At 36.9% G+C, this 72,089-nt stretch overlaps 1 pseudogene; it reads left to right on the top strand.

Moving 5' to 3' along the window:
- The first annotated feature begins 45,915 nt into the window (after window positions 1–45,915).
- LOC107779310 (uncharacterized) lies at window positions 45,916–48,298 on the top strand (annotated as a pseudogene).
- The last annotated feature ends 23,791 nt before the right edge of the window (window positions 48,299–72,089 follow it).

The raw sequence follows: 72,089 nt of genomic DNA, 5'->3' as shown, positions 1-72,089 counted from the left end.
TCAACAGGTCGCATCTCCAAATCTCCACCACAAAGTTTGTCTCAACGTGCGTAGCACACCGATCAAATTTCTCAGACAAAAATTACGATTATCGTCAAATATGTTGCGACTAGAACTGAACCCGCCAAGATGAACCTGTCTTGAACCTCGCTCTGATACCACTTGTTAGGACCGTAAAAATCAAGTGTCATACGAAAGCTAGCAAAGCAAACCTTGAGCGACGATAAATCATACAACAAAGGAGAAATATACCAAAAGAGACACAAACATTTAACGTGGTTCGGTCAACTGACCTACTTCCACCGTGGAGATGAGCAATCCACTATATAAAAAGAGAGTACAAAATATCGAGAGAACAACCTCACGAAAAGGCAAACACAAGTGACACACTAACACTTGTCCTGTATAGTTCTCCCCCTAAATACTACTCTCAAGCCCTTATGGCTACATTGTGGATGCTACTGAATGAGAATGACGAATCTTCAATTTATAGAACTCCAAACCGTTTCCTACAAGAAAAAGGACTAGCCAAGTATAGGAGAATTATAATTTCCTTCTACAAAAAGGAAAATCCAATTAAGGTAATTATATTGCACTTTCTTTCAACAAATAGGAAAACCAAATATGGTAAGAAAATTATGGCAAACACCTAACAAAACAGGCTAGAAATCTCACAAATAGGGTCCCATTTAAATAATAGATTCTTTTTGAAAAAAAGAAAGCACAATTACAAATTGATCCTAAAAAAGGTTTAGATGTTGTAACTATCCATTTGCGATACGCCTTTTATACTAATTTTTTTTTTTAATATTTAGAATTTTAAAGTCAACTAAACTTCTTATTAGTAAATTTCCTTATGGGAACTATATAAACATACTTATATAAAAGTACTAAAGCAAAATAAGTGAAATTTCATGAATAGAGCATCACGTGCAAGATCCAAAGGGAAGCAAACTGTAATATCGTTCTTCTAGGTGCTGACGAGTTAAAAAAAGTGATGTTATTGCGAATATTATTAACGCCTTTAATTTGCTCATGTGAAGCATATTCTAAGGCTGGAATTAATATTGATTTTTTAATTGAAGTCCTTACACTCTTTTATCTTTATTAAAGATTCTAAGGTGAGTTCAACTATTTCATTAATTCCTATTGTAGTCATTAAATTCTTTTATTTTCTATATATTTTGCATATGAATGGGAACACAAGAGTTTTGTTTAGTTGGGGAACATGTGTATAATTTGTAGTTTGTTATCTAATTCAGTTGATTTAATTCAATATTTGAGACCATACTACTTGATACTGATCCAAAGTTCGAATCTTAGTAAAAACTTTAAAGTTGTACGAATTAACTATGCTACCAACAGAATATTGGGTTTGCCAAATTGTATTTTGTAAATTTGATTTTAGAACATTCGAGCTGCAGAATACAAGTCATCCAAAAAAGTTTTTCCTTGAGATTTGAAACTTGTCGACAGAGCCTGTCCCTAAGAGAAATATTTATTCACCCAAGTACAATCGAACATACTATAAAATTTGAAAAACGACAAATAAACTAAATTTCATAACTAGGTTTCCCCAATCAGGCAAAGAAAGTAAGAGGATACAAGTTTAGCCATAATTAGCATCCTTTTCTCTAACAAACGCAAATTAGATACAAATAATTTCACCATTTCCATGAAGCGTTTTCTCATTGCCAATGGCTTAGTGGCATCCATTTCTCTAATCTTCTTCACTGCTCGTTTCTCCCACAACTATGCTTATATCGCTGTCGTCGCAAACAGAGGAAATCTCAGCGAGGAAGAAGAAGAAACAAACATATCCCACATTCTGTTTGGCATCGCAGGGTCCGCTAACACTTGGAAGAATCGCTCGCGTTATTCTGGTCTCTGGTGGAGACCAAATGTAACGCAAGGATTCGTGTGGCTCGATAAGATGCCCCCGGGAAACGAGTCCTGGCCGGACACTTTCCCGCCCTATAGGATCTCCCAAGACACTTCCGCATTCAAGTTTACCTGCTCGTTTGGTTATAGGCCAGCCGTGAAAATTATATATGTACTAAATGTTGAATCCTCTTAGCTTCTTCATTTACTTACTTCTTTATATATTGTGACACTTCTTAGTGAAATTTCTAATTCCGCCACTGCATGTCAGCTATGAGAATTGCGAGGATTGTAAAGGAGAGTTTTGAACTGGGCTTCACGAATGTGAGGTGGTTTGTAATGGGAGATGATGACACAGTTTTTTTTTACTGAAAATTTATTGACTATTTTGGCTAAATATGATCACAACAAAATGTATTATATTGGTGGGAGTTCCTACAAAGTTTTACTTTACGTAACCATTAGCGCAAGAAAATTATATATCTATGTGTCTCATCTTATTATAGATTTATGTCACATCTTATATTGATGCTAGTATTTGGAGAGTTAAAAATGGTTTTATTGATTATTATTCTATCAATTTTTAAGTATTTCAATTCTAAAGTAATTTAATTTGTAGTAGTAGTTTAATATATAGTAGTTCTATGTAGTTGTCATATATATAAATTTTGGTGTTAATTAAAAAGTTAGTACTGAGGACCACCCTCCTTTTTTTGTTTTTTCATCATGGAAGACAATGAAATTAAAAGACCAACATATTTGTATCTACCTATATTATTTTGTTACTATTATAAAAGCACGGAGCCTCTGCGTACGAAGTGTGATAGATTTTTTTAACCCTTTAAAGTAAATTTTACATATACATACAATAGAAACTGAAAATTTTACTTAACGTGTTTGTTTAAGATGGATATAGAAGGAAGCCCACGAGGGTTTTTCGCAGTACATCCTATTGCTCCATTTGTATCACTACACCATTTGGGCCTAGTAGATCCTCTCATTCCATTGATGCGCCGAATTGACTCAGTGAAGAAGGTGATTGAGGCTTATAAAAAGGACCCAAGTCGGACGATGCAACAGAGTTTGTGCTATGACTTGGCTCTGATACCAATTGTTGCGAAAGCCAAATGTATAGAGTGTGAATAAGTCACAACTACTATACCAAAAATTATGACAGCCACCAAATAATAAATAAGACAATAAAGCAATAATAAAGGGAACACCAGAATTTACGAGGTTCGGCTAATTTTGCCTACTCCTCGGACACAACCAATATTTTATTCCACTCCAAAAATACAAGTGAAATAATACTAAAGAGAGAAGATACAAATGCCTTAAACAGATGAGAAGGCAAATGAGAGGTGTGTTTCAATCCTAAACATTAGGCCTTCTTTTATAGGGGAAAAATCCCCCCAAACTTAACTCCCAACCAATGTGGGACTTTGGCATTTTGCCAAACTTCAACAAATCTCCACCTTGGCAAAATTCCACATTTTCAATTCTCTCTCAATAACAAATTTTGGTTGTGTCTTCATCTTCAATCTTCAGTGTTCAACAATGTTGATCAAATCCAAACAATGTTGAAACTTGACCGCAGTCACCACCTTTGTCAGCATATCAGCAGGATTCTCTGTAGTATGAATTTTCTTCACCGTGACTCCACCTTCTTCTATGATTTCTCGTACGAAATGATACCGAACATCAATGTGCTTCGTCCTTGCATGATAAACTTGGTTCTTCGCTAATTGAATAGCACTTTGACTATCACAAAAAATTGTGATACTTTTTTGTTCAATACCAAGCTCCTTTAGCAATCCTTGAAGCCAAATTGCCTCTTTCACAGCATCTGTAATAGCCATGTACTCTGCCTCTGTTGTAGACAAAGCAATTGTTGACTGCAAAGTAGACTTCCAACTAACTGGTGCCTTTGCAAAAGTAAACACATAACCAGTAGTTAATCTTCGTTTGTCCATATCACCCGCAAAATCTGAGTCACAATATCCAACTACAAACTGATTGTCTTCCTGCTCAAAAACTAACCCGACATCTACAGTATTATGAATATACCATAGAATCCACTTCACAGCTTGCCAATGCTCCTTCCCTGGATTGTGCATATATCTGCTAATAACTCCAACAGCTTGTGAAATGTCAGGCCTTGTGCAAACCATTGCATACATCAAGCTACCAACAGCATTTGTGTATGGTACCTTTGACATATACTCTCGTTCAGCTTCATCCATTGGCGACATAGTAGTACTTAGCTTAAAATGGGAAGCAAGTGGAGTACTAACTGGCTTAGTCTTGTCATCTATGCCAAAACGTTGAAGTACTCTCTTCAAATATTCCTTTTGAGATAAACAGAGTTTCTTTGAACGTCTATCTCTAATTATCTCCATGCCAAGAATTTTCTTTGCCTCACCCAAATCCTTCATCTCGAACTCCTTCTTCAGTTGAATCTTCAACTTATCAATTTCTTCCGAATTCTTGGAAGCTATCAACATATCATCAACATATAGGAGAAGATATACAAAGGAACCATCTTTAAGCTTGTGCAAATACACACAATGATCGTATTTGCTTCTCTTGTACCCTTGCCGCAACATAAACTCGTCAAATCGCTTGTACCATTGTCTAGAAGATTGTTTCAATCCGTACAACGATTTTTCAAGTTTGCACACCATATTTTCTTTTCCAGCAACTTTGAATCCTTCTGGCTGAGTCATGTAGATTTCCTCCTCCAAGTTTCCATGTAAAAACGCAGTTTTTACATCCATCTGAACTAGTTCCGAATCCAATTGTGCTACCAAAGCCAACATAATTCTAATGGAGGAATGTTTTACAACTGGAGAAAACACTTCATTGTAATCAATTCCCTCCTTTTGAGCATATCCTTTGGCCACCAATCTTGCTTTGTAGAGAACATCTACTTGGTTAGGAAATCCTTCCTTCTTTGCAAATACCCATTTGCACCCAATTGCTTTCTTTCCCTTCGGGAGATTGGCCAATCTCCATGTATGATTCTGATGAAGGGACTGTATCTCATCATTCATGGCAATCCTCCACTTATCTTCTTCTGAACTTTGAACAGCGTCTTTATAAGTAGTAGGAACATCATCAGCTACAATTGAGGTTGCACAAGCAACCGTCTCTATGAGACGAACAGGTTTCGTTATTGTTCTTTTTGGCCTGCTGGTTGCTATTGATTCAAGTTGTTGTTGAGATTCCTGAGTTGGAATCTCCTCTACTGGCTCTCCTTCCAGAGGGTAATCTTCATTTGTTTCCTCCTCTGCTTCTTGTGTAGGAAAAATAAATTTTCCCTCAAACTCCACCTGCTTAGAAGCACCTTCATTTTGTTTGGTATCTTCTGTTACCTTATTTACCATAGCAAATTCATCAAAGGTAATAGCTCTACTGAATATTACTTTCTTTGTCATAGGACACCATAAGCGATATCCTTTGACTCCAGAAGTAATTCCCATAAAAATAGCCTTCTTTGCCCTTGGATCCAATTTTGACTCCGTCACATGATAATATGCAGTTGAGCCAAACACGTGCAAAGAGTTATAATCTACAGCAGGTTTTCCGTACCATTTTTCAAATGGTGTTTTGCCATCAATAGCAGCAGATGGTAGACGATTAATGAGGTGGCATGCATATGTAATTGCCTCAGCCCAAAATTCTTTGCCCAAGCCAGCATTGGACAACATACACCGTACCTTCTCCAGCAAGGTCCGGTTCATATGTTCTGCCACTCCATTCTGTTGTGGTGTATGTCTAACAGTGAAGTGTCGGACGATGCCATCATTTTCACAGACCTTATTGAAATGATCATTTTTGTATTCACCTCCATTGTCTGTGCGAATACACTTGATTCTCCTGCCTGTCTGATTCTCCACCATCGTCTTCCATTTGAGAAAAATTCCCAACACTTCATCTTTGCTCTTCATTGTACACACCCATACTCTTCGGGAAAAATCATCAACAAAGGTTACAAAATAGTGCTTCCTACCCAATGAAGGTGTTTTGGAAGGACCCCAAACATCAGAGTGTACATAATCCAAAATGCCTTTAGTATTATGGATCGCTGTACCAAATTTAACCCTTGTCTGTTTCCCTTTAACACAATGCTCACAAAACTCCAAGTTGCAAGCCTTTACTCCTTTTAACAATCCTTGATCTGATAGAGTTTTCAAGGATTTTCCTCCAGCATGTCCCAAGCGCATGTGCCATAGTTTGGTTGCTTCTGCCTCTTTGTCGTCACTGGATGTTACTGTCGCTGTCCCAATAACTGTACTGCCACGATAGCGGTACATATTATTATTCTTCCGATTAGCCTTCATTACCACTAGTGCACCGGAGCATACTCTCATCACTCCATTTTCTGCAATGATTTTGAACCCTTTTGATTCTAGGGCTCCCACAGAGATGAGATTCTTCTTCAAATCCGGTACATATCGAACATCTATCAATGTTCTGATCATTCCATCATGGTTCCTTAATCGTATTGAACCAATGCCATATGAGATAAGAGGGCTGTTATCCGCTGTGTGGATGACTCCATATTCTCCTTCTTGAAATTCCACGAACCAGTCCCTGTTGGGACACATATGATAGCTACAAGCCGAGTCCATCAACCATATGTCTGATGATGTTGATGACTCTGTTGTAACTAATGAGAAGTCTGAATCATCACAATCAGCTACATTTGAATCCATAATAGCCTTTCCATTGTTATGTTTGGCCTTATTCTTCAACTTCGGACAGTCTTTCTTCCAGTGCCCTTTTTCTCGACAAAAGGCACATTCATCTTTGCTGGGTCTGGATCTTGACTTGGATCTTCCCTTCTTTATCCTCGTTTGATTTTGAGGACGACCCCTCACAAATAGTGCTTCTCCTTCTCCGCCCTTCTGTTTTTCTCGCTTTCTTTGTTCATAGCTGTACAAAGCCGAACAAACTTCTCTGAGAGAAACTTCGTCATTTCCATGGAGTAGAGTAGTTTCAAGGTGCTCGTACTCATCAGGAAGTGACGCCAACAACATCAAGGCCAAGTCACCATCATCATAAGTTGTATCCATATTTTGCAAATCTGTAACCAACTTATTGAAACTGGTGATATGTTCATTCATCGTGGTACCAGGAACATAGGGGAAGTGAAACAGTCTCTTCTTCATGTACAATTTATTTTGACTGTTTTTCTTCAAAAATTTATCCTCCAGTGCTTTCCATAATTTACTTGCAGAAGTTTCCTTTGTGTATGGATATTTCTGCTCTCTAGCAAGGTAGGATCGAATGGTACCGCAAGCAACACGGTTGATAATTCTCCAATCTTCTTCTCCAATAACATCTGGTTTCTTTTCTTCAATGGCCAGATCTAGCCCTTGTTGAAAAAGGACATCTAGAACCTCGCCTTGCCACATCCCAAAATGTCCGGACCCGTCAAAAATTTCTACCGCAAATTTCGCATTTGACACAATTCTTGTCATAAGCGAAGATGCCAATGATGACGTATTGTTGACACTTGATGTAGATTCTTCTTGTTTATTGTCCCCCATATTTGACACAAATATTATTTAATAGCTGACGACACAAATCAAGATTATTTCCTTTCTGATGTAGAAGATCAGACTAAGCTGCAACTACAGAGCATACTCAGACAGAACCTTGACTCAGTTACCAAGATAAATCTTTTCTGATGTGGAAGATCAGACTATGCTGCAACCACAGAGCATACTTAGACAGTACCTTGGCTCTGATACCAATTGTTGCGGAAGCCAAATGTATAGAGTGTGAATAAGTCACAACTACTATACCAAAAATTATGACAGCCACCAAATAATAAATAAGACAATAAAGCAATAATAAAGGGAACACCAGAATTTACGAGGTTCGGCTAATTTTGCCTACTCCTCGGACACAACCAATATTTTATTCCACTCCAAAAATACAAGTGAAATAATACTAAAGAGAGAAGATACAAATGCCTTAAACAGATGAGAAGGCAAATGAGAGGTGTGTTTCAATCCTAAACATTAGGCCTTCTTTTATAGGGGAAAAATCCCCCCCAAACTTAACTCCCAACCAATGTGGGACTTTGGCATTTTGCCAAACTTCAACAATTATCAGTGTCCTGGGGATACTCAGTACAATTATATCCATGGCTGATGAATGCAAGGGAATTGGGGATGCCGGTACGAACATTCAAAACAATTAGACGAATGGAAGGACCGTTCACATTTAGTACTCGACCAGACTATGTAGAACCGTGTAAGAGGCCTATAGAGTACTACTTGGATCAAGTTACTGACATTCGTAATGGTGAAACATTGACCATTTATAATAGGATTGGTGATATTGACAAGCAATGCGAGAACGAACATTGCGGACCAGCATTAGTAATTCCTACAATTAATGTCAAGGCGCCTATTCTATCTCCCCAAGTATGGAGACAGGTAAATTTCTAGAATTATTTTTGTGAAATCTTTCTTACTCCTTTTTTTCATTTTAATTATGTGATGGGGACCGAAGCACGATGGTCAAATTTTTTAATTTTCACAATAAAACAGGCACCACGTCGGCGATGTTGCGAGGTTATTGGCGACGAAGATGGAATGGGGAGCGTCTTGCATATCAGAATTAGAGGTTGCAATCAGTGGGAATCAGTGACGCCGCCCTTCCACGACAAGTACGGAGAATTTGCCTACTTTCAACGACGTATCCTTCAACCATTGAATTGGACAAGAAGTTTAGAGTCTATGACAAGTGAATTGATGGGAAAGGAAAAAATTCCTACGAGTAAGAAGTAGATTTTATTGTAACGTTTGATCATGCTTCTAGTAAACTAAAAGTATATGCATTTTTATTTTGAAGACTCAGGTGTTTGGTGAAGTTTCAAAGGATAAAATAAGTGTTATGTATAGCAGTAGAAGCTAGTTTTAGCTCTTTTAGGACAAAGGTATCGTTAACAAAGATTTATATTTAACAAACATACACAGTACGTACAAAATCTAACGTAATGCAACATGTAAAACACATCTATGCCCAAAGTCTTATAAATATTCCCCCCTCTATTTAGCGATTTTATTTTTTATGTTTTAATTAAATGAAATTGAAAACATAATTAAAGTCTCTCATAAAAAATAAATCATATAATTATCTATTTATTCAAATACTACTATACCACTTGTAAAGTTAATAATCTTTATAATTTGACTATATTGAACAGAATATTTTTTGGTCGAAATGATAAATTTATTAATAGTTAATATGCATCGTAACAAAGTACAGGGCCACGTAAGACAAATTGTTCGAATGAATAATTCAAACTATAGATTATAATTACATGTCTAAATATTTTAGTTAATTTAGTTCCTAATTTGGTTGCCATAAGTGTATCTGTGACAAATAAAGAGAAGAGGAAGTTACATGATATACCCATTTGTAAAATTCACTTTCATGATATACCTAAGTTTTGAAATTACGTAAAATATCCCAAAAATATTACACGCTATATCTCCATATATTCTAAAATATATCATAATATTCTACTTTAAAATACAATCAAAACCTACTTACCACAATATTCTAATTTGGCATACAATATTTTAACTAAGCAGATCATAATATTTTAATTTAGAATACAATATTCAAAATAAAGTTGGAACATAATATTCTAACTTGTAATACGAATACAATATTCTACAAAACACATTGCAATATTATAAGTTGGAATATAATATTCAAACCTAATATACTATAATATTCTAGTTTGGAATACAGTATCCATACCAATCATATGATAATTTTTTAATTTGGAATGTAATTCAAACTAAATATACTACGATATTCTAATTTGAAATATAATATCCAAATCCAATATATCATGAATATACTAATTTGGAATACACTTGTTAGAATATATCAGGTATACATGATAAAATAAATTTATAAAACAAATATACAGAGTAAAAAAATATTTTAATTATGTATAATGTAAACTGATGTTTTTAATGGGCATACCTAGTAGATTATCCACTGTTGGGTAAACCACATCACCGAAAAGTTTTTTCTTCGGTTGGCTCCTTCCTTCACTAGTGGATCTGCTATTTTGTTCTACTCCCTAAAGCTATACCTAAGCACAAGGCTCCCTCACAATTACCTGTATTCATTTAAAATAAAATGTTAAATTAAATTTCCTTGATCTAATAAGTAATGTGAATCTATGCAATAAATTACATGATTTCAGAATGGTACATCAATAATGCGCACACAAATTTTATGGGCTCGCGCTTGAGATCTTCAAGTTAACTAATGTAACTAATAATTACTCCTAAGATTCTTTTTTATTCATCGATAGTAGAATAAGTACGTACTTAACTTATCTTTGTAAATACACATCCATTTTTTTAATCATAGCCAAATCTTTGGAACTTGCGTTCTACTTGATTTTCCCCCAAAAATCACTCCTCAGTCCATTTTAATTAATTTTTTTTGGTTATTTTCACACATATTAAGAAATTCATCTTTAAATTTGACATTAATTAACAAAAAAGTTAACCATATTAACCTATACTATCTCTTTAATTTGTTCATTGAAGATATAATAGATACTCCGAGTCTCTTTACTTCAAGGGCAACTTTGAAAAAAGAAGTTAATTCTTTCTTGATATCTGAAAAACTAAATATTGCGGACCACAAAAATAAAAGACCAAAAAATCAATTAAAGTGAACCGGAGGGAGTACATCAATGAAGGATTTGGCGCAAGTAAAGTTTGATTTGAAGATTGACAAAGGAACTCAAGCATGAACCAGGTCTATCCACAGTATACACAGGCACGGGCAGATTCAAGCACAAGGGATACACGTGAGGATATAAGCTTAAATAGTTATATCTTATATCTCCTGATGGAAAAGATTGCATAACTGATAAGGATAAGGACTCCTTACTCAAAGAGAACACTATCCAAGATAAGGGAGGAGTTAGAAGTTGAGAACAACCGGAACTTTTCCACCAAGGAGGAGTAGCATTAAAACTCAAGTTATTTCTTAATCTACTAACTCTATATATTGCAGGATGTTCTCATTTATAGGCGCTCACAAACGCTGAAGTTAAACGTGAGTTGAGAGCAAAATAGCAAGGCATTTTGCAAGCAATTCTTATGTGATTCAAGTGTGCGAACCTGAAACTACATGAACCAGATAGAAGAACAAGTTCCAAGTGTCTGTCTTTTATTCTAGTTCAATTGTAGTAGGTGTTTTCATATTGTACATTTCAGCTTTATCTAGAAGCAATTATAATAGGTACTTTGAGTATTCAAGTTAGAGGTAACTTGAAGTTGTCACAATAGTTAGAGGTTGGGGTCCACAACGGGATTAGAGTTAATCCTTGGGTTTATAAAGTATTTTGTAAATGTTGTTTTGGCTTAGTGATTTAGTGAAGTGTTGAGCAAAATCCTACTGAGTAGTAGGTCATGGTTTTTTCACCTTTTGAGCCAGGTATTTTTCACGTAAAAATACTTGTGTTCTTTACTTTCCGCATTTACTATTTCAGCAATAGTAGGTTAAGGAACACTTAGAAGAATCAGGTTCTTCTATAATCAGTACAAGCAAAAAATTGGACACCACACAAATAACCTCCCCCCCCTCTCGTGTGGTATTGAAGTTAAAACATCAATTGACATCAGAGCGGGTTATCCTTGAAGAGGCTAACACCTTAGGAGAAGATTAAGATGAGCACACCACTTTGAAAATTGGGAAGGGCAATCCACTGCTAGGCAACCACTCTTCAACGGCTAGTACTACTCCTGGTGGAAAAATAGGATGAGAGATCACATCATAGGAGAGGACTATGAGCTATGAGACATTATCACTGATGGTCCTCTGTCTACCTTGAAGAAAAAATGCTGAACGAGTAGAGGTGCCAAAGACAAGAGCTGACTGCAATGCTGAGGATTTGAGAAAATGTGAGAAGAATGTCAAAGCCAAAAAATGGCTTGTTTGTGGACTTGGTCCAGATGAGTACAATAGAATCCAAAGTTATACTACTGCTAAGGAAATTTGGGACACTCCGCAAGTGGCCCATGAAAGGAACACCTCAAGTGAAGAGGTCCAAAGGAACTCTACTGTATTTTCAATATGAGAACTTTACCATGAAGGAAGGAGAACCATTCAAGAGATGCACACAAGCTTCACTACATTGATAAATAAACTAAAGTCTCTTGGAAGGATTATTCCTAAAGAATACGGAGTTGAAAAGATTTTGACAAGGGTTCTGCCTGTTACTTGGGAGAGAAAAATCACTTCCATTTAGGAATCAAAGAACATTGCCACCCTCCCATTGGATGCGTTAAATGGAAATCTTACTTCTTATAAACTAAGGAAGCAAACCATGAAGATGGATGTACCTAAGAAGGAAAGGAGCCTGGCACTCAAAATCGCTGAAGGTTCTGATCTAGAAAATGATAAAATGGCTATGATCACAAAGGACTTCAAGAAGTACCTAAGGAAAGGAAAGGGTCCTTCAAGAAGTTTAAGCTACTGTAAGCCAAAGGTACTTTAAAAGCAAACCAATGAAGGATGTTACAAGTGTGGGAAGACTGATCATCACATCAAGAACTACCCTCAATGGGAAATTGAATGGAAGAAGGAAAGAGCTGAACGAAGGATAGGATGAAGGAACATGTTCAACCCAAGAAAAACAAAGGATCAACCAAAGCTATGGTCACTGCTTGGGGAGAAAGTTAGATGAAAGCTCAGATGATGAAGATGGGGATGAACAAGCACTTATGGCCATTGGAGAATCTGATAAGGAAACTGAGGTAAGTGTATTTCATATCAAAGACAAGATTAAATTCTTATATAAAGAAAGGCTATCTGAGTTACTTCTAGATCTAATTGATGAACCTGAGGATGTAAACAATGAAAAGGAACAATTGTCTAAAGAATGTGTGATCTTGAAAGCAAAATGCAAAAACTTGGAACTTAGGGTTAGTGAAACTATAAGTGAAAATACTATCTTGAAGAACCGGGTTCACGCACTCGACTCAAATGTCCTAGAACTTAGATCGGAAAATCAAAAACTGAAATTAAGAACAGGTAAGAAGACAGTTGATTGCACACAACTCACTCTAGAAAAAAATGTAGGTAAATTGAAAGATGAGTTGTATAAGAGGGATGAGCAGGTAAGAATTCTAAAGGAGGATCTAAGAAAGGTCAAGCATGAGCTAGACATAATTTGCAAATAGAATAGGTCCTCCGATGCACTTTCATGGCTACAGGAATATCATAGTAGCAACATAAGAGGACTTGATTTTAGGAATCTGCAACCAAAATGGGATCCCAAAAGCAAGTATCTCACACTTCTTGAGATATTTGCACACACTGTGGTAAAACAGGCCACTCTAAAAGTGAATACACTACAAAAGAAAAGGCTAGTCAAAAGAACAAAGAATTTGTTCAAGGGAAGAATAGGCTACCAAGTTGGGCTAAAAAGACTTTGATTCATCCCTTTTCCTATAGAAAGGGACCCAAACTAGTTGGGTTCCTAAGACTAACCCTTTGATTTCCTTTTGCAAGTCCAAGTGAAGGGGAGCAACCAGATATGGTACATGGATAGTGACTGCTCAAAGAATATGACATGTAACAAGAACCAGTTCCTTTCATTTGAGGACCTCAAATGAGGTAATATCTCCTTTGGAAATGGGAAGAAAGGTGAGACCATTGGAGTTGGAAAGGTAGGTAAAATTGATTCCGACTCTATTGAGAATGTCTACTTGATAGATGGAATGAAGTACAATCTGATAAGTGTATCACAATTGTATGATAGAGGTAACATGGTAACATTCACCTCTACCAAATGTTTTGTGATTAATCTTACCACTGACAAGATTGTTTTACAGGAAAAAAGTGTAAACAACATATATGTTGTAGAATTGTCCACACTTTCAGAAAATAAAATCATTTGCTTAAGTGTGTTGGTATATGATCCCCTCCTTTGGCACAAGAGACTTAGACATGCCAGTCTGAGTCAACTCAACAAATTAGTCTCCAAGGACCTGGTGATAAGGCTACCTAACATCAAGTTCAAGGAAGATAAAGTTTGTGAGGCTTGTGCAAGGGGGAAGAAGGTAAGATCCTCTTTTAAATGCAAGAAAATGGTAATCACCACTAGGACGATGGATCTGGTCCATATGGACTCTTTATGGTCCAAAGAGAACACTAAGCAGAGGTGATAAGAGATATGTGATGGTGCTTGTTGATGATTATTCTAGGTTTACCTGGACACTGTTTTTAACATCTAAAGATGACGCATTTGACATGTTTACTTCTTTTGTTAGAAAAACTCAAAAACAACTAGGTCATCAATTAGGTCTAATCATGACACTGAGTGCTAAATTTGTTGAATTTTGTGATGAGCATGGCATAGATCATAATTTCTCTACTCCTAGGACTCCACAAAAAAATAGAGTAGTTGAAAGAAAGAATAGGACACTTGAAGATATGGCTAGGACTATGTTTCTTTCTAGTAAACTACCCCATAACTTCTTAGCAGAAGCTATGAACACTGCATGCTACATCATAAATAGGTACATCACTAAACCTCTTGTAGAGAAGACTCCCTATGAGTTAATTAAAGGGAGAAAACCAAACATATCCCATCTTAAGGCATATGGGTGCAAGTACTTTGTGCATAATAATGGTAAAGACTCCTAGGTAAATTTGATCCCAGAAGTGATGAGTGAGTATTCTTGGAATATTCTTCACATAGAAAAGCTTATAAGGTCTATAACAAAAGAACTATGTGTGTAGAAGAAAGTGTTCATGTGGTTTTTGATGAAACTAACATTCTTTCTGAGAGACAGTAACATGATGATGAAGGAATTGGGCTGGTAAGAGACCCATATGAAACCACAGCCTAGACTGAAGCTGAACTAGAGGAAGGAACAAGTAATGGAACAGGTTCTTCTACCCAGGGCAACCTGACAGGGGATTGAACAAAGAGGAACTGATCCTCAAACCTCGAGGGAACCTGTCCATGAACTTGTTCCTCAACAACAAAACATTGTAGGAATATCTAGGAGAAACCAGCTGGTTGTGAAACCTTACAGATACCAAAATCCCATTAAGAATATAATTACTGATCCAACCTCTGGAATCAAAACCAGATGTTCTTTGAAGAATCTTTGTGCTTTTGATCCTTTTCTATCTCTTATTGAACCTAAAAATGTTGCTGAGGCTTTGCAGGACGCAGACTGGGTGAATGCAATGCAAGATGAACTCAACTAATTTGACAGATATCATCTAGTTCCAAGACCCAAGGACAGATCTATAATAGGAACAAAATAGGTCTTCAGAAACAAACTTGATGAATATGAAATAGTTAAAAGGAACAAGGCAAGATTGGTGGTTCAAGGATATAGTCAAGAAGAGGGCATAGACTATGATGACACATTTGATCCTGTTGCAAGACTGGAAGCAATTATACTCCTCATAGCCTTTGTTGCTTACATGGAATTCACTCTCCATCAGATGGATGTCAAGAGTGTCTTCCTCAATAGCTATCTAAAGGAAGAAGTATTTGTTAAGCAACCTCAGGGCTTTGAAATCAAGGAATGTCTTGATCATGTGTACAAGCTTGACAAGGCACTTTATGGGATCAAGTAGGCTCCAAGAGCATGGTATGAAAGATTGTCAAAGTTCCTGCTTGAGCATGGCTACAAGAGAGGTAAAATTGACAACACTTTATTCTTGAAGAAAAAGGTAAAGATCTTTTGGTAGTTCAGATATATGTTGATGATATAATCTTTTGGAGAAACTACTGATATACTAAGTAAAGAATTTGCTAAACTAATGGGGAATGAATTTGAAATGAGTATGATGGGTGAGCTTATTTTCTCTTTAGGCTTACAAATTAAATAAAATTCAAATGGAACTATGATCCATTAGCAGAAGTATGTAAAAGAGTTTCTTAAAAGGTATAAAATGGAAGATTACAAAGAAACTGACACTCCTATTGCAACAGCCACAAAATAGGATATAGATAAACCTAGTTCATCTGTTGATCAGAAGTTGTATAGGGGAATGATTGGCTCTTTGTTATATCTCATTTCTAGTATTCTAGTAGACCTGACATTGTCTTCAGTGTAGGCCTTTGTGCTAGATTTCATGCAAATCCAAAGGAGTCTTACTTGACTGTTGTCAAGAGGATCTTGAGATACCTAAAAGGCACCACTGACCTTTGTCTATGGTATCCAAAAGGTAGTAATTTTAACCTAGTAGGATATGTTGATGTTGATTATGCAGGTTTTGTTGTGGATAGAAAGAGCACCTCAGGTATGGCACACTTTCTTGGCTCGTGTCTTGGGCTACCAAAAAGTAAAATTTTGTGGCCTTACCTACTGCTGGAGTTGAGTATGTTGTTGCTGCCTCATGTTGTGCTCAATTGTTGTGGATCAAACATCAATTAATAGATTTTGGAATTGATGTAGGTTTTATCCTCATATTTTGTAATAACACTAGTGCAATTAGTATGACCAAGAACCCGGTTCATCATAAGATAATTAAGCACATAGATGTTAGCCATCACTTTTTGAGGGATAAATATGAGAAATGGTTGATCATTATGGAATTTTGTGCTACTGACAAGCAAATAGCTGACATCTTCACAAAAGCTCTAAGTAGAGATCACTTCGAAAGGAACATGTTAGAATTAGGGATGATTAAGATCATCTACAAGAACTTGTTCTATCTCAAAAAAATTGGTCAGAAAAATTGTGAATTTTTTGTACATAATTAGGTTAGATTTTGCTCAGTATCATACTTTCATTAGTATACTCATGTATCATGTGTTGAAATGACTCATTAATATCTAATGATATTATCTCTATGTTCTTGGAAAATTCAGACTTACACGACAGATTTTTCAGTGAAGAACCTAGTTCATCGAGATTATTTGGTACGTATTCTCTATTTTGCGTAATGTGAAATAATTATATCTAGATCATGATTAAGAGAAGCGTCCCATCTAATCCTAAATCCGTTACAAAAATGGACCAATTTCGTTCAAAAGAGGAGTTCAAACCGCATTAAGCGCCTAGATTCTAGGGCCTCTCCAACGTCTTTTCAAAATAGAGATTCAGTTTGATTAGACTTCTACAAGACTGTCGTTACTTAGTTAAACATTCCTCTTTAAATTGATTAGGCTTTACTTGTTTCTTCACTTCTAAATCTTCAAGCTACCAAAATTTTCTCCAACTTCTCTCATCTTCCTAACACACTAAAACTCTTTTTCTTACACTCAAGCATAGAAATGGCCAAAACTTTTGAGAATCCCTCATCACCACCCAAGGAAACCACTTCCACACCTTCTATCGCCCCTTCAGCCACTCCAACCTCTAAGAAAAGTAGGGTAAAAAAGATGTCTCGCAAGGTTGTTGGCTCCGATCACAGATCAAGAAAATAAACGAACAATTGAAAGCGGGTAGGGAAGAAGAACCCCATAAAATCTGATGAATCTTTCAAATCATCTACTTAGGGGGAAGAAACTGTTTCTTCTAAGACTAAACATGTAACATCTAGCCCTAAAGTTACCCCTGAAACTATCTCTGAGGTTGCTACAAATTTGGAGAATAGGTTTGTGCTGGTAGGATCTATAGCATGTCTTAAAACTACCAAGTCTGGAAGAGTTGGTGGTAAAAAAGAAAAAGGAAAAGAAAAGGAGAGGGGTAACTTCTGAACCAGCCCCTCAGCAGCTTCTCCCGACCCACTTCCCCCTGTTTTTCTCACACTCTCCTCCACTCCAGCAAATTCTTCACCCCAAACTACCATTGCTCTTGATTCTTTAGTTAGACCAACATGAGTGGGTGAAGAATCAACCACTCATTTTCCTGTACCCCTCTCAGCTGCTGAGGGGCTGGTTCAACTAGGGAAAAATGTTGATGAACATGTTCCATCTGAGTAGGAAACCCTTGCAGATCTACTAAAAAGGGTGACTGAAAGTTACAATCCAAAGAAGAAAGGAAGTTCAGGAGTTAAAACCCCTAGCACTGCTAGAGCAAACAAGAAAAGGAAGGTTGCCTCTTCTATCACTCTAGAAATTCCTCCTACAAGAGGAAGAGCTACAAGGAGTCAGAAGATGCAGAGTGTGGCAGAGCTGGAGAAAGCCTTAGAAAAAAGTAAAAGAAAAGCTACTGTTAAGGGAAAGAAGAAGGTGGTTGAGCCTGTTGAGGCTGTTGAAATTGATGAGATGGGCCTGGTCTTTCGAGATGAAGATGAGACAGAAGAAATAAAGGTTCTGACTCCTAAAGCTAAGAAAGCCAAGACTCTCACAAAGAAGTCTATTTCAAAGTCAAAGTCCGTTGAACCATCGACTTTAGCTAAAAGAACCAGGTCTGCTGTGAAATAAAGAAAAGTAAAAATTATGGAGGAAGAAGAATGGAGTGGAGAGGAAGAAAAGATAATTTTGATGCTGAGAAAGACAATATGGTCAAATTTGGAAAGATGACTATCTTGAAAGGCAGACTCCTCAGGGACTTGGAGGAGGAAGGAATGGTGATACTTTTGGAGAAGTTACAGTTGCAAGGCTAAAAGGACATGGTCCTTCAGATGGATGGCAGGTTGGCCAGAACTGAAATTGTTGAGTTTATAGTTGTCACGACCCCAAATACCCCGTTTGTGATGGTGCCTATCACAGTACTAGGCAAGCCAACCCAACAAATAACTACAGTAAATTCTTTTTATAAACCATTTTTCTATATCGAATAAGTCTCAAAATCGTCATATGAAATAGATAATTAACACAGAATATGCGGAAATCGGTACCAAATATACCAACACAGCCCAACAATCCGGTGTCACTAGTAATGAGCCTCTAAATACAACCAAGACATTGTCTGAATAATACAAAATAAGTCTGAAACAACAAAATACTAAAATAGGAAGGAGGAAAGCAGGGCTGCGAACGCCGTGCAACTACCTTGCAGTCTCCGGTAAGGCTCTGAGAGTGCTGGAAGCTCTCACTCTGATGCTCGGGCACTTGGATCGGCACCAATGTGCAGGGAGTAACGTGAGTACGCCAACTCAATAAGTAACTAAAGTAAATAAGGTCTGAGTGCAGTGACGAGCAGTTAAAATCATATAATAAGTCTCAATAAAAATATCAAGTCAAATTTTGCAATTTAAAAGCCAGTCACTTCGTAAAACTTCAGTTTCGATTAAAAATCCTTTAAAAACATCTATCCAACATTTTTCAACAGAGGCTCAGTATAAAAGAAGAGTGAAAACAAAAAAAGTCATAAACAAGCCCCTCGGGCAAGGTATCACTCATAAATATAGCCTCTCAGTCACTCATGACTCAGCTCTCGTCAAATAGTACTCACACTCAGCACTCCATCTCAATAATATCTTATAACAGTAATAATCATAATAATCGCTACGGTGTGCAGCCCGATACATATTTTATAGTCGACTACGCTCACTAGGGGTGTACACTCCGGAGGGGCTCCTACAGCCCAAGTGTCATATTGCTGCGGTGCGCAGCCCGATCCAATATATATCGTTGTGGCGTGCATCCCTATCCATATGCATATCGCTGCGGCGTGCAGCCTGATCCGTATATATAATATTGATGCGGCGTGCAACCCGATCCATAATTGATGTTCTAAACGTCAATACCACACAAGAGAGGGGTGATTTGTTTGGTACCCAATTTTTCGATCTAGAAGAACCTGGTTCTTCTAGGTGTTCTAACTACTACTGTTGCGGAATTAAAAGTACAAAAAATAAAGAACACAGAGATTTTTACGTGGAAAACACCTAGCTCAAAAGGTGAAAAAATCATGACATATTACTCAGTAGGATTTTCCCAAACATCCACTAAAATCACTGAGCCAAAACAGCATTTACAAAAACTCTTTGTAAACCTAAGGATTAACTCTAATCCCTGTGTAGCACACAACCTCAATTGTTGCGACACCTTCAAGTTAGGCTATAACTTGAACACTCAAAGTACCTATTACAAATGCTTCTATGAAAGTTGAAAAGGTACAACTTTAAACCACCTACTACAATTGAACTAGAATGAGAATAAACACAACGGAACTGGTTCTTCTATCTCGTTCAAGTAGCTTCAGGTGTGCAGATTTAAATATCACATAAATTGCTTGCAAAATTGCCTTGCTCGTTTGCTCTCAATTTAGTTTAACTTCTGTGTATGTGCCACCTTGTAAAAGAGAACAATCACTGTTATTTAATGAGTTAGTAATCAGAGTTTGATTGAGACTCAATTGCTGATCTTCCATCGAAGTTGAGTCCTTGTACAATACAAACTCCAACCCTATCCTTTATCCGGATTATGACCTCTTCCCATAAGGAGACCTTCTCTCCTCATTCAATATGCAACCTTTTCGATCAGTTCAGGAGATATTGCTGCTTGATCACTGAGACTTATCTCCTTCACGTGTATCTCACATGTCTAGGTTGATAAATATTGTGCCTCACATGATGGACCTGGTCCGTGACTGAGTTAATTTGTCATTCTTCAAAACTTCACCTGAACTTGGGCCAACAAATTCCCCCTTTTTGATGATGACAAACTCTGTGCTTTTACTAATCAAAGAACCTGTAGGAACTCATCTTGACCATCAACACATTAACTTAGAATTTTAACTTATCATCAAGGACCAGGTTTAATTAGGTTATAAATATCACATTATTCAGAATAAAGAGTAAATCACAATATCTCTTCCCCCTTTTGGCATTATCGAAAAGTTGCATACATTGTGAATCCTAGATTTAGTAATTACTCATGGCCACTTGGGCAACTGCAAGTGAAAACATGGATGAAATCATCAATAATCAACAAACATATTCAAACTATTAAGATCAGAATCTTCATAGAACAAGAGAAACAACAGTCGTCATTGATCAAATATGTTTCCACCAACAAACCACAAAAAGAAAGAAAAACTTCCAAAACATGAGCAAAAAAACAGAAAAAGTCCCTAATCTAGGTCATTGGGGGTAATAGACTGGTTCAGAAGACAACAAATGGACATCCTAAGGCTTGGAGGGACTAGAGGGCTTGGTTTGGAGAAGGTTGAGCATATTCTGAAGCATCCCATCACTCTTCTCCTTTTCTTTTGCTAGCTCAGTTCTAAGGCCATCTCTTTCAGTTTCCAGTTCAGCTACACGAGCCTGGAGCCTAGCAATTTTAGCATCTTTAGATCCACACTCTTTAACCAAAGCGCTAACCTTGCTATTCACAGGTATCTTCAGAGATGAACCAGGTTCAACTGGGGTGGCATTGACTGGATAATCACAAGCTAGAAGAGTCTTGATGCTAAAGTGTTCCTTGCTTGATGCCATCTCCCATTTCTTCAAAGGCACATTCAGCCTGTCCAGAACAGTAGTCAATATGAACCCATATGGGGTGACGTGAGCCTTGGAGCCATTTATGACCATGTCCAGTAATTTGACAATAAAGGCAGGCCAATTGATTTGCATTCCTCTCACCAGGCACTCCATAAGAACCAGGTCCATGTAGTTGGCAGTGTGCCTCCTCTCCTGTCTGGGCAGCAGGCACTTGTTAACAAATTCAAATAAGACCTTATGCTCAGGCCTCATCTCACTTTTCTGCACAAACCTGGCTTCAAGAACATCTTCAGCAGTTGCAGCATCACAAAAATTCCTAGTGATTTGAAGAGCAGTAGGGAGAGAATCTAGACATGGCCACATTTGCCTTGTATAATCATCATACCCCTCACCAGGTATGCTAGAATCTTACCCAATTTGAGTGCATCAAACTGCACCCTTACTCCTTTCTCCAGACTGGTGACTACCCCATTCTTCACTGTGGCATTGGCCATAAACTCAATCAATTCTTTCCTAGCCAGCCTCCCATCCATTTTAAGGACCATGTCCTTCCAACCTTGTGCATCTTGGGCATCCACCAGTCTTCTCATTCCTAGCTCATCCAGGTCTCTCAACAGTCTTCCTTTCAAAAAAATTCTTCTGCCAAAGATGGCAAACCTATCTTGTTCCTTTTCAGATTCCTCTTCTTCTTCTTCTCCACTCCATTCTTCTTCTTCATCAGTAATTTTTACCTGCTTACCTTTCACTGCAGATCTGGTTCTTTTGGCTAAAGAAGGTTCAACAGATACAGGTTTAGAGGAAGACTTCTTGGAAGAAGCCTTGGCCCTTTTTGGTTTGGGTGTAGGAACCTCCACAGTTGTTCCCCTTTCTTGGTGGACCAGTTCCATCTCCTCTTCTTCTTCTTTTGCAACCTTAGAACTCTCCACAACCTTTGCTTTTCCCTTATCCTTCTTTTTCTTCTTGCTTTCTTCCAGAGCTTTCTGTAACTCAGCTTCACTTTGTTTGACCCTGCTTCTAGTAGCTCTTCCCTTAGGTACTGAAGTTACAGTAGGTTTTAGGGATGACATTTTGCTTTTCTTTGTTGGCTTGGAAGCAGTTAGAGCCTTTTGTGTGGAAGCTTTATACTTCTTTGGATCATAACTGGCCCCAACCCTTTTCAGAAGATTAGCCAGTGTTTCCTTAGCGGATGAACCAGGTTCATCTTGCTGCTTGCTTAGATGCACAAGCCCTTCAGCCGCCTCCCCAGAACCACTTTCCCCTGACTTATTTCCACCTTCTTCAACACCTCCACAAATAGCCAGAACTTTTTCTTTCCCATTTCCCCTTTCATCACCACTTGCTCCCTCTCTCTCTTTTTCTTTCTTTTTACCTCCACTTCTACTAGATTCAGCCCCCTTTACATCCTTGACAGGACCAACCAAGACAAACCTATTTTCTACATTTTCAACCACAGTAGAGAATACCACACAAGAACTTACCTCACCAGGGGTTTCTTGAATTTTGTCAGTGTTAGAAGACCCATGTTCTTCACCTTCGCTAGCAGAAATAAAAGCTTCAGACTCAGATCTTGAGTCAGATTCTTGAGTAAGACTTCCCTTCCTATGGCTAGCCTTTAATTTCTCATTCAGAACTTTTCTTAGAACTCCAGAAGCTACAGTTTTTCTGGCCAACATTTTCTGCCTACGAAACCTAGGTTTTGGGGTTTCACTAGGGGGTGTAGATGAGGATGTATTAGAAGGGGATACTGGTGGGGGAGTGCCAGGATTATCTTGGGGGTTAGTCATGGTGGATTGTTTCTTGAGAAAAACTTGGGATTTTTTGGAGATAAGAAGGGCGATCAGAACTTGAGAAGAGTTTTGACGGTTATGGACTAATGAAGAAGAGGTGTGGTGTATATTTAAAGATGATTAGAATTAAATACAGTAACGACAACTTTTTCAAAGGTCAATTAGAAGTCTAATCAAGGTGTAATTCCGGTCTCTTAGTGATTATTAGGCATCGCTAGATTTTTTGGCAAAAATCTCAGTTTTTAGAGTTCTAGGGGAACGAAACTGGTTCAATGCTCAACAAATAGAATTTCTGGGAATTTGATGAATGTAGGACTTCTGCTCATGATTGGAAAAATAATCTTTCTAATTGTGCAGAGTAGAGAAAACATACCTAAGCTTTTCATATGAACACATACCAATGAACCAGGTTCATTATATAGAACTCTCTTGAACATGCCTCAAATGCCAAAATAGAAGAAACTTTGTAAGAGATCAGTGAGTCATACACATGTCACATGAGTATACTAATTAAAGTATGAAACTGAGTAATAATTGATCTAGATATTTACACAAAGTTAGAACTCCTAACCAAAACAAAATTTCATTTTTTTTTTCATTGTGCATTCTGAACTGGACCTATTAGGTGATCTTAATCATCCCTAATTCCAACCTGTTCCTCTCAAAGTTTTCTCTACTCAGTGTTTTAGTGAAAATGTTAGCTATTTGTTTATCAGTAGCACAGAATTCTATTGAAATCAATCCTTTCTCATAGTTATCTCTTAAGAAGTGGTGTCTAACATCTATGAGCTTAGTCCTCTTATGATGAACAGGGTTCTTTGTCATACTTATAGCACAAGTGTTATCACAGAATATTGGAATACATCCCACTTCAATTCCAAAATCTACCATCTGTTGTTTGATCCATAGCAATTGAGCACAACAAGAAGCAACAACAACATACTCAGCTTTAGCAGTAGATAGGGCCATAGAATTTTGCTTTTTGGTAGCCCATGACACAAGACATGAACCAAAGAAGTGTGCCATACCTGAGGTGTTTTTCCTGTCTACTAAAAAACCTACATAATCAGCATCAGCATATCCTACTAGATCAAAATTACTACCTTTAGGATACCAAAGACACAGATCAGTGGTGCCTTTCAGATATCTCAGTATCCTCTTTACAGCAGTCAAGTGGGACTCTTTTGGATTTGCCTAAAAACGAGGACAAAGCCCTACACTGAAAACAATGTCAGGTCTGCTTGTAGTAAGATACAAGAGTGAACCAATCATACCCCTATACGACTTTTGATCAACTGATGAACCAGGTTCATCAATATCTAATTTAGTGGCAGTTGCAATGGCTGTGTCTATTTCTTTAGATTCCTCCATTTTAAACCTTTTGATTAGCTCTTTTGTATACTTCTGTTGATGGATTATGGTTCCATTTGGACTTTGTTTGATCTGCAAGCCTAAAAAGAAGTTAAGCTCACCCATCATACTCATTTCAAACTCACTCCCCATTAATTTTGCAAAATCCTTACTCAGCCTATTAGTGGTAGCCCCAAATATGATGTCATCTACATATATTTGCACAACAAGGAGATCTTTACCTTTTTCCCTTAAAAATAAGGTACTGTCAATTTTACCTCTTTTGTAACCATGCTCTAGTAGGAATTTGGATAGTCGTTCATACCAAGCTCTTGGGGCCTGCTTGAGCCCATAGAGAGCCTTGTCTAACTTGTACACATGCTCAGGACATTCCTTGCTCTCAAACCCTGGAGGTTGTTTCACAAACACTTCTTCCTTTAGGTAGCCATTCAGGAAGGCACTTTTGACATCCATCTGATGAAGAGTGAATTCCATGTGTGCTGCAAAGGCTATGAGGAGTCTGGTTGCCTCTAGTCTTGCAACTGGAGAAAATGTGTCATCATAGTCTATGCCCTACTCTTGGCTGTATCCTTGTACCACCAGTCATGCTTTGTTTCTTGTAACTGTTCCATCTTTATCAAGTTTGTTTCTGAAGACCCATTTTGTACCAATGACTGATCTGTCCTTGAGTCTTGGAACTAGATGCCAAACTTAACTTCTTTCAAATTGGTTGAGTTCATCCTGCATTGCATTCACCCAATCTGCATCCTGCAAAGCCTCAACAACATTTTTAGGTTCAATAAGAGATAGGAAAGCATCAAAAGCACACAGATTCTTTAGTTGTGATCTAGTTTTGACTCCAGATGTTGGATCAGTAATAATGTTCTCAATGGGATGAGAACTTTGATACTTGTGAGGTTTCACAACCAACTGATTTCTGCTAGATGTCTCTCCCATGTTTTGTTGTTGAGGAACAGGTTCATGAATAGGTTCCTCTAGGGGGTTTGATTCAATTTCTCCTTGATTAGTTCCCCCTATCAGGTTGTCCTGATTTGAAGGACCTGTTCCATCACCTATTCCTTCTTTTGATGTCACTTTGACTTGTGCTGGGGATTCGGTCAATTCCTTTACCAATCCAATGGCTTCATCTTCATGTTCCTGTCTCTCAGAAAGAATATTAGTTTTATCAAATACTACAAGTACACTTTCTTCTACACAAAGTTCTTTTATTAAACACTTTATATGCTTTGCTATGTGAAGAATATCCCAAGTACACTCTCTCATCACTTCTGGGATCAAACTTACCTAGGGAGTCTTTTCCATTATTGTGCACATAGCACTTGCAACCAAATGCCCTAAGATGGGATATGTTTGGTTTTCTCCCTTTCAGTAACTCATAAGGAGTCTTCTCTACCAGGGGTCTGGTCATGCATCTATTAATTATGTAACATACAATGTTTACAGCCTCTGCCCAGAAGTTGTGGGGCAATTTACTAGAAAGCAGCATGGTTCTAGCCATGTCCTCAAGAGTTCTATTCTTCCTTTCAACTACCCCATTTTGTTTAGGGGTCCTAGGGGCAGAGAAATTATGATCTAAACCATTTTCATCATAGAATTCAGCAAACTTGGAATTTTCAAATTCAGTTCCATGATCAGACCTAATGGATGCAAGTTGATTTCCTAATTGTTTCTGAGTTTTTCTAACAAATGCAATAAACATGTCAAATGTTTCATCTTTGGAGGTTAGAAATAGAAACCTAGGTAAATCTAGAATAATCATCGACAAGCACCATTACATATTTCTTTCCACCTCTGCTCATGGTTCTCATTGTACCACATAGATCCATATGGACCAGTTCCAACGACTTGGTTGTACTTACCATTTTCTTGCTTTTGAAGGATGATCTTACCTGCTTCCCCCTTGCACATGCGTCACAAACTTTGTCTTCCTTGAACTTGATATTAGGTAACCCTATCACCAAGTTTTTGGAGACTAATTTGTTTAGCTGATTTAGACTTGCATGACCAAGTCTTTTGTGCCATAGGAGGGGATCATTAACCAATACACTTAAGCAAGTGAGTTCATTTTTTGAGAGAGTAGACAAATCTACAATGTAAATATTGTTAACTCTTTTTCCCTGCAAAACAATCTTGTCAGTGGTAAGGTTAATCACAAAGCATTTGGTAGAGGTAAAAGCTACAAGATTACCTCTGTCACATAATTGTGACACACTTATTAGGCTATATTTCAAGCCATCTATCAGGTAGACATTCTCTATGGAATGAGAATCTGTTTTGCCTACCTTTCCAACCCCAATGATCTCACCTTTCTTTCCATTACCAAAAGGAGACATTACTTCCTTTTAAGTCCTCAAGTGAAAGGAACTGGTCCTTGTTCCCAATCATATGTTTTGAGCAGCCACTATCCATATACCATATTTGGCTCCTCCCTTTCACTTGGACCTGCAAAAAGAAATCAGGGGTTAGTCTTAGGAACCCAAACTAGTTTGGGTCCCTTTCTATAGGAAAAAGGATGAATCAGATTCCTTCTTGCCCACCCAAGCAGCTTGTTTTTCTCTTGAACAAAGACTTTGTTCTTTTGACTAGCCTTTTCTTTTGCATTACATTCATTTTTGTAATGGCCAGCCTTGCCACAGTGTGTGCAGATTTTATTTTCAGGAAGAGTGAGGTACTTGCTTCTAGGGTCCCATTTTGGAGCCTGAGTCCCATAGCCAAGTCCTGTTTTGTTGCTACTGTGATGCTTTTGCAGCCAAGAGAGTGCATTGGAAGCCTTGTTCCACTTGCAAGTTCTGTCTAGTTCATGTTTCACCTTTCTTAGATCTTCCTTTAGGACTTTGATGAATTCATCTTTCATTTTTCCCATATTTTCTTCTAGAGTGAGATATGTGTGATCAGCTTTCTTCTTTCCTGTTCCTAGTTTCAGTTTTAAGTTTTTAGACCTAAGTTTTAGGACATTGTTATCAAGTTCAAGAACCTGGTTCTTCAACTTAGCATTTGTGTTATCGCTCTCATTAGCCCTAGAATCTAGACTTTTGCATTTTGCTTTTAGGATCACACATTCCCTAGACAGAACTTCCTTCTTATTATTAATTATCTCAGACTCATCAATGAAGTCTAGTAATAGCTCAACCAACTTTTCTTTAGACAAAAATTTAATCTTGTCTTTGATATGAAGGATACTTACCTCTTGTTCATCATCTGATTCTCCAATGGCCATCAGTGCTTGCTCTTCTTCAGCTTCATCTTCTGAGTCTTCATCTGAAGTTTCTCCCCAAATAGCAACCATAGCCTTGGTTGAACCTTTGTTCCTTTTTGGTTGAACATGTTCCTTCGTTCAACCCTTTCTTTCTTCCACTCAATTTCCCATTGAGGGCAGTTCTTGATCATGTGATCAGTCTTACCACACTTGTAGCAACCCTCATTGGTATATTTCTCAGGAGCTCTTGACTTGTTGAAGGTTGTTCCTCTTGAAGAACCCTTTCCTTTCATCAGGTACTTTTTGAAATCTCTAGTGATCATAGCCATCATCTTCTAGATCTGATCCTTCAGCAATTCTGAGAGCTAAGCTTCTATCCTTCTTGGGTGTATCCATATTCATGGTTTGCCTTCTCAATTCATAAGCAGTAAGATTTCCAATCAGTTCATCTAGTCTGAGAGTAGCAATATTCTTGGATTCCTGAATGACAGTGATTTTGCTTTCCCATGAGACTGGCAGAACCCTTGTCAGGATTTTCTCAACCTTGTCTTCTTCAAGAATAATCCTTCCAAGAGACTTAAGTTCATTTGTCATTGTAGTGAACCTAGTATACATCTCTTGGATAGTTTCTCCTTCCTTCATAGTAAAATTCTCATATTGAGAATACAGCAGTGTTCCTCTGGATCTTTTCACTTGAGGTTTTCCTTCATGATCCACTTGCAAATTGTCCCGTACCTCCTTAGCAGTAGTACAACTTTAGATCTTACTGTACTTATCTGGACCTAGTCCACACACAAGCCATTTCTTGGCCTTAGCATTTTTCTCCCACTTCTTTAGGTCTTCAGCAGTGCAGTCAACCCTTGTCTTTGGCACATCCACTCCTTCCTCATTTTTCATTGTGTTGCCAAAGGACCATCAGTAACTATGTCTCAGAGTTCATAGTCTTCTTCTATGATGTGATCCTTCATCCTGTTCTTCCATCAAGAGTAGTACTGTCCATTGAATAGTGGAGGTCTGGCAGTGGATTGCCCTTCCCAGTTCCCAGGTGGTGCACTCATGTTGAACTTTTCCTAAGGTGTTAGCCTCTTCAAAGATAACCCGCTCTGATACCAATTGATGTTCTAAACGTCAATACCACACAAGAGGGGGGGTGATTTGTGTGGTACCCAATTTTTCGATCTAGAAGAACCTGGTTCTTCTAGGTGTTCTAACTACTACTGTTGCGGAATTAAAAGTATAGAAAATAAAGAACACAGAGATTTTTACGTGGAAAACACCTGGCTCAAAAGGTGAAAAAACTACGACCTACTACTCAGTAGGATTTTCCCAAACATCCACTAAAATCACTGAGCCAAAACAGCATTTACAAAAACTCTTTGTAAATCTAAGGATTAACTCTAATCTTTGTGTAGCACAGAGCCTCAACTGTTGCGACACCTTCAAGTTAGGCTATAACTTGAACACTCAAAGTACCTATTACAAATGCTTCTATGAAAACTGAAAAGGTACAACTTTAAACCACCTACTACAATTGAACTAGAATAAGAATAAACACAACGGAACTGGTTCTTCTATCTCGTTCAAGTAGCTTCAGGTGTGCACACTTAAATCTCACATAAATTCCTAGCAAAATTGCCTTGCTCGTTTGCTCTCAATTTAGTTTAACTTCTGCGTATGTGCCACCCTGTAAAAGAGAACAATTACTATTATTTAATGAGTTAGTAATCAGAGTTTGATTGAGACTCAATTGCTGATCTTCCATCGAAGTTGAGTCCTTGTACAATACAAACTCCAACCATATCCTTTATCCGGATTGTGTCATCTTCCCATAAGGAGAACTTCTCTCCTCATTCAATATGCAACCTTTTCGATCAGTTTTGGAGATATTGCTTCTTGATCACTGAGACTTATCTCCTTTACGTGTATCTCACATGTCTAGGTTGATAAATATTGTGCCTCACATGATGGACCTGGTCCATGACTGAGTTTATTTGTCATTCTTCAAAACTTCACCTGAACTTTGGCCAACAATAATAGATATATAATCCTCACCAGTAGGTCATAAACCTCTCTCAGTCATTAACCTCACAGCCACTCGGGCATATCGGTAAAAATTAGGGGACTCAGCCTAAACAATTTTCATATATTAAGAAATAAAGTGATGAAACCGGTTTTCAATAAATAATAGGTAAAACATGACTGAGGATATGTTTTCAAATGAAACAGAGTGAGGAAAATAGTAAAAATACCCCTAAGGGTCTAAACAGGTCAGCACAAGGCCCCAAGCACGGTGTACAGCCCAACATATAGTATCAATCTCTAAAATACGGGATATCATAAGATTTCAAATCAAATACGCGGCTTAATAGTCGCTACAGGACGTATCAAGTCACAATCCTTACCGGTGCACACCTATACGCTCGTCACCTAGCATGTGTGTCACCTCATTTATCAAAACAATATGAAATACTGGGGTTTCATACCCTCAGGTCCAGATTTACAATGGTTACTTACCTCAACCGAATGAAATACTACTCCGCGATGCCCTTGTCTATCGACTCGGCCTCAACTCGCGTCGATCTATCCAAAATCAGAATCATGACGTCAAAATATGCCAAGGAAACGAAGTCCATGCGAGAATAATCAAATTACAAATACAAATTCCGAAATTGGCCAAACTCGACCCCCAAGCCTACGTCTCGGAATCCGATAAAAATTACATCAATAAACTCCTTATCCTCACAAAAGTTCATACATATCAAGAATACAAAAATCCCACCACAAATGCCCCCTCAAATCCCTAGATTAAGGTTTCGTATTTCCAAGCCCTAAACCCCCAATTTTTGCTACTAATTTCCATAGATTTCAAGCTTAATCAGTCAAAAATAATCATAGAAACAAGTTTAGGGCCCAAAAATCTTACCTCCACAAAATCCCCTTGAAATCCCTCTTCAATTTGCTCCCTCAAGCTCAAACCCATATGAGAAAATGATGAAATAACCAAAAATTCACGAAGGAAACCTTATATGCTTTTCTGGAGGTTTTCTCACCTACGGCCCATTTTCCGCACCTGTCGAGCCGCTTCTGCGGCCAGATGACTGCTTTTGCGGTTCCCACTTAAATCCTCAAAACCGCACCTGCGCATAAAATACTGCACATGTGGTCTCGCATGTACGACCCAACTTCCGTATCTGCACCTTCAGCTCTTCACACCCAATTCCGCATTTGCGGCTAAATGTCCACTTCTGCGGTCCCGCACCTGCGGTCCTCAAGCCGTATGTATGGTTATAAAAGGAGCTTCAGCACTTCAGCTGCAAATTTCCAACTCCAAAACTCCCGCCAACCATCCGAAATCACCCCGAGGCCCCCGGGACCTCAACCAAAAGTACGAACAAGTCATATACCACCTTCCAAACTTATACCAATCTTCGAAACACCTAAAACAACATCAAAACAACAAATCAACCACAGATTCAAGCCTAAGAACTCCAAAAACTTCTGAATTCTACTTTCAATCAAAAAGTCTATCAAATCTCGTCTGAATGACCTAAAATTTTGCACACACATCACAAATGACACAACAGACCTACTACGACTTCCGGAATTCCATTCCGGCCCCTATATCAAAATCTCCTCTATCAACCGAAAAATACCAAAAATCCATTTGCGCCAATTCAATCCTAAATCTACTCCGGATCTCCAAAACACATTCCGATCACGCTCCTAAGTCCCAAATCACCTCCCAAAGCTATCCGAATCATAAAAACCAAATTCCGAGATCGTTTGCTCCCAAATCAACTTCCGGTTGACTTTTCCAACTAAAAGACCAAATTAAGAGACTAAGTGTCCCAAACCTCACCAAAGCCATTCCGAACTCGAACCAACCAACTCGATATCGTTCAATATGACTGAACAAGACATAAAGAAGCAGAAATAGGGAAAACAAAGCGGTAATTCACGAAACGACCAGCTGGGTTGTTACATCCTCCCCCTCTTAAAATAAAGTTCGTCCTCGAACGAGTCAAGAAATATACCTGAAGCCTCAAATAGGTGAGGATATTTGCTCTGCATCTCCCGCTCAGTCTCCTAGGTAGCCTCCTCCACGGGCCGACCTCTCTACTACACTTTCACTGAAGCTATATCCTTTCATCTCGATTTTCGAACCTGACGCTCCTAAATAGTTGTTGGCTCCACATCATAGGTCAAATCACCCTTTAACTGAACCGTGCTGAAATCCAGAACATGAGACGGATCTCCAATATACTTCCAGAGCATAGAAACATGAAACACTAGATGCACACTCGATAAGCTGGGTGGGCAAGCTCATAAGCCACCTCCCAAATCCTCCGAAGTACCTCAAAAGACCCAATGAACCGAGGACTCAATTTCCCCTTCTTTCCAAATCTCATAACACCCTTCATGGGTGAAACCTTCAACAGAACCTTCTCCCCAACCATGTAGGACACATCACGAACCTTCTTGTCAACATAACCCTCTTGTCTTGACTGCGCGGTACGAAGCCGCTCCTGAATCACCTTCACCTTGTCTAAAGCATCCTGCACCAAGTCTGTACCCAAAAGTCTAGCCTCGCCGGGCTCAAACCAACCAACTGGGGATCTACACTGCCTCCCATATAAAGCCTTGTATGGAGCCATCTGAATACTCGACTGATAACTGTTGTTATATGCAAACTCCGCGAGAGGTAGAAATTGATCATATGAACCACCGAAGTCAATCACACAAGCGCGCAACATGCCCTCCAATAGCTGAATGGTGCGCTCGGACTGCCCATCCGTTTGAGGGTGAAAAAACGTGCTCAACTCAACCTGAGTACCCAACTCTTGTTGCACGGCCCTCCAAAACTATGAAGTAAATTGAGTACCTCTATCTGAAATGATGGAAATTGGAACCCCATGCAAACGAACAAACTCTCGGATATAGATCCATGTGAACCGCTCTAAAAAGTAGGTAGTACACATAGGAATGAAGTGCGAGGACTTGGTCAGCCGATCCACAATCACCCAAATAGCATCGAACTTCTTCAAAGTCCATGGGAGCCCAACTACAAAGTCCATGGGAGCCCAACTACAAAGTCCATGGTAATCTGCTCCCACTTCCACTCTGGAATAACCATCTGCTGAAGCAAGCCACCTGGTCTCTGATGCTCATATTTCACCTTCTGACAATTGAGACACCGAGCTACATATCCCACAATGTCTTTCTTCATTCTCCTCCAGCAATAATGCTATCTCAGATCCTGATACATCTTCACAGTACCCGGATAAATGGCATACCACGAGCTATGGGCCTCCGCTAGAATCAACTCCCGAAGCCCATGCACATTGGATACACATATCTGGCCCTGCATCCTCAACACCCCATCATCACCAATAGTCACATCTCTGACATCGTCGTGCTGAACTCTGTCCTTAAGGACAAGCAAATAAGGATCATCATACTGGCGCTCTTTGATGCGATCAAATAAGGAAGACCGAGAAATCACATGAGCCAACACCCGACTGGGCTTCGAAATATCCAACCTCACAAACCAATTGGCCAAGGCCTGAATATCAACTACAAGAGGTCTCTCCCCAACTGGAATATACGCTAAACTCCCCATACTCACCGCCTTCCTACTCAAGGCATCGGCCACCGCATTGGCCTTTTTTGGATGGTACAAGATAGTAATATCATAATCCTTTAGCAGCTCCAACCATCTTCGCTACCTCAAATTGAGATCCTTCTGTTTGAACAAGTGCTGGAGGCTACAACGATTAGTAAACACCTCACAAGACACACCATACAAATAATGCCTCCAAATCATCAACGCGTGAACAATGGAAGCCAACTCTAGATCATAAACGGGGTAGTTCTTCTCATGGGGCTTCAACTGACGAGAAGCATAAGCAATAACTCTACCCTCCTGCATTAACACACACCCAATACCAACTCTCGAAGCATCACAATACACTACATATGAACCTGAAGCTGATGGCAAAACTAACATTGGAGTTGTGGTCAAGGTAGTCTTCAGCTTCTGAAAGCTCGCCTCACACTCATCCGACCACCTGAATAAAGCACCCTTCTGAGTCAATTTGGTCAAGGTTGATGCAATAGATGAAAATCCCTGAACGAAACGACGGTAATAACCTGCCAAACCAAGAAAACTGCAAATCTCTATGGTTGAGGACGGTCTAGGCCAACTCTGAACCACCTCTATCTTCTTCGGATCAACCTGGATACCCTCGCTGGACACCACGTGCCCCAAGAAAGCCACTAAACTGAGCCAAAACTCACACTTAGAAAACTTTGCATAAAGCTTCTCCTCCCTCAATCTCTGCAACAAAACTCTCTAATGCTCCGTGTGCTCCTCCTGACTACGCGAGTATACCAGAATATCATCAATGAAAACAATCATGAACGAGTCGAGATAACGCCGAAACACACTATTCATCAAATTCATGAACGATGCTGGGGCATTGGTCAGCCCAAAAGACATCACAAGTAACTCATAATGACCATAACGGGTCTTGAAAGTTGTCTTAAGAATATTTGAGTCCCTGATCTACAACTAGTGATACCCTGAACGGAGATCAATCTTGGAGAACACTCTCGCTCCCTGAAGCTGGTCGAATAAATCATCAATGCGAGGCAAAAAATACTTGTTCTTGATTGTAACTTTGTTCAACTACCTGTAATCAATGCATATTATCATCGTGCCATCTTTCTTCTTCACAAATAGAACAGGAGCACCCTACGGCGACATACTAGGCCAAATAAACCATTGATAAAGGAGTTCCTGAAGCTGCTCCTTCAACTCTTTCAACTCCGCAGGTGCCATACGATACGGTGGAATGGAAATGGGCTGAATGCTCTACACCAAATCAATAACAAAGTTAATATCCCTATCCGGTGGCATGCCTGGCAGTTCTACAGGAAACACATCGGGAAAATCCCTCACAATAGGAACATAATCATTACTGGGAATCTCTGCACTGACATCCCTTACAAATGCTAAGTATGACAGACAACCCTTCCCAACCATCCGTTGGGCCTTCAAGAACGAAATCACTCTACTAGGAACAAAATCAGTCGAACCTCGCCACTCAATCCATGGTACACCAGTCATAGTCAACGTCACTGTCTTAGCATGACAGTCCAATATAGCATGACACAAAGATAACCAATCCATGCCTAATATCACATCAAAGTCCACCATACAAAGCAACAATAGATCCACTTGAGTCTCCAAACCCCCAATAGTCACCACATACGATCGGTATACACGGTCCACAACTATAGTATCGCCTGCCGGAGTAAATACACTAATAGATGAAACAAGATATTCACGGGGCGTATCCAAATAACGAGCAATGTATGATGACACATATGAAAAAGTGGAACCGAGATCAAATAATACAGAGGCATCTCTATGGCAGACTAAAACAATACCTGTAATCACAACATCTAAAGCAATAACATCTGGTATGGTTAGGAGTGCATAGAAACGGGCCTGACCACCACCTGATCGACCTCCCCCTCTAGGGCGACCCCTAGATAACTAACCTCCACCCCTAGCTGCCTGAACGAGTGGTAAAGTAACTGGAGCTAAAGTCGAGGGCTGACTCCTCTACTGAGATGGACCCTTAAGAAGACGAGGACACTGCCTCCTCATATGCCCAAACTCTCCACACTCATAACAACTCCCTGGTGCGGGGAACGGGAACTGAAGGGAACCTCTAGCACCGGAAGGACCAGAAGAAGGACCTGGCATGGAAGAACCCTGAACTGATGGAGCACGGGATGAACTCTGGACTGGTAGGTCATTGAGTGATAAATGGCCCTGAAGTGAGCTATGAGAACTATGGCCCTTTGATGCCCCACGATGAACTGGGCGAACCGACTGAGCATGTCTAAATGGAAGACCTTTGTCGTGCTGAAACTAGCCTCTCGAAGGAGCTCTACCAAAACTACTAGTTCCCCGAGGCCTTTTGGCCTCTCTCTCATCTCACTCCTGACGACGAACTGACTCAATCTCGCGAGTGATATCAACAACCTCCTCAAAGGTAGCACCTAGCATCCTCTCCCTGGTCATGAGAATCCGAAGCTGATACGTGAGGCCATCAACAAACCTCCTGATCCTCTCTCTATCCGTAGGAACCAACCAAATAGCATGACGAGCTAACTCTGAGAACCTCATCTCATACTGCGTCATAGCAATATCTCCCTGATACAACTGCTCGAACTACCTGCGCAGGTCCCCTCTGCGAGACTATGGCACATACTTCTCCAAAAAGAGAACGGAGAACTACTGCCAGGTAAGGGGCGCTGCATCCACAGGCCTACGCCTCTCATAAACCTCCCACCAAGTAAAGGCAGCTCCAGAAAACTGAAAAGTAGTAAATGTGACCCCACTGGTCTCCATAATACCCGTTGTGCGAAGAATTCTCTGACACTTGTCCAAGAAACCCTGAGCATCATCGCCCTCTATACCACTGAAAGTCGGAGGCTGTAGTCTACCAAATCTCTCCAATCGACACTGCTCGTCGTCAGACATAACTGGTACCACATAATCTTGGGCTGGTGCAACCGACTAGACTAGAGGTGCCCCCGGTGCCTGAAGTCCCTACACAACCTGCTCAGGTGCGAGCAACGGGAGTCTGAGTGCCTCCCTCGGCCAGAGAAGTAACTGCGACCGTAGTAACTGAGACTACCTGAGCCAAACCAGTGCACACTGATAGAATTTGAGCTAGAGCCTTCTGAAGGCCTGGAATCACAATAGGCACAGTCGGTGCCTGAGCTGGTGTTGCTGGAGTGTCCGCAACTGGGACTTAATCCTGAACTGGGGCGGCTGGTAGATCTACAGGTGCTGCCCTAGCTGTTGTGCGGGCTACACCCCTACCCCTACCACGGCCTCGACCACGACCTCGGCCTCTAGTGGCCTAAACTGGTGGTATTGGTGGTCGTTCGTCCTGACTGGTATCATGTATCCTCACCATCTGTGAGAGAATAGAATAACAGAAGTTTAGTACTAGATAAAAGGACACACGATAAGAATTCAAGAATGTGAAGTTTTCCTAAAGGTTTTGCATCCTCTCGAGGATAAATACAGACGTCTCCGTACCGATCTGTGAGACTTTACTAAACCAGCTCATGACTCACTAGACCTATGTAACCTAGGCTCTGATACCAACTTGTCATGACCCCAAATACCCCGGTCGTGATGACGCCTATCACAGTACTAGGCAAGCCAACCCAACAAGTAACTATAGTAAATTCTTTTTATAAGCCATTTTTCTAATATCGAATAAGTCTCAAATTCATCATATAAAATAGATGATTAAAAAAATATGCAAAAATCAGTACCAAATATACCAACACAACCCAACAATATTGTGTCACTAGTAATAAGCCTCTAAATACAACCAAGACACTGTTTGAATAATACAAAATAAGTCCGAAACAACAAAATACTAAAATAGGAAGGAGGAAAGCAGGGCTGCGAACGCCGTGCAACTACCTTGCAGTCTCTAGTAAGGCTCTAAGAGTGCTGGAAGCTCTCACTCTGATGCTCGGGCACCTGGATCTGCATTCAATATGCAGGGAGTAACGTGAGTACGCCAACTTAGTAAGTAACTAAAGTCAATAAGGTCTGAGTGCAGTGACGAGCAGTTAAAATCATATAATAACTCTCAAAAGAAATATCGAGTCAAATTCTGCAATTTAAAAGCCAGTCACTTCGTAAAACTTTAGCTTCGATTAAAAATCCTTTGAAAACATCTATCCAACATTTTTCAATAGAAGCTCGGTATAAAAGAAGAGTGACAACAACAAAAGTCATAAACAAGCCCCTCGGGCAAGGTATCACTCATAAATATACCTCTTGGGCAAGCCTCTCAATCACTCGTGACTCAACTCTCGTCAAACAGTACTCACACTCAGCACTCCGGCTCAATAATATCTCATAACAGTAATAATCATAATAATCATAATAATCACTGCGACGTGCAGCCCGATCCATAATTTATAGTCGACTACGCTCACTGGGGGTGTATAGACTCCGAAGGGGCTCCTACAGCCCAAGCGTCATATTGCTGCGGTGCGCAGCCCGATCCAATATATATCGCTGTGACGTGAGGCCCGATCCATATGTATATCGCTACGTCGTGAGGCCCGATCTGTATATATAATATCGTTGCGGCGTGCAGCCCAATCCGTAATAGATATATAATCCTCACCAGTAGGTCCTAAACCTCTCTCAGTCATTAACCTCACGGCCACTCGGGCATATCGGTAAAAATCAGGGGACTCAGCCCAAACAGTTTTCATATATTAAGAAACAGAGTGATGAAACCGGTTTTAAGTAAATAACAGATAAAACATGACTGAGGATATGTTTTCAAATCAAACAGAGTGAGGAAAGTAGTAAAAGTACCCCTAAGGGTCTAAACAGGTCGGCACAAGGCCCCAAGCACGGCGCACACCCCAACATATGGTATCAATCTCTAAAATACAGGATATCATAAGATTTCAAATCAAATACGCGGCTTAATAGTCGCTACGGGAAGGACCAAGTCACAATCCCTACCAGTGTACGCCCACACACTCATCACCTAGCATATGCGTCACCTCATTTATTAAAACAATACGAAATACTTGGGTTTCATACCTTCAGGTCCAGATTTACAATGGTTACTTACCTCAATCGGATGAAATACTACTCCGCGATGCCCTTGCCTCTCGACTCAGCCTCAACTCGCGTCGAATCTATCCAAAATCAAAATCATGACGTCAAAATATGCCAAGGAAACGAAGCCCATGCGAAAATAATCAAATTACAACACAAATTCCGAAATTGGCAAAAACCTGACCCCCGGGCCGACGTCTCGGAATCTGATAAAAATTACATCAATAAACTCCTTATCCTCCTACGAGTTTATACATACCAAGAATACAAAAATCCGACTACAAATGCCCCCTCAAATCCCTAGATTAAGGTCTCCAATTTTCAAGCCCTAAACCCCCAATTTTTGCTACTAATTTCCATAGATTTCAAGCTTAATCAGTCAAAAACTATCATAGAAATAAGTTTAGGGTCCAAAAACCATACCTCCACAAAATCCCCTTGAAATCCCTCTTCAATTTGCTCCCTCAAGCTCAAACCCCTATGAGAAAATCATGAAATAACCATTAATTCACGAAGGAAACCTTATATACTTTCTGGCCTAGGGTTTTCGCACCTGCGACCCATTTCTGCACCTATGGAGTTGCTTCTGCGGCCAGCGACCGCTTCCGCAGTTCCCACTTAAATCCTCAAAACCGCACCTGCACACAAAATACCGCACCTGCGGTCTGGCATGTGTGACCCAACTTCCGCACCTGCGCCTTCAACTCTTCACACCCAATTCCACATTTGCGGCTAAATGTCCGCTTCTGCGGTCCCCAAGCCGCAGGTGCGGTTATGACAGGAGCTTCAGCACTTCTGCTGCAAATTTCCAACTCCAAAACTCCGGCCAACAATCCGAAATCATCCCGAGGCCCCCGGGACCTCAACCAAAAGTATGAACAAGTCATATACCACCATCCAAACTTATATCAATCTTCGAAACACCTAAAACAACAAATCAACCACGGATTCAAACCTAAGAACTCCAAAAACTTCTGAATTTTGCTTTCGATCAAAAAGTCTATCAAACCTCGTCCGAATGACCTAAAATTTTGCACACACATCACAAATGACACAACAGACCTACTCCAACTTTCAGAATTCCATTTCGGCCCCTATATCAAAATCTCTACTATCAACCGGAAAACGCCAAAAATCCATTTGCACCAATTCAAGCCTAAATCTACTCCGGACCTCCAAAACACATTCCGATCATGCTCCTAAGTCCCAAATTACCTCCTGAAGCTATTCGAATTATAAAAACCAAATTCCGAGATCGTATGCTCCCAAGTCAACTTTCAGTTGTCTTTTCCAACTAGAAGACCAACTTAAGAGACTAAGTATATCAAACCTCACCAAAGCCATTTCGAACTCGAACCAACGAACTCGATACAAGTGGGGCTAAGGAGTTTAGCATCTCGAGTCCTATGGAGGTCGAGCATTAGCGTTGTAGGTTAGGAGGTAGTTGGATATTTTTCTACTTCGTTCCGGGTTTGAGGCTAGTCTGATAGAGTTTGTCTTAGACTATTGGTGATTAATATTGTGTTCATACTATTCTTCCATTTTTCATAGCATCGGGCCTTATTCACTAGTTATTGTTATGGTATTTCAACTATTTTCTGGTTCTTATAATGCAATTATTATTTCTATGATTCCTGTTGATGGTACTGATATATTGTCTATTTTTGTCTTTTTTGTTTTCTAGAGCCGAGGGTCTATCGGAAACAGCCTTTATACTCCAGCGGGATAGAGATATGGTGTGCGTACATATTACCCTCCCCAGACCCCTCACTTGTGGGAATTTATTGGGTTGTTGTTGTTGTATGACTTTAATTAGTTGGTTGACCTATTATCTATTTTTTAACTTTCCATAATTTATCCAATTATGTTGGTTCGATTTTTTCATTTACAAAATTAAATCAATTTTGTTGGATCTTTATTTTTTTAATTTTTTTATGATTTTGACTTAAATTTGGGAAAATACCTAATGTTAACCATCGTCACCCTCTTTCTCTCTCGTTACCATGTTTGTAAAACAGTATCATGGAGGCAACCAACTAGGAGTATACATGCTAAAATGTTCAGAGGTTTCTCCTCTCATCACGACCATTAGTACATCTGATCTGACCTATTGAGAATCCATAATTAAGCAAGAACTAAGGGGTCGTTAATTTGGTTACATGGATTAGGTAGATTATCTTAATTTAATATTTAGAACTAATTTTATCCAGTATTTGATTAGTGGTATTAACTAATACTAGCATAACTTTTGTACCAAAATTATTGTATCTTACAAATATTGTCCAGACTTAAAAATGATGTTGTATCTTATAAATTTTGTAAAAGGAAGTTGTACCATAACTATTCACAATTTAGGTGTGTTTCGGCCGAAATATTTTATTTTGTGCCTCACACAACTGACACTAGTTGTGTGAGGCCTCTTTTTTGTCTCACAACTGCGTGGGTCCCAGAATTTTATGGACCTAGATATGTAAGATATGGGTCCACAAATATATGAGATAAAAAGAGGTCTCACACAACTAGTGTAAATTGTGTGAGGCACAAAATAAAATCACTCGTTTTCGGCCCCGTCATTAAGAGGCTAGGTGGCTGGTGATTACAAGAGACGTCTCAATTCATGTGGTAGGTGAGTACAATCGACTTTTCATGTGTTAACGGCTTCAAATAAGAAGTCATGCCCAAGAACGACTATCTACATAAAATGGAAGCCATCAGACGCGGAAATTCTCAAATTAAATATTGATGGCTCGAGCATAGGCAATCCAGGAAAATGGGACATTGGGGGTGTTTTTAGAAATAGTGATAGTAATTGGGACCTAGGAATGCAACTAATATATACATGGAAAACCTAGCTCTTATGCATGGTCTAAAAATAGCCTTGCAAAAAAAATCATGCCACTAGAAATCGAAACAGACTGCAACTATTTAATCAGCATGCTTACTAAAAACAATTGCCTATATCAAAACTTGATTAATGATTGCAGATGAATGTTAACTAGAGCGGGGGAGCCTACGGTGACTCACGTCTTCAGGGAAGCAAACAGAGTCGTTGATCTTTTGGCCAAGAATGGAAGCAACTTAATTTTTTTGGAAATCTGTTGTTGTATTTCGCCCCGCCCCCTTCTGTTGTTTCTACTTTTGAACTGGATAAGCTAGGAACTCTGTGCCCTAGATTAATCCCATCTTGTAATGACTCTTAAGTATGATGAAATAAATGTCTTCATTACCCCCAAAAACGAGTACAATCGACTTCTAATTTAAGGTGCAAAATCCTACTCTCTTCGGTCCATTTTAAGTAATTTTTTGACATTTTTTTGTGGTCCATAATATTTAATTTTTTCAGATATCAAGAAGAATTAACTTTTCCTTTCCAAAGTTGCCTTGGAGTAAAGAGCCTAGAAGTAATTTGTTAGATTTTCAATGAGCAAATTAAGGTTAATATGATCAATTTTATTATTAATTTGTGTTAAAAAGTGAATTCCTTAAAAGAATCAAAAAATTATTTAAAGTGGATCGGAGAGAGTACTTAGTAATCTCTCTCTCCATAAGCATTTATAACAAGAAATTTTATTTTGAGTGAGATATGCCATGTAATAGTTGAGTGAGGGAAAATTTTATTTTGTGTCTCATACAACTGACACTAGTTGTATGAGGCAACTTTTTTGTCTCACAGTTTTGTGAACCCAAATTTCTGTGGACCCAGAAGTGTAAGATTGGGGCCCACAAATTTGTGAGACAAAAAGGAGCCTCATACAACTAGTATAAATTGTATGAGACACAAAATAAAACTTCTATTGAATTAGGGTAGTGATTGCTTGCCAAATGGCACTTGTGGGACCCGCATTTAGTGAAAAATTCTCCTCTCTCCTTTCACCTTTACCATTCCCAAGCCCCACCCCTTCTCTCTCTTGTCCACTTTCTTCTTCCTCCTCCGTAACTTCATAGCACAAAGCTTTGCCCCTATCAAGAAAATCTCACAAGCAAAAACAAAAGTGTCATAAAAAACCACTTAATATTCATCAATCATACCATAAGTTGTAGTGATTTAGCTAAGAAAGAACAGAAAAGGAAAATTTGCAGAATTTAAGTAAGAAGATTAAATAAGATTTTTCATTCTTCAATGCATCTTTACAAGGATGCTGTTGGGCTAAATAAGGCAAGGGTCCTACAGTTGTGACCACCTAGACAACCAATGAGAAATGAACAGAGATGGTACTATGCTAACGGATACAAAAGGAGAAGAATGGACACGTGTCTTTCAAAGATAAAAGCTACACTACTTGGATAAAATTCTAAACAAATAAAACTCAAGGGACTTAAGTGCTAAAATATTAAACTATTTTGCAATTAGCCACTTTTCCAATCAGTAACCAAGTTTCCCATTTTCATTTTCTGAACTATCCCGTTCCACAACATAAGTGAAATCAGGTCCATAAAACATTAAAGCAATCGACAACCTAACTTGTATATTTTATTAAAAGTATAGAAATCGTGTCTATTATGCATATCCTTTAACAGATCCAACTAGTAGCTAAACTGGAAATTTTAAAGAGAAGAGCGGATTGCAAAGAGGAGAAAATTTAGGGCTCCGATGAAGTTGGGTCTTTTCTTGTCGACAATGAGACCAGATACGAAGAAGAGGGGTCTTTTTTTCGGTTTTTATTTTTATTTTTATTTTAACACTTCTCAAATACTTGCTTTTGATCCCTGGGAAGAAAGACAACGTGAAAAAAGTTTTGGCTAAACGTTTTTCAAATTTAACTTGAAAAAAAAAATTTGGCCCAAAAAAATTTCACCTTTCCGTCTGTTTTATAATACAACTTTTACAATTTTAAGGAATCTAAGTTTATTTAATTGTTCACATATTAGCTTTAATGTGATGCGTCTTTCTTTTAAACTAGTACTTTACTATTTTGGTACATAATTATTGATATATCATATAAATTAAAGTAACTTATTAAAAAAAAATTCCTAGTCAACTTTAAAAGTTACGGAGGAAGAAGAAGAAAGTGGAAGAGAGAGGGGGTGGGGCCGGGAACAGTAAAGGTAAAAGGAGAGAGGAGAATTTTTTATTAAATGTGAATCCCGCGGGTGTCATTTGGTGGCATATCTCACTCAAAATAAAATTTCTCGTTTATAACCATTAAAGTTTGTTAATTCAAAATATATTTTTTTGTTTCCTGATTTCAGGATTTCCATAAATTTTTGTGCTCCTTTAATTTTTAAAGCCCCGATACTGTCACAACTCGAACAGCACATGCGCTGTAGCTTCGCTCCTTTGTAAGTTATAAAGAATTGTGCCAAATCAAGAAGCTTAAACCAATCCCACTTGTTTGCACTCATAAAGTGCTTTGTTGGAGATATAAGGATTAATACATAAAATAATTTTTATTTAATGAATAATTATAAAAAAAACAGACAATATTTTAGCTATTTATAAAGTTGTGTAACTCCAACAAATACACTTAGAACCTGTTTGGAAAGTCATCTTGGAAATGGATTTGAGTGTAATTGAGTGTGATTACATAGTTTGAAATGTTTGTTTGGCCAAGTAATTACTTGGTCAACATGAAATTTGGTGTAATTGGAGGGGTGTAATTACACTATCCAATTCTCAAGGGGGAGGTGAGAAATGGTGGTAATTACACTGTGTAATTACAAAGTTGCCTTTTAGTTTCTTTCTTTTTTGTTTTTATTTTAATTTATTTTCTTTATAATTTTTTATTTCTATTATTTTAATATTTTAATTTTATTTTTATTTTTACATTTTAATTTCTTTTGTAATTTTAAAATATATTTTTCTTTGTACATTATTTATCTTTTATTTCCCGACCTTTACTTTTTGTGATTCCATGTAATTGCTTATATTTTATTATTCTAGTTTTTGAAACTACACCTCCTAATATTAAAAATAATGAGTCATTAACAAACTTAGCATATAATGAGTGATGCAATTAAAGTAAAATTTCATTGTTGAATGTGGTTATAAATTTATTATGTTTTCTAATCTTAAGTTGTAGTGGAACTTACTATTATTATGTTGGAATTTGACATATGTTAAACTATTTTTTTTTTTTGAATTTTGAAATTGTGTTATATCATGGTTCCAATTACTCGTTTTAGTAGTATTGGCTCACGTTGCATGTTGTTCATTTTTTAGTTAAAACTGATAGATTAGTTTTGTCAAACATTTGAATAATGTCATGACATTATAATTATAAATTTTAATTTATTTTATCAAACATGAATTCCATGATGTTCTCACAAAATGTATATTTTTAATTTTTGTAAGTATCTAAACTAATTAAATTCTATTTATTTAGAATATATATAATAATTATTTTTACAATATTAGTTATAAATATATGATTACTAATTAATGTATATTCACGAAAAATATACATCTTAAATACAAAATATAATATCATTTATACTTATAAAAATTTACAAGCATATATTTATTATATTAACTTTTAAGTTTTGATAATTACTTCATTTAAAATTTAATCTAACTGTGTAATTATACTTGTGCAACCAAACAGTAAACTTGTAATTACACTGTAATTGCACTATAACAAACAAACAGGTCTTTTTAATTACACAACTGTGTAATTACTAGGTTGTGTAATTACTACCCTAGTAATTACACCAATTCCAATTACCCGGTGGCTTTCTAAATAGACCCTTAAGTATGACATCTTTTAATCATGTTCAGCTTTCAAAAAATTTATAGTCCAACACGACGATATTAGTAAATACTATAAAAGAAAAAAAACATGGCTAATAAATGATTATTTTGTTATTATTCCTTACTTGTGAACTTCTTTACTAGGGCTGAAGTGTCATTCCTTTCTTTCATTTCTTTCTCTCAACCTAACTCTTCCTTCTTTATGCAATGTATAGAAGATCATTCAACAATAAAATTTTCCAACTTAGTATAAGTACTCCTTCGTCCCCAAATAAGTGTTATTTTTGCTTTTTGAAATTCAACTTGGCTAAAATTACTTGGATTAGATCAAGTCAAAAAAATTAAAATTAAAATTTGGATATTCAAAAATTATACCAAATTATTATAACTTTTTCCACCCCAATTTATGAGTTGGTGTTTGTTTTTAAATATGAAAGTAAGATACTTTTTCTGAACAGACTAAAAAAATAAAGTATGACACATAAAATGAGACAAAGGGAGTATAAGTTAGAATCCTTCTCCCGTGAATATGATAAAAATATATATTTTTAAAATATTGTTCAATGTTCATATATAGTTTAATTCAAGAAGCAAAAAGTGACACATAATTTTAAACTAAGGGAATAGTTAAAAATTGAGATTATTAGACGATGAAAATTTGAAATAAAATTACCTTTGAATGTTCCTTAGAAAATTTGAAGGTTAAAATTACCTTTAACCTTGAATATAATGTTTCTTAGAAAATTGAACTACTTTAACCTTGAATATAATGTTTCTTAGAAAATTGAACTACTTTAACCTATGTTCCTTAAAGAAGTGAACTAGCAAGTAGTCGGTGAATAACCGAGGTGTGTGCAAGAAGACCATCTTGAATAACACCATAGTTAAAAAAAAATTCAAATAATAATATATAAAAAAATTGTTAAATAAGTTTAACATGTACCTTAATTCTTATCAAGGTTTGGGGAGTCGCAGCCACTACAAACCTCCTCATCCATTCAAAACTCTGGAAAAACTACGTCCCCTTTCCTAATAACCTCAAATTAATTAGTCCCAAATATTTTCACCATTTTCATGAAGGACTTTCTAATAGCCATCTGCTTAGTTGCAGCCATATCTCTAATCTACTTCACTGCTAATTTCTCCAATACGTCGAAGTTGTTTAGCTATTCAGTTTTTGGTGAACATGAAAATAACACCGATGAAACAAACATATCCCACATTCTGTTTGGCATTGCAGGGTCCGCTGAAACATGGAAGAATCGCTCGCGTTACTCTGAACTCTGGTGGAAGCCAAATGTAACGCGAGGATTCGTGTGGCTTGACGAGACGCCCCCGGCTCCGGGAAATGAGCCCTGGCCGGAGACTTTCCCACCCTATAGGGTCTCCCAAGACACTTCCGCATTCAAGTACACTTGCTCGCACGGTAACAGGTTAGCAATGGTGGAGCCACCTTAGTCCTTTCGCTAAAAAATACATTGTATAAATAGGTTTATTTATTTACATATAGTATACTATATGTTAAATCCTCTTAGCTTGTTTATTTGCCTACTTCCTTATCTTGTGGCACCTCTGAGTGAAATTCCTGTCTCCGCTACTGCAGGTGCTGTGAGGATTGCAAGGGTTGTTAAGGAGAGTTTTGAACTAGGCTTCAAGAATGTGACGTGGTTCGTCATGGGAGATGATGATACAGTTTTCTTTACAGAGAATTTGGTTACAGTTTTGGCTAAATATGATCACAATCAAATGTATAATATTGGTGGGAATTCTGAAAGTGTGGAGCAGGACGTAATATGTTCTTACAGTATGGCTTATGGCGGAGGCGGCTTTGCTATTAGCTATCCTCTCGCTGCGGAGCTCGTGAAGATTTTAGATGATTGCATTAATCGCTACCATTACTTGTATGCTTCTGATCAGAAGGTTGGTGGGTGTATGGATGAGATTGGCATTCCTCTTACGAAAGAACTCGGCTTTCATCAGGTATATATATGTTTGAAATCACATCTAAAGTTGGACCCTTTTAACCTTGATACTCTAAAGTCTAAACACCAGCCATTTTTCGTTTTTGAGACGGAGGAAGTACTGTTTTAAAGTTAATTTGCTTAAATCAGAATTATAACACACAAATAATCAAGTGTGAATAAATTATTTCAGTACCCTATTCTTATGTACTCCAGTATTCATTGTGGAAGGGTAGGAAAAGAGCAATTACTATATATATACTCTTATATAGAAACTGAAAAATTCACTTCAACATGTTTGTTATAGATGGATATAACAGGAAGCCCGCGAGGGTTTTTGGCAGCACATCCCCTGGCGCCGTTAGTGTCACTGCACCATTTGGACTTGGTACATCCTCTAATTCCATTATGAGCCAAGTTGAATCAGTGAAGAAGGTGACTGAGGCTTATAAAAAGGACACGAGTCGGGCGTTGCAACAGAGTTTGTGCTATGACCTACATAGAAACTGGTCAGTATCAGTGTCATGGCGATACTCAGTTCAATTATATCCATGGTTAATGAATGTTAGGGAATTGGTGACTCCAATACGAACGTTCCAAACATTTAATGGGTTTGAAGAGCCATTTACATTCAGTACACGGCCAGACTATGTAGAACCGTGTAAGAGGCCTATAGAGTACTACTTGGATCAAGTTACTGACATACGCAATGGTTAAACCTTGACCAGTTATAATAGGGTTGCTGATATTAACAAGCAATGCGAGAACGCACATTATAGACCAGCATTAGCAGTCCGCATGGTTAATGTCAAGGCGTCTATTCTATTTCCCCAAGTATGGAGACAGGTAAATTTCTACTCCCTCCGTTTTATTTTATGTGAATGTATTTCATCCGACACATAGTTTTAAAAGAAAATAAAGGCTTTGTATCATTCTTTTTGAAATAGACTAAAAAGAAAGGAAAATTCTATAAAATGGGACAAAGGGATATTACTGGGGTAAAATGATAAGTTTAAAGTTAAACTGTTCTATGTAAAATGATAAGTTTGAAGTTAAACTATTCTGAAATATAGTACTGTGTTAATTTTTTTAAAATATACTAAAAAATGAAATAGTTCCCATACAATGGAACTGAGGAAGTACTCAATTTTGATGAAATCTTTTTTATTATATTTACTAATTTACTAACCTTATAAAAAACAGGTGCCACGTCGGCAATGCTGCGAAGTGATCAATGGCGAAGATGGTATTGGGAGCGTCTTACATATCAGAATCAGAGGATGCAATCAATGGGAATCAATAACGCCGCCCTTTTATGACAAGTATGGAGAATTTGCCGACTTTCAAAGAATGGTTTGATAAATGAATTTGGCTAAAAATAATATTTCAATAGCTATTGGGGGAGGGAATTGAAATCCTGCTTATAACCAATTGTATGGAATTTGTCTGCTCCATTCTCCCCCTCGATTGTGACCTATGTTTTTCGTTAATAAGTAGCTAGGCTGGAAAAAAAAAATCTATGAGTATGTAGTAGTAGATTTTTATTGTAATGCAACAACCCTACTTAGATGGTGTATTTTTTTACCATAAAGCATTCACAATTCTGATATATCTTTGTTCAGTACCTTAAATTTCTAATTTTATTGTCAAGAAAAGAGCAACACATAATGAGAGATCTCTTATGTAGACGCAGAGATTGAAGTGTAGAGATCTTTGATTCCAATCAAAATTAAATTCTATCGTCCTTTGGCTTTGGTAAGTCAATTTCAAGTCAGCTCTTTGCTATATCTTGTCCATTGCAAGTGGGGTTCCAATTACCTTTTTATTTTATTTTATATATATTTAAAACCACCATTTGTGGTGATTAGGCATAGCCTAATCTATGTATTGATTGTAAAAATAACATAGCCGGTGTACTGGTTTTTTGTCCAAGCCACCCTGCTAAATAAGAACTATGAATAATTCATTCTTGTATAAAAAGGTCCCTGTGACAGCATACATGGGATTAGGTAGCAAGATCTTTCTTATTACAGCACAATCCACAAAAAAGGAATTGTGTATAGAGAGGAAGTCGCAGCTAAGAAATAAAAAAGGTTGGGAAACTTCTAAGATCCTTAGTTACAAGGAGAGTAGTGTACATATGCCCGAACCAAAAATTTCAAGCTTAATTAACCATTATCAAAAGTAAAGGCCTTCCTTTGAGCTCGTATTCTGAAATTTGGGATTCTTTCTATGTCATTCTTCAACCAGTTTTTAGCCCCATTAGGTAGGGTCAAATCTTGTGTGAACATATTTTGCTTTTGTCTTCCACCAAAATTAGCTAAATAATCTGCATGATATATATGCTTGTGTGAAGTTGCCTTGTTTCTTCAATATGTTGATCTGGCTTGTGATATGTAGAATATGTCTATTGACATTATTTTGATTATTAATATGTTGATGATGATCATAGAGTCAGATTCAATATCCACATTCCTGAATCCATTTGTAATGCATCATTGGATTCCATAAAGAATAGCTTTGGATTCAGCTACATTATTAGAGCATTCTCCATAGTATTCTGAGTATCTCTTATAACACCACCTCCTCCTGCATTTCTTGGATTTCCTTTGCTGCACTCATCAGTGTTCAATTTGAATCTAGCAGGGCTAGGCTTACTACACCTAAGACTTTTGATGTTGATCCTGGGTTTGAGTGTTTCAATATATAGAAGAGTGTTGCCCCATTGATGTTGTAGTTTTACTAGAGGAAATTGGGAGGTCAACAATATTTAAATTTGATAAATAATCCTGTTGATGATGTTACCTGAAAAGCTTTTGATGTAATCATACTTGTTACTACATCTGGCTTTCCAGATTTCTCAATAAATGAACAGAGGTAGACAACAAATAAGAACTGTATGAACTCTATTCTTTGTCTTGCTTAGCCACCATGTAATAAGAGTATCTCTTATTCCTCCTTGTCTGATAGTAATACTACATCAATTGGAGAAGTATTTCCAAACCGTGTTAGTCAGCTCTCCTTCTTTGAACAGATGATCCACACTCTCCATGTTTTCTGCTTTGCAACTAATGCACTTTGAGGGCCCATGAACTTTAAATCTTTGCAATGCTTCATCAGTAGGAAGTTTATTGTCCATTAACCTGAGCATGAAAAAAGAGATCTCGTTAGGTTTTGTTTTTTTGCCAGATCTTGGAGGCAGTAAAAGTAAGACTTCTAGTCTTTCTTATTACTTGCCAAGCAGATTTAGTAGTAAAAAGACCACTTTGATTTGGGGTCCAAATAGGAAAATTAGTAGTATTATATTTCAAAATCTCAATGACAGCAATACAACTAACAATGTAGTTTGGAAGAACAATATGCAATTTGGTAAAATTCCAAGCCTCATTACTGATGAAATCAGAAACTCTAATCTTTTTTGAATGATAAGTATTTGAAAAAATTGAGCAAGAGGCCTAGAGCCAAGCTAGTTATCCCACCAAAGTGAAATATCACCTTTGGCGATTTTCCAAATAATAAAATTTTCACAATGATTTTTGAAATCAAGAACTCTTTTCCAAATATGAGATTGTCTGGAAGCCCATTTTTTTGGAGAAAGGGTGTGCTCTTGGACAAAAAAAAAAAATTCAAGAAATTCTTTCCAAAGAGAATTCTAAAATTCCACCATACTTTGGCTCCAAGGGCATGAATGTTATCTTGGATGGATCTAAAGCCAACCCCACCTCCTAAAGTAGGGAAGCATAGTTTCCACCAAGCAATCCAATGCATTTTCTTTTTACCCTCCCCATCACTCTAGAAAAAATTAGCCATAAGCTGTTTAATTTGCTTAATGGTAGTTTTGGGGAGTAGGATTATAGAAAGAATATGTAAGGGAATGGGAAAAAAATAATTTTAATAAGAATAACCCTACCTCCATGAGCTAGCATCGTATCTTGCCAACCCTGCATTCTGTTAGCAACCTTAGAAACTAAGTTTCCAAAGTAGATAACTTTTTTCCTTCCATTATAAATAGGGGCTCCTAAATAATTGAAAGGAAATTTTTGTTGTTCATGGCCTGTTATCTGCTTGATATCATTAATGACAGATTGAGTAGTATTGGGTTCAACTAAGAAATAAGATTTTTTCTTGTTAATAAGTTGACCAGAACAACTTTCATATATAGCTAGGTTATTCATCATGCTCATTAGAGATAAAGGATCTCCGGAGGAGGACAAAATAGTATCACTGAGTAATAATAGGACCTCTATTTAGACTATAAGGAGTAAAAGCCTCACTACTAGAAATCCGGAAAAAAGCGATCAAAGTTGGTCGCTTATGGCCCAAAAAGCGACCAAACACGCCTGATATTCTGAGCTAAAAGGGCCAAATATTCTGATTTTGACTTTAGTGACCAACTTTGGTCGCTATATTAATTTAACAATATAAATTTGGCGACCAAAGTTGGTCTCTACATATGAAATACGTTATTTTTAATTTATCATTAATCATTAGAAAGCGACCAACTTTGGTCTCTAATCCAAATATTATATTTTAAAATCTGGACAATAGAGACCAAAGTTGGTTGCTAAATTCAAGAATTTAATTTTTTTTAAAGATAAGCGACCAACATTGGTCGTTATATTTCCAGAAATTGTATTTTTTTAATAGAAATCTGGGCAGGTAGCGACCAAGGTTGGTCGCTATTGCCCAGAAAATTATTTTTTCTATAGTGAAAAGCGACCAAATAGAGACCAAAGCTGGTTGCTTTTCTTGGTATATTTTTGGCAGAAACTACCTGTTTTGGCAGCTATACCACCTGCCAGCTTACCAAACATCCTAAAAAGGCATTTTATGCCAGCAACAACAACAACAACAATTAAAAGCAACAATCAATAGAACTAACACATTAAGCTAACAAAACTAAGTTAACGCTTATTACAAGCTCATTCGAACTAAAAAGAACTAACACAATAGAACTAAGTTTTTTTGTCTAGTTCAAAGTATATAAAGTACTCAAGGAGTGTTCTTTCAGCATCCTCGTCTGAAAGTTGGATTGCCTCGCTCGATTCATTAGGTGGTTGACTGCATATGAATTCCCCCACGTCAGCTGCATGTGAAGCGAACCTATATGAACAATTATATATATTGAATTAGTATTTCAAAATTTATATAAAAGTAAATCAAAAATACTTAATGAAAAGTAAAAAACTTACATGTATATAGTCGAGGCTCGACCCTCCTTTCTGAATCTGTCTCTTTCTTCTTCTTTACAATACGAGTTTCATTGAATAGCTCATCTTGCTTCATTGGCATCATAAAGTTGTTTGGTGGCTTTGGTGATTATTCTCGTGGTACTATTACTCGGGATGAACTTGGATACAGAGAATAACTTGGATACAATACCTGACAGGGTGTGTCTTTGATCAATTGTTGATCTTTATAGCTACAATGATAATGAGAAGGCAACGACATGTGTTTCAAAATAGTGATGGTGTAGGTAGGATTTTAACATTTCCTAAGTAGATAAAAGAGGTTATAGAGGAATTCTCTACTTCACTTTCCAAGAGGAAAAGAAGTTTGATTGATAGTGACAACATTGATGAAGACTGAATGTTTTCCGTTGGTCGTGGCAGTTCCCATAAAGCGGGGATCATAAGACTCTATTATGACAAAGATTATAGGAAGTTTTGTTCTAAACTTTCTTCCAAGTCTGATCCGTACAAGCTTAATGTGATATTGGTGATATTTCTTCGGATTCAAACAATGATTTGACCGACAAAAGTATGAAAATGCTCTTAAAAAAAATTAAAAGTAAAACGTTTTTCTTGGTAGAGAAGGATGCTGAAAAGATTTTACCTTTAATTCTTTTTAAGAGCATTTCCATACTTCTGTCTGTCAAATCATTGTCTGAATCCGAAGAAATATCACCAATATCACATTAAGCTTGTACGGATCAGACTTGAAAGAAAATTTAGAACAAAACTTCCTATAATCTCTGTCATCATAGAGTCTTATGATCCCCATTTTATGGGAACTGCCATTACCAACGGAACACATTCCGTCTTCATCAACCTTGTCACTCTCAATTAAACTTCTTTTCCTCATGGAAAATGAAGTACAGAATTACTCTATAAGCTCTTCTTTTATCTACTTAGGAAATACTAAATTCCTACCTACACCATCACTATTTGAAACACTTGCCATTGCCTTCTCATCATCATTGTCGCTAATGATAAGAACAATTAAAGGCACACTTTGCTAGGTACTGTGTCTTAGTTATTCTTAGTGGAAGTTCTATTGCATGTCTAATAATGTCATCAACCTCTTCTAATAATCCTCCGGCAATCTAAAATTCCAAAACATAAACTAAAAGTTCAATTCATATTCTAAACCTTCAATTCATATCCACAAAAGTTCAAGTCATATCCTAAAGGTTCAACTCATATCCTAAAAAGTTCAAGTCATATCGTAAAATTTCAATTTATATCGTACAAGTTCAATTCACAAGAACAAAACCTAAAAACTAAAAGTTCATCAATTCTTATCCTACGAGTTTAAACATAAACTAAAAGTTCAATTTATATCCTAAAGGTTCAATTCATATCCACAAAAGTTCAAGTTATTGTCACACTTCCTTTTTCACCTACACCCCGGAAAAGGGTATATGTAAAGGGAGTTTTTCTAATTAAAGGACAATCAAAATGGGATTTATTTTAAGAAATTCAGAGTTGCCACTTGGGAGATTTATGGTGTCCCAAGTCACCGATTGAATCTCGAATCGAGGAAAATATGACTCTATTTAACAATTCGCGAACCAGAAATCCGAGTAAGGAATTCTGTTAACCCGGGAGAAGTTGTTAGGTATTCCCGGATTCCGTGGTTCTAGCACGGTCGCTCAACTGTCATATTCAGCTTATTTACTTACGCCCATCTCGAATTCTAAGTATTTTATTATGGACATTTAAGAGGACCCCACAATTTGTGCTTTTTTGTTTAGCAGGGCTCGCCTCATTTATTATTTAAAGGCCAACCTAAAACAAATTACAATTTTCTACTTAGTTTGTCTCTAATAATAACAGAAAAAGCCCTAATTAATTAGTATTGTTCAGGAACTAATATACTTACGTCCTTGACTTTTATTCAAAATTTCAGTAATTCCCTTGGGCTTCAAGCTCAGCCCAGTAAGAATAAGACACAGTCAAAACTCAAGTTGGGCTTCAGACAGACTTCATTCAGGCCTACCCTTGACATTCAGGCTTATTAACTTGTAAATGATTGAGCTATTTCACATTTATTCAAATTAACACTTGACATACTCATATGTCCACCTCAATAAAATTCAAAACAGCTATACGTCTAAACCGACTGGATTGGATTTATATTCTAAAATTTAGATTTTTCTTATCTATTTACTTACTAGTGAACTTCTGGATATTACTAAAGGCAAAACAAACTGGGAAACGTGAATTGAATTTTAACAAAAATAATCATGAATATAAACCTCAGATGAGCAGGCTAAGCAACTTAATTACGAGATTTTACTTACACTAACATGAACAGGTTAATAGCCTAACTTCACACTTTATTCACATCTAATCATCATACAGCTAAACTAAACTACTTAATGAAACGTAGATATTGATATGAGTAACTAATCTACTGATCTTAGCTACTGCAATACAAAGTTGTTTCAGACGTCTCTTCAGCTTGAAATTAAAATTAATGTGGATATCATACGCTGATCTCAAAATCAATTGCAACACCCAAACTATTTCTGATTTTTTTTATTTTTTAAAACAAAACCGTTAAACTAAAGCAAGTTCTAAGCTATACTAAGGCTACAACTGGATAACCACAAATTAACAGTCCCAAACAGTCCAATTAGGTACAAATTACGCAGTCCGAGTTTCATGTGAATATAAATCCAATTAGACTACACTACACAGTTACATATCATTAATATCTACTTAACTACAGATGTATAGTCGTCCAAACATGCATCATCCAGTAAACAAATGTCTGAGTACTTTTATTTCATGTTCATCTCAAAGCTACATCAATTTGAGTTCAAGTGTGCACCTGGAAATGAAAGAAGGAAGCAGAAAAATGAGGTATCAGCAGTAACCAACAACGGCATTAGTATTCAACACCAGAAAATGAACCAACAGACTAATTTTGAAACCAATGGATGTGATACGATAGTCAGACCCTAATTTCATTCTTAGTGAATCAGCAGACCTCAAACCCGACTCGACTTAAACCCTTTTTATTATCAGCTAACCAGGAATTACTTCCATACTAGAAGAAAACTTTAGAAAATACCAAATGACTCAATGAAACAGTGTATTTTTCTGAAATTCTGCAATCGTTTTTGATTTTTTTTTCTGTATCTATTTCTGTGTATCTCTCTTCCTATATCTCTCTTAGAATCCCTTCCAAGTTTTCTTAGCTCTTTGCCCCTGTATATCCAGTGTATCCAGAGTGTATATCGAGTGTATACCACTCTCTCCGCCCCCTTCTTTTTTTTTTCCTCTCCGATTTTTCTAGTCTTCTACCCTCTTTGAATGTTCTCCCTCTCTCAGAATCTCTTCCAAGTTTTCTTAGCTCTCTGCCCTTGTATATCCAGTGTATCCAGAATGTATATCGAGTGTATACCGCACTCTCTGCCCCCCTCTTTTTTTTTCTTCTCCTTCCGAATTCCCCTCTTATAGGCACTCAATTAATGTCATCCCCATTACTAGTGTCCCTTCATTTATTTTAATTATCTCCACTAACTTATTTTCTCTAAATTAATCAATTAGTGTCATTCTCATTATCATTTTTAGCTTTTTATTTCTTAATTGTCCACTTAAACTAGCTAGTGTAATTCTAACTCTACCACTATTAAGAAGCTTCTCAATTAGGTGAATACCCTTTTTGTGAAACAATCCCCAATATTACCCTTAAGTTTCTGTTTTTAACAATCTCTTAAGTTCTGAATTATCACAAATAATGCAATTCTAAATTAAAAGAAAATCACACAATTTGACCAAAATACAAAATATGTTATTTTTTGCGAATTTTTATTTTTGTAAAACACCTAATTATTAATTAATTCCAAAAATATAAAAAATTAAATCTTAAATGCAAATGCTATATTTTTTGTATTTTTAATGCATTAATAAAATTAAACATGCACACAAACATATGCAAACAATCAGAAAAATCACGCAATAATTCCTAAAAATAACAAATAATCAAAGCCAAAACCTAATTTTTGGGGAATTATTTTGGAGTAATTCGTACGAGGAAAAATCACGTGCTCACAGCTGCCCCTCTTTGTCCGGAAACACGAAGAGTTTTCGTGCAAAGATAAAGTGAGCGGATACGAGCGATTTTGCTTGTTTGAACACTCCGTGGGAAGCATTTTTTGAAAGATTTGACCGAACCTCTGCTTCAAAGGTTTCCTACATATCCTTGGTTATAAAGGAATAAGGTCAATGTAGTTCGGGAAGTTTTGGCGGCTGGGACTACCATGAAGCTGCGGTTTTGCTGTTACTGCTGTTGCTACTGCTGATACTGCCTACTGACCCCCTTATTACACCATGACAAAAATGAAGAAGCTAGACTAAGCTATAATCTATGGTTTACAAAGATTTATTTCCAAACTTGATCTTGTGACTGTTGTTGCCTTGTTGACTTGTATCTTCCTCATAAGTTCCTTTGTGGCTGACTTGAATGGTATTCTTGAGATGCTTTTCCTTTTCTTCAGATGGACGCCTGACTGTTGAACTCGAACCATCTTCTCTTGTTACTTGACACTATTTTCCCTTGCACCTTGAACCATTTTCCCTGAAACTTGAACTGCCTTCCTTCGAAACTGCTTTCCCTAGAAACTTGAGTTGTCTCCCCTTGTTCTCCAGGTGGATGCCTGATTACAACAAAATAGACAAAACAAAGAAAATTTTCTTCCCCCTAGTTTGCACTAGGAAGATTTGTGAGTTGTTAGCAATATTGTACATCAAAATATAACTTGAAATACCAAGACTAGGAAGTGCGTCTCCTAGGGGTGGAACATTAATGACTTAAACTAGGAAGTGTGTCTCCTAGGAATAGATTTAAATGACCGAGACTAGGAAGTGTGTCTCCTAGGGGTGAGAACTTCAGTGACTAAAACTCATACGATCCAAACTAGGAAGTGCGTCTCCTAAAAGTGTATCCTAAAAAACCCAGACTAGGAAGTGCGTCTCCTAAGGGTATAACTTTAGTGCGTGGAACCAGAAATTGCGTCTCCTAGGGGGAAGCTCAATGTAGGAAGTGCGTCTCCTAAAACAAAATATAACCTGAAAAACCCAGACTAGGAAGTGCGTCTCCTAGGGGTGAAACTTCAATGACTCAAACTAGCAAGTGTGTCTCCCACGAATGAACTTAAATGAACCAGACTAGGAAGTGCGTCTCCTAGGAGAAAATCTTAATTTAGGAAGTGTGTCTCCTAAAATAACAATACAACCTAAACTACCCAAACTAGGAAGCACGTCTCCTAGGGGGTGAAATCTCAATTTAGGAAGTGCGTCTCCTAAAACAAAAATATAACTTGAACTACCCAGACTAGGAAATGCATCTTCTAAGGGTGAAATCTCAATTTAGGAAGTGCGTCTCCTAAAACAAAAATATAACCTGAACTACCCAGACTAGGAAGTGCATCTCCTAGGGGTGAAATCTCAATTTAGGAAGTGCGTCTCCTAAAACAAAAATATAACCTGAACTACCCAGACTAGGAAGTGCATCTCCTATCGGTGAAACATCAATGACTCAAACTAGAAAGTGCGTCTCCTACGGATGAACTATCAATTTAGGAAGTGCGTCTCCTAAAACAAAATATAATTTGGAAGACTTAGACTAGGAAGTGCGTCTCCTAGAGGTAAAACCATCAGTGACTCAAACTCATATGATCCAAACTAGGAAGTGCGTCTCCTAAAGGGTAAAATCTTAGTTTAGGAAGTGCGTCTCCTACAACAAAATATAACTTGAAAACCCAAACTAGGAAGTGCATCTCCTACGGGTTATGTGTGATCTTCTCAATAGCCTTTGCGTAAGCAGAATTGGGGCATTACACCTGAAAATTTCAAGCTTCCCAGCTTTGATATGAACACAGCTTCTGTCCCTGTTTCAGACAAAGAAAACTTGTGAGTTTAAATATGGTGGTTGGTTTGTGGCCTTGACTTTGCGACGATTGCTCCTTCACTTGCCATTATAACTTTGATTTCACCTTGAAAGACGTTGCTTGCTTATTGACTAACCAATTTCTCTGTCACCCATATCACAGAAAATACCTCTTCTCCGTTCAGACCCAATACCCTCTATCTATTACATTGCTCATAAACCGACATTTACCAAACCCTTGTGTTTTCACATGAATCTCAAAGTACGACAATTGCCACCCACTCAGTGCGTATGTTGTTCTTTCTTGAATTAAACCACTGGTCTTGGCCTTGAGGTCTATTGCTCCTTCACTTGCCATGCTAGTTTTGATTTCTACTTGGAAAACCTCGCTTGTCACTGGTTAACCATTTTTGTCAATCTTACCACAGAAGATACCTTTGATCTTTTAACCTAATACCATCCACCCATTGCATTGTCCATGACTTGATATGTACCAAACCTTTGTGTTTCACAAGGATCCCAAAGTATGTTGATTGTTACCAGCTCAGTGCTCTTGTTGTTTTTCCTGACTTGTGACACTTTGATGTGCTAGCTAGACCCCATTTTGTGCAATTGGAAAGCTGGTGGCAAATTTTGAAGTCATTTTTCACTTGTTTTGACCAAACAGACTCAAAGAGAGGGAGTAACCTAGACAAAAGGCATAGAGTATAGGACAAAGGGAAGAGATTATTCCTAACAAGAAAACTACAAAGTAGAAACCTATCAGACGTGAATACCAACTCTAATGGCCATGACATGCACTTGTGGCATATTTTGTGAAGCAAATCTGATGTTCAACTCTTGTTGTACCCTTAAACCATGAAACTGGGTTTCAATGCTCCGATTATCCAATCTGATTCACAATCCTTATTCGGCTTGAATGCCCGAAGGGTTTTCACCATCAAGCCTCTCTCGTTTCATTCTTTTCTCTCATCTTACAGTCGCCTCAAGGTGCCCGTGAAGGTTTTCACCAATAAGACTCTCTCACTTTTTATTTCTCTCAGCTTTCATCGCCTTGCGGTACCCGTGGGGGTTTTCATCAATAAGATTCTCTCCTTTTTTTTGCTTGAACCAGAGTGTTGCCCTTCATATGAATCACCTCTGTTTGCTCGACTTGGCATGTCTCGAAGACTGGTCGGAAGGTCTTTCTTTGGACCGTAATGTGGGTTTTTGGATGGAGTTAGGAAGAAAGGGTATCAAAAGGCTCAAAACAACTCAATTGGGTTCAAAATTATAACTTTCGGAATCAGATTTCTTACAACTACCACAACTTCTGCCCCAGTTTCTTGCTTGGGAACTTTTGGATTTTCTTTTGATGAGACTGAACCGTGAGGCTGCCTACGTATCCTTAAAAGGAATCAGGTCGAACGTAGTTCATGACATATGAATTGCCTTGTTGTTGCAATTTTCTTTTCTTTTCTTCTTCTTTCTCTTCTTTTCTTTTCTTTCTTCCTTTTCTCTTTTTGTTGTTTTGTTGTTTTGTTGTTTTTTCTTTTCTTTTTCTTCTCTTTTTCTTCTTTTTTTCTTTTCTCATTCTTTTTTCCTCTCTCTCCTTTTATTCTTTTTCTTTTCTCTTTTTTCCTTACTTATCTTTCGCGCTTGTTTCTGAACTTTGCTACTGATTCCAAAAGAGGGGTATGAAATAAAAATAAGTAAGACTCAAAAGGGTAACGAAGGATAAAGTTTTTAAATAGCAGAACAAAATGCCTTCTTCATTCCAATCTCCAAAACATGCTAAGTGCAAACTATACAATTAAACAAACCAAGGAAAACATTTGTAACATCTTTTGATTGTACCAGACTTGACAACCATATCTACACATTCGCCTTCTACATCTGTTAATTAAAAGCACCATTGGACAATACCCTCACTCTCATTATCACGAACGGCCCCTGTCAATTTGGGGCAAACTTGCCTTAGCTTCAACCTGATGTGGCAGGATGCGTTTCAACAGTAATTCTTTATGTTCTATCTGCCCCAGTATCGCAATTCGGGCTTGAAATGATCTCAAAATGCCTTTACTTATTTCCCTCAAATGTCCCTATCATCTTCAAAATTGTTTTATTGCTTCATGACTAAATTAACTTTTTAAGACCAGTCTGAGAATTATGCGTGCATGTCATGTCACTAGAGTTAACAGGAAAAGAACTATAAAAGGAAAAGAGAACTAAACAAAAATGACTAAAAATAATAGAAAACAGAAAATTGCATTAGACAGATGGTGAAAGGGTTTGAACAACAGAACAAACAGACTAAACCGGGGTTACAACCTTGGAACAAACCTAGACAACACTAAACGAGCTACTACGACTAAACAAACAAGGCAAAATAAAAGGATAGAAGGGTTTGAGTCACAAGATAATATCCAGATTACAACCTTGAAAATAACCCGAACAAATGTCAACAAAATAAACCATCAAAACTCCTCTCCGGCTGACCAAGAAATGGAGCGTCTTTCCAATTACCAAGAACGAAATCTTAGCCACTGAGTTCCTCATCAATATTGCCAAGACCATTACTAACTTCAATATCATCAACTTCAGTCAACAAGTTCCCAAGAGGGTTTGCGTGCTCCCTGTCACTGTCATTGATCACAATTACCCCTTCTTGAATCATTCTTTCTATTTCCCTTTTCAAGGAATGACAATCTTCAAGACATTAGAGTGGTAGATGCATCGTACAGTAGGATCAAAGCCTTTTGCATATGGGTCTGGAGTATAGCCGAGGAGCGGCTCAATCAGGCCAGAATGCTTTAACTTTTCAAATAAGCTTGTGTAGGACTCCCCAATTGGCATGAAACTATTTCTTTGCCTTTGTTCCCTTCCCTGCCCCTATTTTCTTGGGTTGTTGGGTGCTCGAAAATGTTGTGAAGGCAAGAATGCATTATACGGTGCTGGCGCTCGCCATAGGGAGTGACCTAGTGGTTGGGCAGATGACCAGACATTGTTCGGAGGATAATACTGAGGTGGATTATGTGGAGCTCGAGGATAGGTTTGGGGTTGGAGTTGAGGCTGGGTATATTGGTGAGGCGTACCCTTTGGTCCATGTCGTGACTCTGAAACGACCATGACAACATCATCGTGTTCCTTCTGACCCATCGAGCTTCCTGTGTCGTTCTGAATTGCTTGTGTTGTGGCTTTTAAAGCAGAATAACTCATGATCTTGCTAGACTTCAGCCCATCTTCTACCATTTCTCCCATTTTTACCACATCATTAAAAGACCTACCCACTGCCGTGATCAAATGCCCAAAGTAAGTTGGTTCTTGAGCTTGAAGAAAGTACTCGACCATCTCTTTTTCTTCCATAAGAGGATGGACTCTGGCAGCTTGCTCTCTCCATTTGAGCCTGTATTCCCTAAAGCTTTCATTTGGCTTCTTTTGTATCTTGGCGAGGGACATGCGATCTGGGACAATTTCTATATTATACTGAAAGTGCCTGGCAAAGGCCTGAGCCATATCATCGCACATGTACCACCTGCCAGCATCTTGGCGGGTGTACCACTCCAGAGCTGCCCACCCAGACTTTGACTGAAGTAAGCCATAAATAATTTGTCTTTCCCACCGACGCCTCTCATCTTAATGCAGTAGCCTCTCAAATGGGCCATGGGATCTTCATACCCGTCATATAAATCGAACTTTGGCATCTTAAACCCATCAGGCAGTTGGACGTCAGGAAACAAGCACAAGTCTTTGTAAGTCACGCTCATCTGGCTCCCTATCCCTTGTATGTTTCTTAAAGACTGCTCTAAGATTTTCACCTTTCTGGATATCTCATCTTGCTCCACTGTCTTAGCAAGCTTTTCAGTTTCAGCGGGAGGCTCAAAAGGAGGAGCGAGAGAGTATGAATCTGAGACTTTGAAAGTTGGTTCTGGTGCATAGTGTTGGGCATCAGGGACTTTGAATACAACCTCGTTAGAGGATCGAGGAAAAGTAGCTAGGGGAGGAACTACAAGAGCATGAGTGGTTAAAGGGGCTGGATATGATGTGCTTTTGAGGGGTGGAGTGTGAAAAGGTTGTGAGGAGATATCAACAGCAGTGGGAACCTGGACTTGTGATAGTGATGGGATAGTTGCAGGGTTTTCAGTGTAGTTAGTGGGGAATGAAGGTGGAGGATGCCCCCTGATCCAAGACTGATACATTTCTGCCATCTGCTGTTTCACCCTTTGGAACTCCTCTTTCAATTCAGACTCCGACTCCACAAACTCCCTTGACGGGACAACAACTCTTGTGTCCAAGTTTTTGCTAGTCATGGCTACCTTGCTCTTTGGCCTTGTGTTGAATGGATGAGTTACCTTAAGAACCACAAACCAACCACCCTTCTTTTGTGAATATAACAAAATGAAGCTATCACGTTAGCGTTAGGGCATTTAATAGCAAAAATATCACATTGCGTTCAATGCACCTAGCAACAATTAATGATTCTAGAATGACTTCGAGGGTCATAAAGTCACTTGGCATCATCCCAATTTGTCCATTTGAACCTTTTCTTTTCTTTTCTTTTCTCGCACTTCTTAGCTCGCTCATTTTCCTCTTTTTCTCTTTCTGATTATCGCTTTTTTCCTCCCTCTCATCCCATGATTTCATCTTTTTTTCTTCTTCTCTTTTGTTTTTTTTCTTTTTATTTCATTTCTTAATAATAATAAAAGAATGAGTCGATCGAACCCTATGTAGGTTGCCTACGTATCATGACGCTGCATGAATCAGATCTTTGCGTAGTTTTGGAAGAACGAGAATAAAGTAAACAAACTGACATTCTCCTTTTTTCTTTTTTTTACCCACAACTACTCTGATGAGAAAAGATAAATAAAACTAGCAAATCCTTTTTTTTTTTGAATTTCTAGACTTAACGTTCTATGATCTAATCTAAACTCAAGCTTAACGGGCATGTTTTTTTTTATCCTTTTGAAACAAATATTCTATTAAGGAAATATCCTAGAAGAGAATTTTTTTTTATTCTTTTTTTTAGGAAGAAAATCTAAAGAATAAACCACAAAAAATTATTTTGAATTTTCATTTGATATTTTGAAACAAGCAAAAAAAATATTTTTGGGTTTCAATTTTGATTGCCTAAAAGAGAAACTCTGAAAATAAATCAAAGATAAAGTATGTTGTCTTTTTTCTTCTATATACAATATCCTAAAGTTCTAATGAAAAGAATTTTTTTTCATTTTTCACTAATTTCCCAAAGAAACTTCTCAAAAGAAAATCTTTTTGGATTTTGAATTAACACCTTAAATAAAGCTTTTAAAGAAATACTAAAAGAAAATTCTCTTTTTTTTTTGAATTTTGGTCCTACTTTCTTAAAGGAAACATAAAAACAATTCATTTTAAGTCCTAGATATTTATTGTCTAAAGGAAAAACAACCTCAGAAATTTTTTCTTTTTTTTCATTTCTAGAATTAGTAATCTAAAGAAAACTTGTAACGGAAATATAAAATGCAATATCTCTTTTTTTGGATTTTTGAGTTACAACACATTTTTCAAATATAAATAAGAAAATACAATAATAAAAGACTTGACATTACTGTACAAAACTAGAAAGTAAAAGACGACATAAAATGAATAACAGACTCAAAACATAAAAATAAAACAAATCTCCTTAAGCAACTCCTGATTGAGCGATCCTGATTGGATGGTCACGGGGTGTCTGTCATGCTCAAACTCCGGTAAATAAATCCTCACCTTTATGAGAAAATTTTAAATCAACACTATGTGAGACAATAACACTCCCTACTGGACACATGCAAGACATGATTGAGGCTATTTTTGCAAAATGGCTTATTTGGCCAAAAGGTGGCTAAAAGTGCAAAATTTGGCTAAGACCCCGCGAAGCCAAGAACATAATATTTACTAGTAAGACCGAACCCTACATGGGTTGCCTACGTATCCCGCCCCGAGAGACGAGAATCAGGTTCGCGTAGTTCGGGCTGATAGGATACAGGCGAGAAGTAAAAATAACAACTAATTTAGAGAAAATATATTTTTTTTTCTTTCTCTTTTTTTTTTTGAAAAAAATGATGAAAAATGTAAACTCTTTTTTTTTTATTTTCTTTTTCCCTTTTTTTGATTTTTGATTTTTGAAAAATGATGAAAAAGTATAAAAATCTTTTGAATTTTCCAAGATCTTTTTTTTTTCTTTTCTCTTAACAAAATGTAACAGAAAACATAATTAAGCCCCACTCGCTTTATCTTCACACTTCACCCTCTCTTTTTTTTTCTTTTTTTTTCTTTTTTTTTCATTTGCCCTCAACTATCATTAGTCCGCCAAATATCAGAGAGGAGGGTTTCGTGACAATTTATATACAGTCCAACCAAATATCAAAGCGGTAAAAGCAGCATTTAGCACATTAGGCCCAACCATGTAAATAAAACCAAATATAACAATTATTCTAAGCTCGAATTCTTGAACCCTGAACCAGATATTCTGGGTTCGGTCCCCAGCAGAGTTGCCAGAGCTGTCACACCTCCTTTTTCACCTACACCACGTAAAAGGGTATATGTAAAGGGAGTTTTTCTAATTAAAGGACAATCGAAACATGATTTATTTTAAGAAATTCAGAGTCGCCACTTAGGAGATTTATGGTGTCCCAAGTCACCGATTGAATCCCGAATCGAGGAAAATATGACTCTGTTTAACAGTCCGCGAACCAAAAATCCGAGTAAGGAATTCTGTTAACCCGGGAGAAGGTGTTAGGCATTTCGGATTCCGTGGTTCTAGCACGGTCGCTCAACTGTCATATTCAGCTTATTTATTTGATTTTAATACATGTTGAACCTATGTGCCAATTTTAGCTTTCAACCGCTTTTATTCAATTATTTTTAGAGAAAATTGAACGTCGTTTAAAACGTGTCTTTGGATTGCGTCACATGAAATGCACCCGCAATCCTGAACATATTTTATTCAACGTTTTTGGGATTTGATTTGGGTCACATGAAATGCACACCCGAGTTTAAGAAGGTAAATTATTAAAAGCGCACCTAAAGTGACTAATGCGTTATTATCTTTGGGAAGGGCTGTGAAATTCGCTAAACGGACCATCTCTAATTCTAAGTATTTTATTATAGACATTAAGAGGACCCCACAATTTATGCATTTTTGTTTGGCAGGGCTCGCCTCATTTATTATTTAAAGGCCAACCTAAAGCAAACTACAATTTTCTACTTAGTTTGTCTCTAATAATAACAGAAAAAGCCCTAATTAATTAGTATTGTTCAAGAACTAATATACTTACGTCCTTGACTTTTATTCAAAATTTCAGTAATTCCCTTGGGCTTCAAGCTCAGCCCAGTAAGAATAAGACACAGTCAAAACTCAAGTTGGGCTTCGGACAGACATCATTCAGGCCCACCCTTGACATTCAGGCTTATTAACTTGCAAATGATTGAGCTATTTCACATTTATTCAAATCAACACTTGACATACTCATATGCTCATCTCAATAAAATTCAAAACAGCTATACGTCTAAACCGACTGGATTGGATTTATATTCTAAAATTCAGATTTTTCTTATCTATTTACCTACTAGTGAACTTCTGGATATTACTAAAGGCAAAATAAACTGGGAAACGTGAATTGAATTTTAACAAAAATAGTCATGAATATAAACCTCAGATGAGCAGGCTAAGCAACTTAATTACGAGATTTTACTTACACTAACATGAACAGGTTAATAGCCTAACTTCACACTTTATTCACATCTAATCATCATACAGCTAAACTAAACTACTTAATGAAACGTAGATATTGATATGAGTAACTAATCTACTGATCTTAGCTACTGCAATACAAAGTTGTTTCAGACGTCTCTTCAGCTTGAAATTAAAATTAATGTGGATATCATACGCTGATCTCAAAATCAATTGCAACACCCAAACTATTTCTGATTTTTATTTTATTTTTTAAAACAAAACCGTTAAACTAAAGCAAGTTCTAAGTTATACTAAGGCTACAACTGGATAACCACAAATTAACAGTCCCAAACAGTCCAATTAGGTACAAATTACGCAGTCCGAGTTTCATGTGAATATAAATCCAATTAGACTACACTACACAGTTACATATCATTAATATCTACTTAACTACAGATGTATAGTCGTCCAAACATGCATCATCCAGTAAACAAATGTCTGAGTACTTTCATTTCATGTTCATCTCAAAGCTACATCAATTTGAGTTCAAGTGTGCACCTGGAAATGAAAGAAGGAAGCAGAAAAATGAGGTATCAGCAGTAACCAATAGCAGCAGTAGTATTCAACACTAGAAAATGAACCAGCAGACTAATTTTGAAACCAAGGGATGTGATACGATAGTCAGACCCTAATTTCATTCTTAGTGAATTAGCAGACCTCAAACCCGATTCGACTTAAGCCCTTTTTATTATCAGCTAACCATGAATTGCTTCCATACTAGAAAAAAACTTCAGAAAATACCAAATGACTCAATGAAACAATGTATTTTTCTGAAATTCTGCAATCGTTTTTGATTTTTTTTTTCTGTATCTATTTATGTGTATCTCTCTTCCTATATCTCTCTTAGAATCCCTTCCAAGTTTTCTTAGCTCTTTGCCCCTGTATATCCAGTGTATCCAGAGTGTATATCGAGTGTATACCGCTCTCTCCGCCCCCTTTTTTTTTCCTCTCCGAATTTCCTAGTCTTCTACCCTCTTTGAATGTTCTCAGTCTCTCAGAATCTCTTCCAAGTTTTCTTAGTTCTCTGCCCCTGTATATCTAGTGTATCCAGAGTGTATATCGAGTGTATACCGCTCTCTCCGCCCCCCTCTTTTTTTTCTTCTCCTTCCGAATTCCCCTCTTATAGGCACTCAATTAATGCCATACTCATTACTAGTGTCCCTTCCTTTATTTTAGTTATCCCCACTAACTTATTTTCTCTAAATTAATCAATTAGTGTCATTCCCATTATCATTTTCAGCATTTTATTTCTTAATTGTCCACTTAAACTAGCTAGTGTAATTCTAACCCTACCACTATTGAGAAGCTTACCCTTTTTGTTAAACAATCCCCAATATTACCCTTAAGTTTCTGTTTTTAACAATCTCTTAAGTTATGAATTATCACAAATAATGCAATACTAAATTAAAAGAAAATCACACAATTTGACCAAAATACAAAATATGTTATTTTTTGCGAATTTTCATTTTTATAACACACCTAATTATTAATTAGTTCCAAAAATGTAAAAAGTCAAATCTTAAATGCAAATGCTATATTTTTTGTATTTTTAATGCATTAATAAAGTTAAACATGCACACAAACATATGCAAACAATCAGAAAAATCACGCAATAATTCCTAAAAATAACAAATAATCAAAGCCAAAACCTAATTTTTGGGGAATTAAAGGTTCAATTCATATCCACAAAAGTTCAAGTCATATCCTAAAATTTCAATTTATATCCTAAAAATTCAACTCATATCCTAAAATTTCAATTTATATCCTACAAGTTCAATTCACAAGAACAAAACCTAAAAACTAAAAGTTATATTCATATCCTACGAGTTTAAACATAAACTAAAAGTTCAAGTCATATCCTAAAGGTTCAATACATATGCTAAAGGTTCAATTTATTTCCTAAAAGTTCAACTCATATCCTAAAAGTTTCAATTCATATCCTAAAAATTCAACTCATATCCTAAAATTTCAATTTATATCCTACAAGTTCAATTCACAAGAACAAAACCTAAAAACTAAAAGTTATATTCATATCCTACGAGTTTAAACATAAACTAAAAGTTCAAGTCATATCCTAAAGGTTCAATACATATGCTAAAGGTTCAATTTATTTCCTAAAAGTTTAACTCATATCCTAAAAGTTTCAATTCATATCCTAAAAATTCAACTCATATCCTAAAATTTCAATTTATATCCTACAAGTTCAATTCACAAGAACAAAACCTAAAAACTAAAAGTTATATTCATATCCTACGAGTTTAAACATATCCTAAAAGTTCAAGTCATATCCTAAAGGTTCAATACATATGCTAAAGGTTCAATTTATTTCCTAAAAGTTCAACTCATATCCCATAGTATAGCGTAAGTATATATAAAATATATATATAAGCTATATTCGATACAGTATGACCTAATACACTTATACTCAGTGCATAGTATAACGTAAGTATATATATTATATATATAAGCTATATATATATATATATATATATATATTATATATATAAGCTATATTCGATATAATACTACCTAATACACTTATACTTAGTGCATAGTATAGCGTAAGTATATATAGTATATATATAAAAGCTATATTCGATACAGTATTACCTAATACACTTATACTTAGTGCATAGTATAGCGTAAGTATATATATATATATATATATATTATATATAAGCTATATTCGATATAATACTACCTAATACAGTTATACTTAGTGTATAGTATAGCGTAAGTATATATATATTATATATATAAGCTATATTCGATATAATACTACCTAATACACTTATACTTAGTGCATAGTATAACGTAAGTATATATATATTATATATATATATATATATATAAGCTATATTCGATACAGTATTACCTAATACACTTATACTTAGTGCATAGTATAGCGTAAGTATATATATATATATATATATAATAAGCTATATTCGATACAGTATGACCTAATACACTTATACTCAGTGCATAGTATAGCGTAAGTATATATATATATATATATATATATATATATATATATATATATATATATATATATATATTATATATATATAAGCTATATTCGATACAGTATGACCTAATACACTTATACTCAGTGCATAGTATAGCGTAAGTATATATATTATATATATATAAGCTATATTCGATATAATACTACCTAATACACTTATACTTAGTGCATAGTATAGCATAAGTATATATATTATATATATAAGCTATATTCGATACAGTATTACCTAATACACTTATACTCAGTGCATAGTATAGCGTAAGTATATATATTATATATATATAAGCTATATTCGATATAATACTACCTAATACACTTATACTTAGTGCATAGTATAGCGTAAGTATATATATTATATATATATATAAGCTATATTCGATACAGTATTACCTAATACACTTATACTTAGTGCATAGTATAGCGTAAGTATATATATATTATATATATATATAAGCTATATTCGATACAGTATTATCTAATACACTTATACTTAGTGCATAGTATAGCGTAAGTATATATATATATATATATATATATATATATATATATATATATATATATATATATATATATATATATATATATATAGAGAGAGAGAGAGAGAGAGATTTTTTGGGAGTAATTCTCATATTGGGCAAAAATCACGTGCTTACAATATATATAAGTTATATTCGATATAATATTAGCTAATAGACTTATACTCAGTGCATAATATAGCGTAAGTATATATATATATTTACCTAACCTGTCCAGGACGTACCTGCAGTCAATTAGCATATATATATTTACCTAACCTGTCCAGGACGTACCTGCAGTCAATTAGCATAGTACTAGCACATACAGGTACTTTCAAGACTTCTTCAGGAAGTTTTTGTAAATCCCAAGACTACTTTTAAATAGTAAAAGACAACACATTAATTTTGAAAAGAAAAGGCTACAGATTGAATACACACACACACACACACACACACATATATATATATATATATATATAGACACACACGCACGATTCGTAGTACTATTCATCCCTTGTATTACAAAAGTATTAACGGCTTACATTTATATTATTTAGATAGTAAATACAAAAGTGATTTTTAATTTTGACCATTGTTGACCTGAATAGAGACCAACTTTGGTCGCCATTTATTCAAGAATTTAGTTTAGCGACCAAAGTTGGTCGCTATATTTAAATCAGATTTAATTATATTTCATATAATATTTAAATTAATAATATAATTATTAAAATTGTATAACTGGGTCCCATTTAAGCGACCAAAGTTGGACGGTATCTTCCTACCCTTTAAGTTGCGACCAACGTTGGTCGCAATTTTTATATTATATATATTTATATTTTATAATTTTTTTAAAATAATAATATAATTATTAAAATTTTGTAGGTGGGTCCCACTTTAGCGACCAACATTGGTCATTAATCTCAGTAAATGTTTGACCAAGAAAGTCTGACCAGTCCAGTCAATATTTTGACTAATGTAGCGACCAACCTTGGTCGCTATTTTGTTTTTTTTATTTATTTTATTATTTTCGCTAGTTTAGCGACCAATTTTGGTCGCTTTTTCCCACAAACCAACTTTGATCGCTAAATTTTGGTCGCTTTTTTTCCGGATTTCTAGTAGTGCCTCATCTTTAATTGGTCCATAAAAATAGAAAGTAATTCAGAGCCAATAATAAAGAGAGAAAGAGAGATAAGATCACCTTGCTTGATTCCTCTACTGGATTTGAAAAAAACATGCCTTATACCATTAATGCTAATGAAATACTAATTGTTAGGAAGAAGCCTCCAGATCATGTCAGTCCAATAATTAGAGAAGCCAAAACTTTTTAATACTTGACATTGGTATTTTCAATCTACTCTATCAAATGCTTTAGTCATATTAAGTTTTAACACTACACTGCCATTAATATTATTCTTACCAATATTATGCACCATTTTCTGGGTTCGCATAATGTTAATAGGGATAGATCTATCTTTAAGAAATCAGCTTGATTTGGTGAGATTATTTGATGTATCACCTTTACAGCCTAGTGTTCAGCATTTTGGACATGATTTTACAGTTGAAATTGCTAAGACTTATAGGTTTTAGCTCAGTATACCTTTGGGTTTCTCAACTTTGGGAAGAAAGATGACAGAAGTGTGAGTAAGTGCATTTGGTACTTGAGTACCTGCAAAGAAATCACAAATAATTAGATAAAGAACTTTAGCAATGATTTCCAACAATGTTGGTAGAATTTTTTAGAAACACCATCTAGCCCAGGAGCACCGTCACGACTTAATGAAAAGACAACATCTTTTATTTTTTCAAAGTAGGAGGGGCTCCAAACATTTTATTGTCATCTTCAGTGATCACTTTAGGTAAACAGTTGAGGATGCTTAAGTCCATTTGCTGTCTTGAATCAGTAAACTATTTGCCAAAGAAATTTATGGCTTCATTGTCTATATCCTCATTGCTTTCAAATCAAGTATTGTTTTCTTTTTTCATTTTCTTGAGAGTCGGCTTCCTTCTTTTAACTTTCATGATAAAATAAAAATTTTTGGTACTTGCATCTCCTTCTTTAAACCATTTCATTCCTACTTTTTGTCTCCAATAAGCTTCTTCCTTTTTGGTGTGCATAATCAACTCAACACTTGCCTTATTCATCTCCATCCTATTGGTTTCACTGTTATCTTGAATGTATCCTTGTTCTCTATCAGCAACAATATTTTTCAAGTCCTTAGACTTGTAAAAAAATATTGCCAATATGATTCTTAGACCACCAAAACAACTGTTTGCAAGTACTTTTAAGTTTCATATGGAATTTCCAGAGAAGAGATCCTGATGCTTCAATCTCCCAAGCCTGTCTAACAATCTCCAGAAAGTCAGGCTCATTAACCTAGAAATTCAAGAATTTAAAGTATTTTTTATGAGAAGGTTGAGTATCCTCTAAAGTGATGAAGAGAGGGGAATGGTCAAATCCTTATCTAACTAAGTGATAAACAGAAGTTTTGGTGTACTTTTGGCCTAGTTATGATTCAAAAAAACTCTATCTAGCCTTTCCCAAACTCTGAATACCGGTCTTCTACCATTGCACCATGTGTATGTAGAACCTGTATAACCTGCATCAATCAAAGAACAATCTGCAGTACAGTCAATAAAAAGAAGACTATCTCTAATTCTATGAATCTTACCACATCTTTTTCACTTTGATCAAGGATACAATTGAAGTTTCCAGCAATCAACCATGGAACATCGATAATACTGGCCAAAGTTTTGATATCA

This window comes from Nicotiana tabacum, chromosome 20 (assembly GCF_000715075.1).
Source record: "Nicotiana tabacum cultivar K326 chromosome 20, ASM71507v2, whole genome shotgun sequence".
NCBI classification, from domain to species: domain Eukaryota; kingdom Viridiplantae; phylum Streptophyta; class Magnoliopsida; order Solanales; family Solanaceae; genus Nicotiana; species Nicotiana tabacum.
The sequence above is the reverse complement of the archived record's forward strand: the minus strand, read 5'-3'. Positions and strand labels throughout refer to the sequence as shown.